The following is a 58,313-nucleotide window of genomic DNA, read 5'->3' on the forward strand; positions in this document are numbered from 1 at the left end:
TCGAGTCAGCCCTTGCGCTTCACAACTGACTTCTTCCACCTGTTTTCCTTGGTATGTCACCACTGCTTTTTCATATTTCCAGGGCACAGCCCTGCTGTCAAGCATTGGCAGTTGGACCACCGGCTTTATGGTCACCCGTTCTCTACATACCCCTTTCAACATGACTGCCGGTGTGGGCAGGATCCCTGGTATTACCAACTTGCTTGGCTCGGGTTTGCTTGCTATGACGGACGGGCTCTTCCCCCATATTACTACCGGCTTGACGCCTTCTCCCTGCGACTGTACATTTGTTCCTCCACTGGCTAAGACTTCTTTTGGGGCAGCTTGGATCATCATCACTGTTTGTGAGGGTTTTCTTAATTCACCTCCCTCACACACCAACTCAATCATGTGAGCTTCGTGGTGCGCTGGCAGCGGATTTTGGTTGATGTTAGGAGCCTCCGGTGTCTGGACCTCGATCTTATTGGTGTCAATAAGATCCTGTATGGCGTGCCTTAACTTCCAACACTTCTCGGTATCGTGCCCAAGCATCCCTGAACAGTATTCACAACTGATTGAACGATCCAAATTCTGAGGCGGGGGATTTGGTTCCCGAGTATGGACGGGACTAACCAAACCCAATTGCCGCAGCTTGTGGAACACAGCGGTGTAGGTTTCTCCCAGTTCGGTGAAGGTTCTTTGCTTCCGCAACCTGTCATTTCTGGCATCTGGATTTCCCCGGAAACCTGCCCCTGAAGGATTTCTATATGCCCTTGGTGGAGGGTAAGTGTTTTGTGGTGGTGCATATATGTTCTGGGGAGCCGGTGCGCGCCATTGCGGGCGAACCGGAGGCTGAGTGTATACCTGGGCTTGGTGTACGGAACAATGTGGTTCTCGAGGTGGATAGAAATTTTGTGGTGGGTTGTATGGATAGTTTGACCTGTGAGGCCTGGGTTGGTTGTAGTGTGGCCTGCCAGCCCTGGACCAACTGCCTGCCTCGATCGTGGCAACCTCTTCTTTCTTTCTTCTCAGCGCACCTCCCGTGCCGCTTTGAATAGCCTGGGTTGTGGCCTTAAGTGCCGAATAGTTTAAGATCTTGTCCGACCTCAAACCTTCTTCTATCATGACCCCTATTTTGACCACCTCGTTGAAAGATTTTCCAACCGTTGTCACCAAGTGACCAAAGTAGGTTGGATCCAATGTCTGCAAAAAGTAGTCTACCATTTCTCCCTCTCTCATGGGAGGATCGACCCTAGCTGCTTGTTCTCTCCAACGGAACCCGAACTCGCGAAAACTTTCCCCGGGTTTCTTCCCAGTCCTCAATAACGTGAGACGGTCAGGGACTATCTCTAGATTGTACTGGAAATGACCTGCAAAAGCCTGTGCCAGATCATCCCACGTGTACCACCTGCTGAAATCCTGCCTGGTATACCATTCCAGCGCAGATCCGCTCAGACTTTGGCCGAAGTAAGCTATCAAAAGCTCATCCTTGCCTCCTGCCCCTCTCATTTTGCTACAGAACCCCCGCAAATGTGCCATGGGATCACCGTGCCCTTCATATAAATCAAACTTGGGCATCTTGAACCCAGCCGGGAGTTGGACATCTGGGAAAGGGCACAGATCTTTGTATGCCACGCTGACTTGATTGCCCAGCCCGTGCAAGTTTCTGAAGGATTGCTCCAGGCTTTTGAACTTTCTTAACACTTCATCCTGTTCAGGGGCCTTAACCGGCTTCTCAACCTCTGCCGGTACTTCCAAATGGGGATTGTAAACCTGTGGTTCCGGTGCGTGGAAGGTAGGCTCAGGGGGATAGTATTGCGTATCGTGAGCCTGAAACAATGGCTCACTGGTCGTTCGCTGCAAAGGGGCTGATGCAGGTCCCACAAAAATGGGAATATTGGATGTTGGGAGAGGTTGGTGGGGTGGTGGAGCTTGGGAATCATGAGGGCTTCTCTCTTGATGATAGAGGGGGTTTGGGCGGCTTGTGGAAGGGCCAGAGTGAGGGTACTCCGGCACGTGTCCCAGTGTCTCAGGGCTCTTTTGCGTTTTGGCCAGGGCTAGCTGCATTGCATGCATCTCCAGTCCCATCCTCTCAATCTTTTCCATTGCCTCTTTTAGCAACTGGCTCATCGGCCTTTCTTCCTCATTACTATTCTCAGAAGTGGTCATGCTTGTTGCTACCGGTCCTTTGGATCTGGTTTGATATGAATGTGCTGCCAGAATTCTTTAACAACTAACTGTCTGGTATCAGACAACAACAAACTTTGTTAGTGTTAGAGCTTAACAGATTTGATCATAACACATAGAGGATGCAATGCACCTAGGCAGTTAACCGTTTCTACATGCTTTGCTTCAAACCACATGCGTCATCCCGGTTTGTTCATTCGTCTCTTTTTTAGAGTATTATGCGAAACCCCGCGTTTTTATTTTATTTACACTTTCTTTTCTTTATTTAAAAAGCGGTCGAATCTTATGGGGATTGCCTACGTATCACGTCCCCGCGTGAATCAGACCAGGCGTAGTTCTGCCCCAAAGTAAAGACACGTAGAAATTCTTCCGGAGTCACTTAATTTCATTATCAAAATTTGCTATTACACATTACTTCAACAAAATAGCAACAGTACAGACTCCAGGGTTTTAAACTTGGTTTGAGGAAAAGAAAACAACATTGGGGAAACAACAAACAAAATAACCAGGACTCGATCAACAACTAATTTTCCAACTTAGGGACCCACGAGGCATCTTTCGGCCCTTTCGCGGCCCTAGGTGTAAGGTCTCTTTGCAAGCCCTTCAACTCGTTCATAATCCGATGGACGCAGCCCATGATGGAAGCAATGAGGTTTTCCCGAGGTGTCTGCTCGCATGCCAAACATTTTAGGTAGATGTAATGCCCGACTTTGTCAATTCTTGCCCGAATGTTGTCTCTTTCTGCGAACAATTGCCTTATCTGTCGGTTCTTCAACATTAGCGTTTGTGCATTGGCGGCGAGCTGATCCTGGAATATATCCATTTGCCTTTCCATCCTTGTCATTGCATTGTAATAGCGTCTCCGGTCGGCCTGGGAATCTTGCGTTTGCTTGAAGATCCGCTCCTGCAAAGCGGAATTTGTTTCCTTTGCTGCTTTGACGCTCAGTTCACAATTCCTCATGACTTGCTGTAGGCGCTTTCTCCGGGCCATTGTACCTTCTGCCCATTTGGCTCTCATCCTTGCTATGCAGGCCTCTGATAGGTCTAATTCCACCTGGCTCTGGATGACCTGATTTCTCAAACTGGCTATCAATCTTTCATCGGAGCAACGCCTCTGTCGGTCGATGTTATTCTTACTGGCTTGGCGAAGCCGGGCCTTCAGGGTTTGGTTTTCTTGGGCTAACTTGTCTTTTTCAGCCTGCTCTTGGGCGACTTGTACGTTGTTTTCGAATACCATCCTTTCCATTTGTCGCTTCAGCTTCCTAATTTCAACCAGGTAACCTTCCTCTTTTGCAAGCCAGTCCCATTGTTCTTGCGATGACTCAACAAAATTTTGGAGGTGAGGCCGTTTGGTTGGCCGTTTTACGATGTTCTTCTTGTTCTGCCAAGTGATATAGGCCGGCGAGACTTCACCCCTAGACAAATCATTTACTCGGGTATTCGCCGTTAAGTACTGGCATTCACTCCATATGCAACGAACTGTCTTTTCAGGAAATTGGCCGTCACTGCTGACCTCGACTGCATAAGTGCTGAGATCTTCGTCCGGGTGTAGTACTTGACATCTTCCCAACTGCCTCATTACCCTGTAAGGGGCATAAGGTTGAATACCCCTGAGTCCCATCAAGAGGAAGTGAGGACCAGTGGCGGGCATGTATATGATTTCTTCCACAGAAAGCCAACCCAAAGTCCAGTTTATTTGGTCTGCGGTGATGATCCGGAGATAGGATATCCATTCTTCAAACCCTCCCGGTGATCGGAAACCTGAAACCCTTAGGCTATAACCCTCGATGCAGCCCACATTTGTAGACATGTAACGCATATACTGAGGGTGGTGACACAAGTGTTCGATCATCCACATCTGTAACAACAAGTTGCACCCTTCGAAAAAGTCTGCTCCAGCCTTACAAGCCGTGAGGGCTCGGTATATTTCTGACATTATCATGGGAGCAAGGATGCTTTTATCGTTGGTAATCAGGATTCTGACGATTCCAGCCACCTTTAGGTCGATATTTCTATCTTTTCGGGGAAACACCACAAGGCCCAAAAATGCCACCATAAAAGCGAACCGCCTATGCTCATTCCATTTTACCAGATTTCCCCTGCTGCAAACACCACTTTCTGGCTCATTGAATCCTCCTATGCTCCCGTACCTCTGGTATATGAATTGTAGGGTAGAAAAACCTTTATCCAGTTCAGCGTATGGGACTCCTTTGCTTATCTTCAACAGATCCATGAATTTGTGTGAATTCACAGCCCTTGGAGCGATCAGGTATTTGTGTCTCAAACCTTCAGTGACGTCCATGTAACCCGCCACTTCCTCTAAGGTTGGGGTGAGTTCAAAATCTGAGAAACGGAACACGTTGTGGGCCGGATCCCAGAATGTCACCAAAGCCTTTATGATGTCGCACCGAGGCCTAACTTTCAACAAATCAACCAAACCCCCCAGATGCAGTTTGACCTTGTCTTGCTCTGGCCTTTCTAAATCCTCCCACCATAATCGCACCTCCAGGGGAATTTTGCTTCTAACTGTCATCGGCAAACTTGGACTCATGCTCATTCTGCATGTTTGTTGGGATGATTAAGCAAAGATCCAGACTCATTAGACTCAAATACACAAATCGACACCCTTTTTTTTTTTAGAAAAACGAAATCTTGGTTGTTTTTGAAAGTACGATGTTACCTCAAAACTCTCGTTATTTGGTTTATATCTGTATTTTGAAAGAACAAGTTGAGCCCGATGGGGGTTGCCTACGTATCCCGCACCATGCGAGAATCAAACTGACGTAGTTCGGGCATAAATCGAATTTTGGGGACACCTTATTTTTCTTAAAAATGAATCAAGGATTCCCCTTTTTTTTCTTTTTCTTTTAAAACAAATTAATAAGACACACATTTTTTCAAAATTCTGGCGGGGCTTTGACCATTTTTATGACTTTTCAAGAATAAATAAGTAACCCCTTAACCGTTATTCCTCTTCCTTTTCCAAACATTCCCGATATTCAGAAACCGGTCAGCATGCAAGCCTTGAAACAAGTAAATGCATAAAGCAAACAGGATGTAGCAGGATGGTCTTTATTCTCAGGTTGCCTGTCCTAGACGGACCCAGCCCCTGTGCTGAGTCCCCTAAGTCAAATGCACATGATGCAAATAAGCGTTCCTACTAGGGATCCGGCATGAAGTTATGTTATGCTAAGCTGTAAAACCTAGGTGCTTGTTCTAGACCTGGCTTACCCGAGCGGACAACTCGAGCCGAGGATGGGAGCTGTGTACCGGTAACCAAAAGGCCATCCGACTTTGCAACTCCTCCGAATCCTCGTTCTATTTTGGCATATGACACTAACAGAAAGAAGCCACGGCCAGCGTGCGCTCCTCAAGAGAGAAGAGAAGGGTTTCGGCACAGTTTATATATACAGTCCAAGTAATATCAAAGCGGTAAAAGCAGCATTTAGCACATTTAGGCTAAAACATATAATAAAACCAAATAATAGATAATAAATAAAGCCAAATAATAACAATTATTCTAAGCTCGAATTCTTAACCCTGAACCAGTGGTTCTGGGTTATAAAGTCCCCAGCAGAGTCGCCAGAGCTGTCACACCTCCTTTTTCCGCGCCCGCGGGGCGCAAGGGGAGTTTTTTCCAATTAAAGGACAATCGAAACGGGATGAGTTTATTTATTTCAGAGTCGCCACTTGGGAGATTTAGGGTGTCCCAAGTCACCAATTTTAATCCCGAATCGAGGAAAATAATGACTCTATATTACAGTCTGCGTACCAGAAATCTGGATAAGGAATTCTGTTAACCCGGGAGAAGGTGTTAGGCATTCCCGAGTTCCGTGGTTCTAGCACGGTCGCTCAACTGTTATATTCGGCTTATTTACCTGATTTTATACGAGTGTGAACCTATGTGCAAAATTTAACTTTTAACCGCTTTTATCATTTACTGTTTTTATCAAGAATTGCAACGTTGTGAAAATGTATCTCGAACCGCGTCACAATCAATGTACCCGTGGTCGTCGACACACTTTGACTCCGTTGAGATTTGGATTTGGGTCACATCAATGTGCACCCGAGTTTAAGGAAATTAAATTATTAAAGGCGCGCCTAAAGCGACTAGCGTATTTATTTTGGGTAGGACCGTGGAATTTTACTAAACGGTCCATCCCGAAGTCTAAACAATTTTTAAAGCAAATATTTACTGAGGGCCCCGCAATTTGTATTTTATTTGGCGAGGCTCATCTCATTCTTATTTTTTTTTTTGAAATGAATTTGCAACGTCATGGACACGCACCTCGAACCACGTCACAATCAATGTACCCGTGATTAGAGACACATTTCGAATCCGTCGAGATTTGGATTTGGGTCACATAAATGTGCACCCAAGTTTAGGAAGGTAAGGTTTATTAAAGCGTGTCCTAAAGAGACTAACGTGTTGTTATTTTAGGAGGGTTGTGAGATTTGCTAAACAACCCGTCCGGGAAACTAAATGCTTCAATGATTTACATTTAACAAGGGCCCCGCATCTGCGTGTTTTGTTTATTTTTCATCGAGGCTCATCTCGTTCTTATTTTAAAAGGATATCCTATAGCAACTACGTTTCTTGTCGTGTTCGCCTCTATCAATTGAAAACGGTAGACAGTCCTAATTAATTACATGATTGCGAGTTTATCTATAACAGAATTCCGAGTGCTTGCGCAAAATCAGAAACGCGGCCACGTACACAGTTAGCCGAGCAATATTAAGGGCCCAAACCCAACCCACGCAGTAGCGGTTGGGCCTGGGCCACTGTTTTTCGATGAGAGCCTGCTTGGCTCGCTCGACTTGGGCTCAACCTTCATGAGGTTGAGATTGTAAGCTCTATGTTTTTTTTTTGTCTTAAAGCATGGTTTACCAGTTATATGAGGCAATTTATCAGAAGGTAAAGAACTTAACTAGTAGTGTACAGTTTTCATGCTTGGCATACATTAAAGAATTATACCACACCATTAAACTAAATCTAAGATACAACCTACTGCATTGGGTATACTTTTATCTACCAGCCTGCATATACAATTGGATGTCAAATTACCCTACATTTACAGTTGCTATGTGTTAAAGCTACCCAGTATCCGAACAAAATACAAGCTATCATACATCCCGGATCATTCAGTGTACAGACTATACATAAAATAAATGATCTCCAACTCTTCTCTTTGTATTCATACTCAACTTCAGATTACATTGACAGTATTAGTTGTGTACCTGGTATAGAGGAACAAAAGAGGAAGGAAAATGTTCAGCTGAGTAGTACACAGCAAGCACAGCAGCAGCAGATAATACAGCACAACACAGCAACAACCAAATAGCCACAAAGATGAAATTCACACGTTGGTCGAGCAACAGACAAATAATCCCAGGAAAACAGAGTAGGAACCAACAGAGACAGCAGAGTATTCAATGTAAACACCCCAGCAATTCCATAACTACAAGTGGCTCAAACAGGCAAACAACAGTAATTGGCCAAGACCAGCTAAACCAACATAAACTCTTATGTAATTTTCAGACAGTGTTTGGTTACAATATTCCAAGACTTTATGTTCTTTTTTTCTCTCAAGACTGAAAAAATGTCCAGCCCCTTTTAAGTTCTCAAATGGCCTATTTATAAGCCAACAATCCAGTGCAGTCAAGCTGCCTGGATCCTGCCAGTTGCAATCTGCCCATACCCCTTAAGCCCATGCTCAGCATGCTTGGTGTCAGCCCTTTTTGTTCCCCACGCCTGGCTTTCTTTAATCAAGAGTTATGGGTTCATTTTAGTATTCATTTTAAATTCCCATGCTCTTATGTCTTGTTCCCCATTGGCATTAATTTAATCCCAAATTAGTACCCTATTTGTCAGCTCACTTAAACTAATTACTTCTGTTCTTTTTAACACCCCAGATTACCCCCGTTAACCTTGATTATTACTGCCCCTGCCTATTGCAGCATTAGGGCATTTTTGCACTGATGAAAGCTCGAACTCAGGACTGCCTAGTCTGAACCTTTTCAGTCAGTTTTATAGTGCAAACAAACCATTTCAAACAATGCTGGGGCATACAGTCAGTGACAAAGACTCAATTAGTCATGAGACCTTATTAGCTCATTTGATTTATTAGTTATAGAAAGCTAATCGACGATATTTATCGAGTCGACTATACTAATTATAACAGATAATAATCAATCGCTCACATAAACAATACGTTTAGGGATCTAAAGGGTATCAGACGATTCTGTGTTCAATAACTGGGAACCTATATAAGTCTATTCATTTGACGACCAATCTAATCGAACAGGTTCATCACAGAGCACATTCAGAATACAAATAGAAGACAAACGACCAAATAAAAGGTCTTTAACAGAGATGAAAGAAATCTGGATAAAAAAAATAACAAAATAACAAACAAACACAAAAAGATATGCTGACAACTTATTTGGAAATAAAACAAAAAGAACGGAAAACTTACCAAACGTTTAAACCAAACAGACCCAAATCAAACTCGACTTCGAACTTTTGAGGCCGAACAAACTTTAATCAGGGTGTTCTCACATGAGAACACCTTGGTTAAGGTCTATTAGACCTCAAACCTATGTCAAAACTGGCCGGGTTCCACAGGTGCATGTGTTTCAAAAGTCTGGATTTCCAGATCTGGATTTTTGGGAGTTGTGGGTAGATTCGGACCAAACCAAGCTTGGTTTGGTCACGAGGAAGGTCAGGGGGGTGTCTGGTATGAAGATGGGGTAACTTGGCATAGGTACGGGTTCGACTCAAATCTTCAAATGAAGATTCGAGACGAACGAAAGTGATTCGAGGCAAATGGATAGTAGATCCATGTTCAGGAGAGTGAGGGGGTCTTAGGGTGTTCAGGGGGTGGTCACCGGCGTTCGTGCCGCCGGCTTTAATGGCGAGGGATACTGGGGCGGCTGCTAGGGTTCGAGGATGAGAAGGGGTTGGGGAAGGAGATGACTGAAGGGTGGGGTTCGGATAGGGGGTGCGGGGTAAAGGGCTGAGCTTATATATGGGGGGGTTGATTGGATCTGAGCCGTTGGATCCTACGATCTCAACGGCTTGGATCTGAGGGTGAGAAACAAGACGGGGTCATTCAGTAGTTAAACGGGGTCGTTTGGTTTAAGTGAGGGGTCGGATCGGATTGGTTATTGGGTCGGGTTTGAACACGGGTTGTTGAAGATGATCCTGAGCCGTTGGATTGGCCTGGACGGACGGCTTAGATCGAACGCCCTATACGGCGTCGTTTTGGGGCGTGCCTTGGCAGGCCTGGTTTTGGACTGGGTCTTGCCTTGGCTTTGGGCCTCATTTCGGGGCCCAATCCGATTTTCTTCTCTTTTGTTTTTTTTTTTTTTTTCTAATTTCATTTTTTCTTTTAAAACAAAAATAAAAATAATAAAACGAAATTAAAACTAAACAACAATGCAACATTTTAACACAATTATCACAAAAAATTATTTAAACAAGTTAACTAAAGCCTAGAAGGAACGATGCACATGTATATATATTTTGAATTTTCTTTTGGAGCGATTGTCCGTGAAGCAAAAATCACGTGCTTACACTTATCGTGCGTCCTTGATTCAGCTTGAAAAAAAAATAACTTTTACAATTCCTTCCACGTATTCGTATACGCGAACTAATGCTCAGTATTAGATGTGCCTTTATGGCTTGTAATTCCCCGATCGAAGGGCGAGACGTGGTCGTTTTGAGTTTGATGTTAGGCCAGTCTGGAGGACTAGAGGCCGGATCTTTGCCAATGGCTTTAGCACCGAGGTGCTTATTGTGTAAGCAAGTATTTTGAACTTATATGTTCGGTATTGCCTCTATTAGTGGGAATCATGGATGGATAGCTACGTGAGGAGTATGATAGTACTGCGATATGTATCTATATGACTTGGAAGTGACGAGGAAGGTCTACTGGATGAGAGATGAACTATTGAGTGTATGATTTCCATTGTGATAGGATGTGTAGTCCCAAGTTATGGGTGCGTGAAGGATCTTTTTATGTCTCCTATTTGAAGTGAAGTAAATTTCATGTTACGGTATGAGTTTAGACTCAGGAAGATTAAGTGATGGTGTAATGTGTATGGCAGTGGAAGGTATACAAAAATATTAACTAAAGGTAAAGCTAGTGGGTAATTGGCTTATGAGGGGAAGCTATTTGTCATACTACTTAGATAAGTCTGGGAGCTGAGATCACTTCTGTAAATGTATTATGACGAAATCGTTAAGTCAAGGAGACCACCTTGAAGGTCTAACACATTAAAGAAAAAATATGTTCTTACTCGGTTGAATAGCCCAATAATGGAGGATTGAAAGGTATTTTCTATGTGTTATGATTCAAATAGGTGCAACACATATCCATGTATCAATTTTGATAGTATAATACATGTAATATTAATATTAATGTAATTGATATACGTTGTGATGCTTTGTCAAGTTGTGGATGTGTTTTTAGGATGGTTTTGGTGATTCTCTGGCAGGTGGATAGGCCCAATTACAAAGGAGACTCTACTGAAATTTTTGAAAAATTTGGGACTTAGTAAAAATTTGGTCCCCTAGAGAGTAGGCTTAACTATTAGGTGAGTGAATGCAAGAAAACGCGGAAGAGTTAAAAAATTTAGATGAATTGTGTTTCCACAAGCTTATGAAGGAGTGAGTTTTAATCTCACTATGGTATTATCTCAGTCTGCCACACAGATGCCTCTGTCTTATTTGATCCGGGATCCACCGATTCTTATGTGTCTTCATATTTTGCCCGTCATTTGAGTATGCCCCGGGAGTCTCTTACTTTACCTGTTCATGTGTCTACCCCGGTGGGCGATACTATTGTTGTGGACCGTGTGTATCGGTCATGTGCTGTGATTATTGGGGGTCTGGAGACCCGAGTTGATATACTGCTGTTGAGCACGGTAGATTTTGATATTATCCTGGGCATGGATTGGTTATCTCCATATCATGTTATTCTAGACTGTCATGCTAAGACAGTTACTTTGGCTATTCCGGGTGTTCCGAGGATCGAGTGGCGTGGCATGACTGATTATGACTCTAGTAGAGTAATTTCTTTCTTGAAAGCCCAGCGTATGGTTGGGGAGGATTATCTATCATATCTGGCTTTTGTGCGGGATGTTGGAGCTGAGACTCCTAGTATTGATTCTGTCCCAGTTGTGAGGGACTTTCCTGATGTATTTCCTGCAGACCTGTCGGGCATGCCGCCGGACAGGGATATTGATTTTGGCATTGACTTAGTGTCGGGCACTCAGCCCATTTCTATTCCGCCATATCGTATGGCACCAGTAGAGCTGAAAGAAGGAACAGCTTCAGGAACTCTTAGATAAGGGGTTCATTCGGCCTAGCGTGTCCCCGTGGGGTGCACCTATTTTATTTGTGAAGAAGAAAGATGGCACAATGAGAATGTGCATTGATTATAGGCAGTTGAATAAGGTAACAGTGAAGAACAAGTATCCTTTGCCTCGCATTGATGGACTTATTTGATCAGCTTCAGGGAGCGAGGGTATTTTCTAAGATTGATCTCCGTTCGGGCTATCACCAGTTGAAAATCAGGGAGTCGGATATTCCCAAGACTGCTTTCAGGACTAGATATGGTCACTATGAATTTTTGGTTATGTCTTTCAGGCTGACCAATGCCCCAGCAGCGTTCATGCATTTGATGAACAGTGTATTTCAGCCTTATCTAGATGCATTTGTTATTGTATTCATTGATGATATCCTGGTGTATTCGCGTAGCCAGGAGGAGCATGCCCAGCATTTGCGTGTAGTGTTGCAGAGATTGAGAGAGAAGAAACTTTATGCAAAATTCTCCAAATGTGAATTTTAGCTAAGTTCTGTGGCATTTTTGGGACACATAGTGTCCAACGAGGGTATACAGGTTGATCCAAGGAAGATAGAAGCAGTGTAGAGTTGGTCTAGACTGTCCTCAGTCACAGAGATTTGGAGTTTCCTTGAGCTAGCAGGCTATTATCGCTGATTTGTTTAGGGCTTTTCTTCTATTGCATCGCCTTTGACCAAGTTGACTCAGAAAGGTGCCCCATTTGTATGGTCCGGCGAGTGTGAGGAGAGATTTCAAAAGCTCAAAGCACTTCTGACCACAACTCCAATGTTGGTGTTACCATCAGCCACAGGTTCATACACGGTATAGTGTGATGCTTCCAGAGTTGGGATTGGTAATTCCTTCCAGAATTCGTTTTCCTTTTGTGACACATTCGAATTAGTATCATATTGGCATATTGGGGCATCATATGCAGCTTTTGATTATATCTGAGGTGGCTTATTGCCTGGGCAGTTCGTAATGGGTGAGACAAGATCATTGAATTCGAGATCAGTGCGATCTGAGTATATAAAGTAAATTAAGGGGCTAAGACTATTGTCTGGTTCAGAATGAGGTGATAGTTTTTGCCAAAAGTATAGACCCAATGAATTATTGATTCGGCAGTGTTATGAATTTATACAGATTTTATCCGTCGTGTCGGTATTGTAAGAATTTGAACAAGACCTATATGTGTCATGCAGAGCATGGGATGTGTAATGGTTTTTCTTCTAGAGGGGATCAATGAAAGTTCTTGACTAATTGAGTACGTAAACATTCCTGGTTTGGAAGGGGAGGTGAAGTCCTCATGTTACCTTAGGATGATATGGTATATGCGATATGTTGTGAAGGATTGAGAATTGCGTGTGTAAGGTCATGGTTCAGTCCTGAATGGAAATTCATAACATTCTTAGGCAGTACAGGCAACTTTGGGTGATTAGAGAAATGAGCTTCAGATGATTAGGGTGAATGATTTTCAGATGATTAAGGAAATTTTACTTCTAATCATAGTGATTTGTAGAGGTTACATGTTTCAGAAAAAGGCCAATATGATTAAGTTGATGGCACTTCAATAGTATTGGGGTAAGGTATGATGATGCGTGTGCTACATGGAGTTGGAGACTGGGAGTTCTTATGTACAGGCTATATTGTGGTTGTGGATCGTGTGCGTCGGTACTATTTAATGGCTATCAAAATTTGGAGGTTCGAGTAGATCTTTACTTGTTGGTATGTTAGATTTTGTATGTGATGTCAGAATTTAGACTGGTTGTCTTAGCGTCAGGCAATTCTGAACTATTGTGCCATGGGCTATGCCGAGAATGCCACGGGTTGAGTGGCGAGGTGAGTTGGATTTTGTTCTATCAGGTATGCGTAGTAGGTGTTATTTGTATCACCGTGGGTGTAATGATTTGCTCTGGCTCCAGCCATAAATTGAGCATGGTTGTCAATTTCAAGCATTGTGACTTGAGGTGTTTCATGTGGAGTAGTATTTGGATAAGATCGCGCGTTGCAGCAAAGATGTGTGGAAACATGACCTTGCTGGTCAAATTGTGTGTCCTATTTCTATGATATGAGACCGGGTCTCAGCCTTGTGTTGTGGCAGTACTAGAGTTTGAGGTACAACTCTCTCAGTTGAGTTATATTCATGATTTGAGTATGTTCGGACCGTTTCTTATGGGTGCGCGTATTATGCAAGTTGTGGCTTAGGCATGTATTGGGGTATTATAACACTAGAGTGGTGTGTTGGATTCGAGGTGATCATTAGGGGCAGTGATGAATATGAACAAAAATCGATTCCGGCTTGTTAGGAAGATAATATCGAGGTTCGGCTCGGAGATCTGTTGCGATATTAGTAAAATAGGAAATGACTTTATAAATGGTTGATCTGAGAAATGGTTACGTTTTATCGCGTGTTTTATTTATAGTTGGCAGTATATGAATGTGTTGGAATAATACTTTAGCTAACAAGAGGTTTCCTATCGGTATTTGGGTATTGTGGGCAACTGCTGTGAATAGAGACTATCGTTCCAAGTGTTGGATTGTGGGTTATTACAGCTGGTTCGTGTTAATTCTGGGTTTGACTTCGGAAAGTACAATGTGGGTCTACGGTTTATGGTCTAAATGGCTATGAAATTTCAGTTTTATTGTATTATCAGACCTACGTGAGATAGGATGACGTGAGTTCATCCCCGGATTTATGCATAGTAAGGTTATTCAACAATTGTTGGGCTTTTGGAACAAGTCTGGGCACGTTCGAGGACGAACGTTTGTTTTAGTTGGGGAGAATGTAACGATCAGAACCGTTGTTTCCTGTATTTTTGTCTCGTATTCCCCGTTAAATGCTTATTCATGTTTCAATATGTGTACTTGGTGAATTTGAGTCAATTCGGATCGAGTTTGGTATGAAATGGGACAATTAGTCTCTTTAAGGAAGAATTAGTTTGGAAAAGTCAACCGGATGTTGACTTGTGAGTTAGAGGGCTCGGAATTGAATTCCGATGATTCGGTTAGTTTCGGGGGATGATTTAAGGCCTAGGAGCGCAATCGGAATTAATTTTGGAGGTCCGGTGAAGAAATTAGCTCATTTTGGCGAAGTTAGTATTTTGGCGATTTCCGGTTGATAGGTGAAATTTTGATCCGACGGTCGGAATGGAATTCCGAGAATTTCTGTAGCTTCGTTATGCCATTTTGGATATGTGTGCAAAATTTCAAGTCATTCGGACATATTTTGGTCGAGTTTTGATCGAAAGCGCGTTTTGGAAGTTTTAAAGGAACTTAGACTTGAATTCGGTGTAATTCGATAATTTTGGTATTAGTCGAGGTGTTTTGATAATTGGAACAAGTTTGAATAATATTATAAGATGTATTGGTATTTTTGGTTGAGGTCCCGAGGACCTCGGGATGATTTCGGATGGCTAACGGGAACTTTTGAAGTTGGAAATTTCATAATAGACGAAAGTTGTAAATGAGTGCGCACAAGGCCTCACTTTGAACAATACTATCTCTCGTTATATAAGGAGTTGTGTGAGATACAACCTATCAAATTAAAGCCCTTTGAGTCTAGTTTCTAACGCAATAAACCGTTCGTTATTTGGAAGTGTATATAGGAAGTTATGACCATTTCACTGGTCAGGTGTCAGATTGCGCGAAGTCACGCATTTCGCGCGTCTGAGGCAGAATGCTCAGCAAAACGCGCGAACAACGCGTGAACTACGCGACTGAAGGTTTTTAAGTACTCTAAAGACCGGAAATGAAAGGAATTGAGTCATTTCTCAAGCTTAGGGCTTCCTCTACACCCCCAATTCGACCAAGGCACCTAATTTCACTCTTAAGGTAAGATTTTTGGAGTATTTTGACTTGATTACTACTCCCAAACACTTATATTAACATGGATTGATCTTAAAAATCCTTAGATTTTCAAGAAATTCCTTCAAGAACTCAAAGAAGGGTTTTGCAAGATTTCTTCCAAAAGGTAAATCCTACACCTTAGACTCACATATATGGATATATTATGGAAATATGAGTATGAGTCAAGTATTACAACTTATTGTATGGTGGTTGGAAGCCATAAATTCCCTATTTAAATACATGAACATGGTAGGGATTTAGAGGTGTTTATTTGATGGAATTTTTGTTTGTTTGGGTGTGAATGGTTGATCACACATGTGATGTTAGGAGTATAAATTGTTAAAGAATAATAGTGTGATGAATTGTTGGTTAATGGTGATAGTTGGAGGAACCAATGCTATAGTTAAGAGGTGTAAATATTTATACCTACAAGATGTTTGATAATATGCCTAAATGGCATAATTTATGGGATCTAGTACTAATATTGGCCATATTGAGTGTTATATTGTAGATTGAAGTTACATAACTGTATGGGATCATTATAGTATCATTAAGGGGCGAATTTCAGATATGTATGGTTAAAACCCCGTCTTTTAGAAATCGAACTTCATCGAGGTTTGTGTGATTTTTGGCAGATTCGTCACACGAGGAGGCCAATTAGAGAGGCAAGGGCATAGCGAGCTAGAGGTGAGTAATAGATGTAAATGTTGTTCTGAGGGTTTGAAACCCCAGACTTTCACATCGTAACGCTATATTGAGGCATGACACGCACTCCATGGCGAGTGCGGGGTCGGATACTACTGGGGATTGTGACTTGGTCCACCCCGTGTGATGTTTATACTATACTGGTGATTGATACACATACTTCATTGATATTACTGGGCTTGATGCCATGTTTGGGGCCTTGTGCCGATTTGTAAAATCCTTCGAGGATTGATATTACTGCTTAGCATGATTTGCATATCATTTAATTTCAGTCCAAGGTTTTAAATGTTGTTTTGCAAACTCAGCCATAATTCTAAGTGTTGAAAACTTAAATGATATTTTTAAATGTATTCCGGGCTGGGAACTTCTGTTTTGTAAATGCCCAAGGGGCTTATTATATTATTTTCTGGACTGATTATAAAGTGACTTGAAACAGTGGTAACAATGACACTGTGTGATATACTTGACACAGTGGTAACAATGACACTGTGTGATATACTTGAAATAGTGGTAACAATGACACTGGATGATATACTTGAACAGTGGTAACAATGGCACTGTATGATATAAATTGGTCAGGTAACAATGGCTGACCGGTCAGGTAACAATGACTGACCAAGATATTGCGCTTGGGCTGTAGGAGCCCCTCCGGAGTCTGTACACACCCCCAGTGAGCGCCGTCGACGATAAATAAATATGGATGGCTCGGGCTGCACGCCGCAGTGGGTACTGGAATGTACCATCATATGCATTGCATTGCATTCATGTATTTGTATTTATACTGTTGTTTAGCTGCTCAGTTCCATATGTTGCTGCATATTTGGATTTTAGCTTACTTTGTGTATTTACTAGGTTTTCTTATCTTCGGACAGTAGTTACTTGTATTACTCACTGGGTCGGAGTACTCACATTACTCCTTGCACCATGTGTGTAGAAACAGGAAGAGCTGAGTTCGCTCATGAGCGCTGATTCTTTCCAGGCCAGGCGGTGACTAGGAGTAACGAGGTAGCTGTTGACGTCCGCAGCCCCGTTTTCTCCCTTATCTTTGTTATTTATGATAATTCCAGACTTTGTAAAATATTAGTAAACTCTGTAGTAACTCATGACTTGTGACACCCCGATTTCGGGCTGAGTTGGGATGGTTTTCCTTGTTCTATCACGTTTATTTCGCATTTAAGATTATATTGCCCATGATTTAGACTTATTCCTTCTAAGTAATTATAAAGAGATGTACTGTTTTGTTGATTGGCTGGCCTTGTCCTCATGAGAGGTGCCATCACGACCGGGTTGGGATTTTGGGTCGTGACACTGAGTTGGAAAATCATCGAATATACTATACACTCATACTGATCAGGAATACAACTCTCAGAACCGTCACCTATTCACAGTTGCTATACGCACACAATATCCCCAACAACCACAATATCGAAATCAAATATGAGCTAAGAAAACTCTACTACCACCTGCCTTTTATTTCTTGCATAAGGCTACCATTCTGCCTTCCGAGGTTAAGCTCTACCTCCATCTGCATTTCCTGCATTGCATAAGGCTACCATTCTGTCTTCCGAGACTAAGCTCTATCTCCATCTGCATTCTCTGCATTGCATAAGGCTACCATTCTGCGTTCTGAGACTAAGCTCTGTCTCCATCTGCACTCCCTACATTGTATAAGGCTACCATTCTGCCTTCCGAGACTAAGCTCTGTCTCCATCTGCATGGCTGAAAGATCGCCACTTCATCTACATCTTGCATCGGCTGAAAGATCGCCACTTCATTTACATCTTGCATGGCTGAAATATCGCCACTTTATTTACATCTTGCATCGGATGAAATATCGCCACTTCATTTACATCTTGCATCTGCTAAAAGACCGCCACCTTCTACATCTCATGGGCTGAAAGATTGTCAATCTATCCAAAGGCATCAGTATTCAGAGGCACCATTTTCATAGCCCGAGAACGTCATGCCATGGCCTGAGGACCCCTTTTATCTTTTGAATATCATTATTCAAAGGCGTCATAGTTCGGAGGCATCATTATCATAGCCCGAGAGCATAATTTCATGTACTGCGAATCCCTTATCATACGCTCCATGGCCCAGGACATCATGGTCTGAGGACATCATCCTAACTGTCCAAAGACAACATTCATGGTCCGACGGGAACTTGCATCACGTTTAAATTTTCGCACAATATACACTTGTATTGCTTATTTGCAGGTAAACCGGCGAGCAATGGCCGTCTCAACAGGAGCAATCCCGCTCCAGTTCCCGCAGCCCTGTTAGAATTTAAACCATCCATCCTAACCCAAATACCGCATTCGTCTTGAAAAATCTCCATCGGCATATTCCGCCGACGGATCCTGAACTACATATGGACTGATTCCTGTAAGACCAGGGATATGTAGGCAACTCAGGAACTAGAGCACGGTCAGCCTCTTCGTTCGGTCAAAATCGACCATCATATCTTTACCCGACAACTCTTTCATCCTTCCCGGAAAAAGAGGGGCAGCTGTTGATACCCAATTTTCCCTGTATATTTTTATATGCAAAATACTTTCAAAAAATAGCATATATATGCATATATAAGTAATTACAAATATTTTTATTATTTTTCCTTAATTTTAAAGGCTTTTAAAATCAATTTTATTACCTTATTTTATCAAGAAAAATCCAATAAGTGTCCAAAATTATTAATTTTTGGTGATTCACTTATTGAATTCTCATATTTATGCTAAACTATAGCTCAGATAATTTTTACATGTTTTTATAAATTTATTTAGTATTTTTAAAGCTCAACTACATGTAATTGCAATATTAGCCTCATTTATGATTTGATTGCATTTATATTTATAAAAATTAAGTCCAGCATTTTTTAATTGATAATTATATGTTATAAATTATTTTAGTACTTTCAATTTATTTCCAAAATTTAATTTGTTATTTTTTATAAAATAAATGGGAAAAATGGCTATTTAAAATCTAGCCAGATTTTATTTCAATTGTAGCCCAAATTCTACCCCAATTAAACCCCACCCCAATTCCTAAAATTAGCCGACCCATAGCCCGTTTGAATGACCCGCCCGACCCCCTTCTTAATCCAGGCCATTGATCGAAATGATCAACGGCCACATTTTAACCTTACCTTTTTTAATTCACCAACACCCCAACCCTATTCTACCTACCAGCCGCCTCTGAACCCTCCACACTCTCGAACCTTCTCAAACCCTAGCCGCCTCATACCACCTCCGCCCTGAAAGCCACCGGAATCTATGGCTTCCAAGGCTATGAGAGTCCTACACCAACCTCCTATGACTCCCACGTGCCTGACCTCTGTCGATTCGAGGTTCCAGGCCATCTCCGGCCTTATGCCAGCGTACCATGGTTGTTCGAGCCTGATTTTGACCTCTTTGACTTAGATCGATGACTCTTTAAAGCCTTTCTCACTACTGGGGTTCCTCTGAAACCCTAACCCTTTGAGGTTTTCTCCGATTCTTTTAGATCTGTTGTGTATCTATGCTTTCCCTAAGTTTCAAACAATTTCTCTGGCTTTTCTTTCAAAATTACTTTCGGAGCCATTTCTTTTGCGATCTAGGGTTTTCTGGAAAAATAATTAAGTGTTTCTCTGACTTTCTTTCTTTTTTCTTTTGTGTGCATCTGCCTCTACTATGTTCTTATATTTTTTCTTCTACCACGTTCTTGTATGCTTCTTCTACTGTGTTCTCTATATCTTGTTCTTGTATGCTTCTTCTACTGTGTTTTCTATATCCTGTTCTTGTATGCATCTCCTACTGTGTTTTCCTATACTATGTTCTCGTACGCATTTTTGTTGTGTTCTGGTACTTTCTTCTACCATGTTCTAATATGTTTCTCCTACTATATTTTTCTACTGTGTTTTTAAGTGTTTTACTATTTTCCTTAACTAAAATATGACCTAACCCAAACTATAGGATAGCTCATAGATTAAGTTGATAAATTAAAACATCAAAAAGATAACCTACAAAAATTATTTTTGTTTTTGTTTTTCAATTGTAGTAACCACAAATAAATTGTCAAGACAAGGGTGTACCATGATGGTGAAGTGCAAAAACTCGCTTGATTCACATTATTTGTTGCTTTAGGTCCAATAAAAGGTACTGTAAAAAAAGTTCTTATCTAACAATTAGAGATGCATAGAACTTGTAATAATTAGAACTCAATGTAGTTCCTCATAAAATAACTCTTTACTATAACATAGATCCCGAGAGCAGTCCAAGATTTATATGTAATTTTTAGCTCCAATAAAGCTAAAATTAATGAAGATCATCCTCTGCTTATGTAAGATGCAACTATATGATACTTTTTAACAAATGTGCCCATTAAATATGCAAATAAATAATATGATCACAAATGTATTTTTTGCTGTTATCCGTAATTAAATATTTATTGAGTAAATATTGAAGATTTGATCAATTCATACTTTGTCCTACTTTTGAGTGAAACATAAAAGTTATAACTAAGAGATTGGTTTGCAGATAAATCTTTGCTCTTCATATACCAATTACTCGTAATTTGCCAGCCCAGACCATATTTATTTCTTCCTTCATTAAGATATTCATATTAATAAGAGTAGTGACATGATACTCAACAAATAATCAAGAAATTCTCACCGGAAAATTCTAATATTCTTACTCTTTAACGCAATAGAATAGTAATATGAACTGGCATAGAACAAAATGCTGCTATAGTAACCATTTAATACCTATTACGGAACCAAAATTATCCTAGTAGCCACCCATTGTTATATAATAACTAGTGAATTTATCGCGCTTCGCGCGATTATAAAAGACATTAGTGAATTTTTTAATAAATAATACATATTTGGCTTAACTCATACGTTAATTTATGACTTTGGTTTAGTTAGAACATATACTTTTGTATAATTTATACCTCTAAAGCATATTAATATTGTCTATGTATGAAATATTTGAAGGACTACTAAAATAAAATAAAAAAACTCAAATTAATACTCTTTAAAATTACAAAAAATTAATCTTAAGACTACTAATGAAACAAATAAATAAAATATTATTAATCGTATATTAGAAGATCGGGTTAATATAACATTCAAACTTTCTGATTAGCAACAAAGAATCATTCGAAAAGACCATAACAAAATTAAAAAATTTGGCATTTGAAGTAAGCAAATAATTATATATATATATACACACACACTTACTGATCATTTATTTTATTTATTTTATAGTCAAACAAAACCATAAATATGAAGGAGTAGCTTTATTATATTACCTAATTCTTGGTAAGAATTTACCCAATACTCGATTTTGCACATGGTGATTTGATTAAAAACTCAAGTTCCTATCGTTTACCTTTTGTTTATAACACTCTTTTCAGTTGGAATATTATTAATTTTTTTTATCGTAGTAATACAAAATATAGCATTGCAGAATGACAAAATATGATCCTCAGCTTTCCTCTGCAAGTGCTAACATCACAAATTATAAGTTGGATCAATTTTAATTTTAAACCTTAATGGTATAGTTTCTAATTGGAAAGTACATCTCTTTCTTCTTCTCCCTTTGTGTCTTCAAAGATGCCTGATGTTTGGTAAACATCTACGAATGGTGTCCTGATCTTGTGATGGAGGTCAAGGGGCAAGTACTTGTTCTTATACACTTCTCTCAGTGTTGTCTTCTGCTTCTGTAAATTAGAGAAAAAAACAGAGTTTTTCAAATACTTACTTATTTGGGTTTTAGAAAAGTCGGACTACTGTTCCCCTGCGTAGATTTCCTAGTAGTATGTTTTACCAGAGGAAACTAAATAAGCAGTTGGAATGTTATTTAATATATTATGCTACCATTTAACTAACATATTATTTTATGATGCACACATTTAATTGAGTAACTGCAACATTAAAGATAATTACACATAAGTTAATTAAGGAATAAAAACCATCAAGTATCACATAACATTAAACAAAATTAGTTAAATATAGACCCCAAATAATTAACAGAATCAAAACTATTGTACTTCGAGTTTGTGAAAATCATAAAAGTAGAAGGATGACAATCATTTGACATATAATCATGAACTTTACTAATTCTTAAAAGATAGCTCTATCAGGTTATAAATAGACTTTAAAAAAGAGAAGGAACCAAAATTAATTTTGTGTAAATCCTATTGTCGACCACAAAAAAATATTTATGACCTTGCAAGCACCAATTACGCTCCTCCATCTCTATTTCCATCTCAAAGGGTAAACACAATTCTCGCTCCTCATTGCGAAGCTTACCTAGTTCTTTTATGTATAAAAGATATATGAGCTTCTATTTTCTTTCCATAAAAGAATAGACTAATGTTGGCTTCTTTCAATACTTAGCAAACTAAATTATGCCAAAATTATCATTGTTGAAAGATTTTGGTATATCAAAAACACAAGTTATAAGAATTTGATATAAACATAACAGGCAGGAAACTAATCGCAAGACAACTAACTATAGCTGATCCTTAAATATCTAGTGATGATTTTTACCTATTCTCAAACTCAACTCCTTTAGCAAAAAGGTTCCCACACAATTGTTGCCAACTTTATTTGTTCCAATATTAGCCTTTAAATATGATCATTGAAAGTGATGAACGCCAAAATGTCAAGTTGAGAAGAATGACAACTATTCTAGATTGGACGGCTATATAGCACAAGGAAAAGAAACTTGACAATGAAAATAAACTCTGGATAAAAAGTATCGATATCTGATTCTCTACTTCTTTTCGGGTGACGCAATTCTGCAAAACTCTGTTTCCCCGAGGTTGAAAACTAATTATGACTTGAATTTCAAGTAAAACTAACAAATGACCTCAAATTCGCAGAATATTCTATAAAAAAATTGATCAACAAACTATGTAAGGAGTAAAATATAACATTCAATCAATCAATGTTCCAGATTGATTATACTCAAGGTTAACAAAATATAGACGATATATGGCAGGTTAATAACGAAAAATGCTCCAAGGATAGCTAAATGGGGACAATGAGAGAATCTGAATAATAAATTATCAGTGATAATGATGATGCTATAACTGAAATTTTCACAAATTCATATGGAAAAAAGAAAACCAGCAAAATTACATCTGAAGCATTAACGTTTTTTATCAATTAAGAATGAAATCTTGATTAGTGAATAACAAAGAAAATTTTAACTATTTCAATACCTGGAACTGTAGAGACTATCTTCAAAGCCTTAGGCTTGTCTCTGACATCTTAGAACTCCAAGTTCAAGATAAATTTCAATTTTCAACTGAACAAAGTGAAAAAGAAAAACCCTCAAAAAATCAAATCTTCACGGAATAGATGGTAAAAGACAGTAGGAACAAATTTATGTAGAAAGAATAGTGGAGATAATGAAAACTAAAAAGTCTAATACCCAAAAAGAATCAAAAGCAACTGTTACAGATTTTGTGAAATATTACTGAAGTCGAATAACAAAAAGATAAGTTCTTTAATATTAAAATTGGGAATTGGGAATACATAATAATAGAGACACCTTCATCTTATAGGTAGAGTGTAAAACATAGAGAAAATAAAACAAAACATGATATGTTCCAAAATTATAAAGAAGAGATTACCTTGAGAATTAAGAGAAATTACTCCTCCATGGTAATTGAGAAAGACGAAGAATATAATACTACTATAAATGAAGAGAAAGCAAGTATGATAATTAAGAGTGAGGGACCGTTACGAAGGAATGTAAGGAGAAACGACTGTTGGGGTTATTTACCTTGTAAATTCCATCGGTTATATCTGCAGGAGTTTTTTTTTTTCATTAAAAAAGGCAAAATTATCTAAGAAAAGAGATAAATAGAAACCCTGGAATTTGAGAGATGCCACGATTTGTATTGCCTGCTTTATATAATTATATAGATATCAGCTTCACATGAAAGCCTACCTCTACGGAGCACACATGAGAACTCGAGATCATTCACCTTCTCTATTTCTCTTTTATCTTTAAGTCTATGGTGAGATTCTTCTTAAATTATGCTTTTGACAACCATATGACCAAGAGGCAAATTCACAATAGCTTCTGATATTGAGAAGATGTTAGCTCAAGCTCCAACTCATCATGAAATTTATTGAATTCAAGAACAACATCTTCAATCTTCCATAACATACGTGTCAATTGATGATCTTAAACCTTTCTTAGACTTTGCCACATACAAATATGAATTTAAGAGTCATCCAAAATAGAGTAAGTTGCCTGCCACGTTAAAGCCTTTTAGGCTTATTCGAAAATTTTAGAAAATTATCAATTACCCGCTTAATTAAGAATTATCTTAATTTAATTAAAATACTATTCACTTTTAATACACTTTTTATAACTTACCATCTTGGTCATGTGGTACCATATAAAATAAATACATACACTATTATTTTATTAAAATATTCATGTAAAAATACATATATTTTCTCAACTTATAATTTCCTAATCTCGTATAAAGAGTACAAATTTTTATACGCTTAATTCTTAAAATGGTAAAAACGACAACTTTCTTTTCATGTGAGAAAATAAATTCTATCTTTACAAAAAAAAATCTCATAACTTTCTCATATTGTGCGTATAATTTAAAACATATTCGAAAGTAGTAATATTAATAACTATATAAAATCATATTTTTTAAACTATTTTTTTTAAAAAAGTATTCCACTTAAAATACCATATCAAATATATATTACGGTAAGGTTGTTAAACTTACGGGATGTAATAGTAGGTTAGTGAATGCATCTGGTAGTTGATTTGTATGACGACCCGGCCAGTCGTCTCATGAGTTACCGCTTCATTTCTCCCATTTTTGCTTCTTATTGCTTTGTCTATCAGTTCTATATGGGATCAGGTTGGTTGGCTCGGGTTCGGAAAGGATTTGGTAAGGTTTGAGATACTTAGTCTCTTTTGAGGAAGCTTAAGTTGGAAAAGTCAACCGGATGTTGACTTATGTGGTGGAGGGCTCGAATGTGAGTTCTGATGGTTCAGATAGTTTCGGGAAGGTGATTTGAGACTTAGGAGCTTGATCGGAATGTGTTTTGGAGGTCCGGAGTAGATTTAGGCTTGAATTGGCGAAATTGGATTTTTGGTGTTTTCCGGTTGATAGGTGAGATTTTGATATAGGGGTTGGAATGGAATTCCGAGAGTTGCAGTAGTTCCGTTGTGTCATTTGGGATATGTGTGCAAAATTTCAGGTCATTCGGACGTGGTTTGGTTGGATTTTTTATCAAAGTGTAATTCGGAAGAATTTGGAATCTTAGGCTTGAATCCGATGAGTTTTGGTTGATTCGATATTGTTTGAGGTGTTTTGAAGATTGCTATAAGTTTGAATAAGGTTTTGGTATATGTTTGTGCTTTTGGTTGAGGTCTCGGGGGCCTCAGAGCGATTTCGGATGGTTGACGGAGAAGTTTGAAATTTTGGTAAAGCTGCAGATTTGCTGCTTCTATTGTTTCCGCACCTGTGGATTGAGGACCGCAGGTGCGATGCTGCATATGCAGAAGATTGGTTGCAGAAGCGGAAAGGGGCTAGGAGAGCAGAAACTGCAAAAGCGTTCAAGGAGCCGCACCTGCGATGGCGCAGGTGCGGATATTGCATCGCAGATGCGGAGTTGGGCAGTTTAAGTAAAAACCGCAGAAACAGTTGGTTGACCGCAAATGCGGTACTGCATAAGCGGGAATTGGGCCGCAGATGCGAAATACCTGGGCCAGAAAGTGTAAATTGTTTCCTTCACAATTTTTGAGCTATTTCACCATTTCTAAGTCGGCTTTGGAGCTTTTTGGACGATTTTGAAGAAAGATTTCAAGGGAACTTCATTGAGGTAAGGATTTTGGACCTAAAACTCGTTTCTATGGTATTATTTCACGGATTAGAGCTATAATTAATGGAATTTAAGGGTTAAGATTGGGGAAACTAGGGCTTGGTATTGGAGACCTAGACTTGAGGATTTGAGGGACCATTTATGATCGGATTTTGGTACTTTTGATATGTACGAACTCGTGGGGAGATGAGAAATCTATTTATGTGAATTTTATCGAATTTCGAGATGTGGGCCCGGGGGTCGGGTTTTGGTAATTTCGGTATCTGTGTTGTAAATTGATTATTTTTGCTTAGGCTTCGTTCCCTTAGCATATTTTGACGCCGTGATTCTGATTTTGGATAGATTCGACGCGAGTGGAGGCCGATTCGAGGGGTAAAGGAGTCGCGGGCTAGAGATTTGGACCGGATTGAGGTGAGTAATGATTGTAAATGATGTTCTGAGGGTATGAAACACCGAATTTCACATTGTTGTACTATATTGAGGTGACACACACGTTAGATGACGAGCGTGGGGCCGTGCACTGTTGGGAATCGTGACTTAGTCCGTCTCGAATGACTATTTTACCGCGTATTTGACTGAAATCTATTTGCTATCTTCTTGTTTTGGGCTGAATGTCATATTTGGGTTCCGTGCCAACTATTTGAACCCTTAGGGGATTTTTATTGATATTTCCTCACTGTTTTGACTTTATACTTGAACTAAGTCATGCTATATTCCACTGTTTTCATAAATCAGCCATGTTTACTCTGTCTAACACTTAAATGATCTTTTAAATGATATTTTGGGCTGAGAACCATGTTTTACTATTGCCCGAATAGCTTGTGAGGATTTTGACTGAGTAAGGCCGAGGGCCTATGTTGTTAGGAAACACTAACTATGATTATGAGGCCGAGGGCCTGAGATGTGTACGCCATGAGGTGGCTTGTTGATATGAGGCCGAGAGACTAGTGATGATGCCAAGAGATGGCTTGATATTGCGTTTGGGCCATAAGGGGCCCCTCCAGGAGTCTGCACACCCCCAGTGAGCGCGGATACCCAATGTGATGTGAGAGATAGCCCGAGGGGCTAGTGTTGTTCTATGATCTCGCCCGTGGGGCGATCTTTTATGTGTTTATCTTTCCTATTTGCCTATCATTTGCTTGCTTAATTGTTAAAAAGGCATTTTTATGAAGTTTAAACTGAATTCAGTAATTTTACATATCTTTACTGCTTCACTACTTTACTGGTTTTTACTACTTCCTTATAGCCGATAATGTGCCTTACATGATTTCATGCTTTCAGTCTTTATTTATGATTATTACTCACTGAGTTGGAGTACGCACTTTACTCCCTGCACCCCGTATGCAGATTCAGGAGTTGTTGATCCTGCCAGCGCTAGTTGAAAGCTCCCGATAGACTTCGGAGTCCACGAGGTAGCTGTTTGGCGTCCACAGACCCGTGTTTCTCCCCCTTTATCTCATTTCTATCTCTTTATCAGTTGTTCTGTAATAGTTTAATAGGCATTTCAGACTTGTAGCGATTGTTAGATGCTCATGACTAGTAACACCCCGGTATCGGGCTGTGTTGGGTTGTATTCCGCAAATTGTTTTGTATTGTCACTGTTTACTTTTGGATTTTTATCATGTTTAAAACTAAATGCTTACCTCTTAATTGCTTAAAAACAAATTGGAAATGTGTCGGGTGGCCTTGTCTTCATGAGAGGCGCCATCACAACCGGGTCCAGGTTTGGGGTCGTGACAAGTTGGTATCAGAGCCTAGGTTACATAGGTCTCACGAGTCATGAGCAGGTTTAGTAGAGTCTGGGGGATCGGTACAGAGACGTCTGTATTTATCCTCGAGAGGCTGCAGAACCTTTAGGAAGCCTTCATATTCTTGAAATTCTTGTCGTGCGAACTTGTTGATCTGAGTACTAAACTTCTGTTATTCTATTCTCTCACAGATGGTGAGGACACGCGCTACCGGTCAGGATGGACGACCACCAGTACCACAAGCTATGGCCACTAGAGGCCGAGGATGCAGTCGTGGTCACGGTAGGGGCAGAGGTGTGGCCCGCACAACAGCTAGGGCAGCACCTGCAGATCCACCAGCCGCCCCAGTTCAGGATCAGGTCCCAATTATGGACGCTCCAACAGCATCAGCTCAGGCACCAGCTGTGCCCATTGTGATTCTGGGTCTTCAGGAGGCCTTGGCTCAGATTCTATCAGTTTGCATTGGCCTAGCTCAGGCGGTTTCAGTCACTGCAGCCGCAGCTACTTCTCAGGCCGGGGGAGGCAATCAGTCTCCTGCCGCTCGCACACCTGAGCAAGTCGTTCAAGGACTTCAGACGTTGGGGGCACATCCAACCCAGTCGGTTACAGCTGCTCAGGACTATGTAGTTCCTGCCATGCCAGAGGACGAGCAGCGTAGGTTGGAAAGGTTTGGTAGACTTCATCCTCCGACTTTCAGTGGTGCAGAGGGCAAGGATACCCAGGGTTTCTTGGATAAGTGTTAGAGGATGCTTCGTACAACGGGTATCCTGGAGACCAGCGGGGTCGCTTTCACTACTTTTCAGTTCTCTGGAGCTGCCTTCACTTGGTAGGAGACTTTTGACAGGCGTAGGCCTGTTGGTGCAGCACCTCTTACCTGGCAGTAGTTCTCCGTTCTCATTCTGGAGAAGTATGTGCTGCAGTCTCGTAGAGAGGAGCTGCATAGGGAGTTTGAGTGGTTGCGTTAGGGAGAGAAGACTGTGACGCAGTATGAGATGAGGTTCTCCGAGTTAGCTCGCCATGCTATTTGGTTGGTTTCGACAGATAGAGAGAGGATTAAGAGGTTTGTTGATGGCCTCACTTATCAGCTTCGTATTCTCATGATCAGGGAGAGGATAAATGGTGCTACCTTCGAGGAGGTTGTGGACATTACCCGTGAGATAGAGTCTGTCCGTCGCTAGGAGTGAGAGGAGAGGGAGGTCAAGAGTCCTCGAGGATCTGGTAGTTATAGTGGTACTCCTTCGAGAGGTCAGTTTCAGTACGGCAGAGGCCATCCATTCAGGCAAGCTCAGCTAGCTCGCCCAGGTTATCATGGGGCGTCATCGAGTCATGGTTTTCACAGTTCTCATCAGGGTCATTCATCACTTAGTGACTTTCTAGCTTAGAGTTCATCCCGTGCTCCATCAGTCCAGGGCTCTTCTATGCCAGGTGCATTTGCTAGTCACTCCGGTGCAAGGGGTTCCCTTCAGTCCCCTTCTCTAGCACCTGGGAGTTGTTATGAGTGTGGTGAGATGGGTCATATGTGGAGGCAGTGCCCTCATTGTCTTGCGAGTTCATCTCAATAGAGGAGTCAACCATCAGCTTTATCGCCAGTTAAACATGGGGTTGTGCACTGTTAAGGATTGTGACTTAGTCCGTCCCGAATGACTATTTTACTACGTATTTGACTGAAATCTATTTGCTATCATCTTATTTTGGGATGAATGCCATATTTGGGCTTCGTGCCATCTATTTGAACCCTTAGGGAATTTTTATTGATATTTCCTCACTGTTTTAACTTTATGAACTCAGTCATGCTATATTCCACTATTTTCATAACTCAGCCATGTTTACTCTGTCTAACACTTAAATGATCTTTTAAATGATATTTTGGGCTGAGAACCATGTTTTACTATTGCTCGAGTGGCTTGTGATGATTTTGACTGAGTAAGGCCGAGGGCCTATGTTGTGAGGAAACACTGACTATGATTATGAGGTCGAGAGCCTGAGATGTGTACGCCATGAGGTGGCTTGTTGATATGAGGCTGAGAGCCTAGTGATGATGCCACGAGATGGCTTGATATTGCGCTTGGGCCGTAAGGGGCCCCTCCAGGAGTCTGTACACCCCCAGTGAGTGCGGGTACCCAGTGTGATGTGAGAGATAGCCCGAGGGGCTAGTGTTGTTCTATGATCTCGTCCTAGGGGCGATCCTTTATGTGTTTATCTTTCCCATTTGCCTGTCATTTGCTTGCTTAATTGTTAAAAAGACATTTTTATGAAGTTTAAACTGAACTCAGTAATTTTACACATCTTTACTGCTTTATTAGCTTTTACTACTTCCTTATAGCCGATAATGTGCATTACGTGATTTCATGCTTTCAGTCTTTATTTATGATTATTACTCATTGAGTTGGAGTACTCACTTTACTCCCTATTACCTCGTATGTAGATTCAAGCATTGTTGATCCTGCCAGTGCGAGTTGAGAGCTTCTGGTAGACTTCAGAGTCCACGAGGTAGCTGTTTGGCGTCCGTAGACCCGTGTTTCTCCCCCTTTATCTCATTTCTATCTCTTTGTCAGTTGTTCTGTAATAGTTTAATAGGCATTTCAGACTTTAAGCATATTGTTAGATGCTCATGACTAGTGACACCCCGGTATCGGGCTGTGTTGGGTTGTATTCCGCAAATTGTTTTGTATTGTCACTGTTTACTTTTGGATTTTTATCATGTTTAAGACTAAATGCTTACCTCCTAATTGTTTAAAAACAAATTGGAAATGTGTCGGCTGGCCTTATCTTCACGAGAGGCACCATCACGACCGGGTCCGGGTAGGGCTGTGCATGGATCGGATCAGATCAGATCGGGTTTAGCACATTTCGGATTGAAATTTCGGATTTCAGATTCCACAAAATGCAATTCGAATCCGATCCGAATTATATCAGATTGGATCGGATTGCATAATTTCGGATCGGTTTGGTGATCGGATTTTTGGATCGGATTCAACAGTTCATAATAGAACTAAATTAACATAAACAACAGTTCAACATAGTTCTAATTCTTGTGAACATCAGTCCTAATCCACATAGTTCTTGTTCATCTCCATAGTTCTAATTCTTGTGAACATAGTTCTCGAACATCAGTCCTAATCCACATACACATAGTTAATAATTCAACAAGAATTGGAAAAGCTGGAACAGTACAACTTGTTCATAGTGTTCCCCTCTATTTGTATATTGAGTTGTTTAGAAGCAGCATTATCTTGATGACCTTTTCATGTAGGACAGGTTTGAAAAGCGACGAGCAGGAGCAGATCGATCAAGAGACAGAGGAAGTGACGACCATTGAGAGTCTGAGTGAGTCGGGCTGTGATAAAAGAATGAGAATGAAATAAGAATTAAGACCTAACCCTAAAAATAAAATTAGTATTTATACTTCCGCTAATAAATTCGGATTTCGGATCGGGTTCAAACTATACAAATCGGAATCCAATCCGAAAATCCGAATAATAAATCAAATCCGAATCCGATCCAAATATCCAAAATTCGAAACTCAAAATCCAAAATTGAGTGGATCGGTTCGGATTTTGGATATCCGATCCAAATGCACAGCCCTAGGTCCAGGTTTGGGGTCGTGACAATTTGCAATATTTTGCAAATAAATTATCTTTTGAACCTCGTGTTCACATTGATTTGTTCGAGGATCTAAATGAGATAGTGATAATGCATTCCAATCTATCTTTTTTTGCAACTGCTTATTTTTTTCCCCTAATATTGGGTATACTGATTCATCAATATGGCAATCAGCAAATCTTATCGTAAATATATCTCCAATCATAGGTTACAAATATTTTATAATAGAAGGAGTTTCATACCCAACATATATCCCCAACCTTCTTTGGGGTCCCATTTTTGTGTGTTGTGGTGGAGCAATTGGAACATATACTTCACATCTAAATATTCTAAGATGGGAAATATTTGGCTCCTGACCAAAAGCCAATTGTATTGGGGAGACTTTATGATAACTTGTGGGTCTGATTCGCACAAGAGCTGTTGCATGCAAAGTACCATGACCTCATGCCGAAATGGAAAATTTTGTTCTCATAAGCATTGGTCTAGCAATTAATTCGAGGTGTTTGATCAATGATTCCAATAGATCATTTTGAGTATGAACATGAGCAACTGGATGCTCAATTTTTATCCAGTTGATATGCAATAATCATTAAAGGCCTGGGACGTAATTTTACCAGCATTATTAAGACAAAGTGTCTTAATTGCATAATCTGGAAATTGTGCTCTTAATCTTATTAATTGAGCTAGTAACCTCGCAAAGGCCAAATTGCGGGTTGATAACAAGGACACACGTGACCATCTTGTAGATGCATCTATCAAAACCATATAATATCTGAATGGTCCACATAGAGGGTGTATGAGCGCATATATATCACCCTGTATACGTTTCAAAAATACAGGAGATTCAACTCCAACTTTAATTACTGATGGTCTAATAATTAATTTGCCTTGAGAACATGCAGCACAAGAGAATTCTTTATTTTGAAGAATCTTCTAGTTCTTTAATGAATGACCATGTGAATTCTCAATTATTTTGCGCATCATATTATAATTGGGATTGCCCAACTGGTTATGCCAAATAATAAAATTATTAGTAAGCTCCTTATTTACTATGGCATGTGACGAAGCCAATGAGTATAAGATTTTGCTATCGTACTCTGTCAAATTCTAGTATAGTTTATGATATCCTCCCATAGAGATTGGAGAATCTAGCTACAAATTTATAATATTCTTACTACTATTTGAGAGAATCAAATTGATGAAGTTTTGTTTGTTGAAAATTTAAATTGCTTAAGTTGAAACAAAATAACTTTCGGAAGATTTATATTTAAAAAGAGTAGGGAATCATTGAATTCACTCGATAACATGATAATAATAAAATCTTAACTTCTACATGTATTCCTCTTAGAAATAACTACTTATTGTTAATACAATAATATTTTGCTCACTAACAAATAATCAATTAATAACACTCTGCGAGGTTATGTAAATCGATTGATATATGACTCATGTCGATTAAACTGAAACAATTTTCTTGCCTAAATTACTTGTTACTAAAAATCAATATCTTGCCAACTACAACTCCTCCGTTGAGAATTAGAATGGAAGTAAGCAAGATTACAGACTTGGAATGATAGCTTAAAAAGAATTACTCTCACTGTATTATTTTACCCAATAGTTATCATATATTAATTTTGCTTCGTAAGAATTATAAAATTGATATACAAGTAACTTTGGAGAATAAATAGATATAAGTGATAATAATTAATTAAAACTAATATTTTATCACAATATATAATATACGTAGAAAGTTTTAGGTCAAGCATGTAGTAAAATTGAGATTAATATTATAACGATATCGAGCTTCATCAATTATCCCAACAAAAATGATTACTCCATTATGGAGTATTTAAATCTCACAAAGAAAGGAATTCTTAAAATACCATCAATACTCTTAGAAAATCCAAAAACTACAAGAGGAAAGTGACATAGATAAAGAAAGAAGTAAAGACCAAAGCTAGAGAAAAAGTTGTTAATTGGCACGTCTAATCTCCTCCTCCTTTCAACACAAATATGACATACTATTTATAGAAATCAAATCTCATAAGGTGCCATGTTGAATCATGCTTCTTTTTTTATTCCTTTATTTGCTTTATCATGATATTTTTATTTTCTGCAAAATACTACTAGAAAATACAGCTAATTGAAATATTATATATATTTTTTATTTAGGATAATTTAATTTTAAGTATATAATATATGAATTTTGTAGTCATCAGCAAATGATTCGACTACACTAATACTAGTATAGTATAATCCGGAGGAAAGTGCAGGAAGCTTTTTAAGCACATACTTCTTTTTCGCTTTTATTGTAGCAATATAAAGGTATTCAACCTTTCCTCATTGGTGGTCTCAATATAATAGCCATTTTGGCAAATATCTTTGAAACTCAACAAGTTTCTTTGAGACCTACTACAATATAATGCATCATTAACAACCAGTATAGTTCTTCCTGGTAGTAATATAATCGCTCTTCCAGAGCCCTCAATTAATTTTGTACTATTAGATATGTTATGATATTGGCTTTTTTCATAATTAAATAAGAGAAATATCTCTTATTTTTTAATATGGTGTGCATAGCACTATCCAGAAGACATATTTCTTCTTTATTATTCATACGGCCAATTGAAAATTGGGAAGTTTTCATATTCTTCATAAAGAAAAAAAAATACATCATAAGTAACATTGAAAAATTTAAGAACAAAAGAAACTATATTTAGGAAAGTAAATACTGACAACATAAAAAAAGTTTTATTTAAAATATGAACTTCAAAAAAAGAAAAATACATTTATTCTTATAATTTTTCCAAATAATAAGTCTTCAGTTATGACGCTCAAAGAATTCTCCAACTTCTAAATGGGTAATATCTGCAAGGCCTTCAAAAATATTATCTTTATATGCAAGATTTGCTTCAACTTTATCATGATTATTCATAGGGCCCTCCTCAACATCATTTTGAAAGGTCAAGTGAGTCTCAACTTTATTTTTTTCCCTTTTATAGATGCTTGATAAAGTTTGACAAAATATTCAGGTGTACGGTAGATTCGTGCCCAATAATTTTTCATACCACATCGGTGGCAAATATTACCTTCACCTTTTGAGGATTATTCTGAGAACCCTTATTGTTCTCTTGTTTATAACGACCACCACCATGGCAATTATTATTTTGCCCCTTGCCACGCCCACGTATATTTTTACGGTCACGATAAGTATTTTATCTTCTTTCAGACTTTGGATCTATCGCTCCCAAATTCGCTTATGAAAATGGAGCTGATCCAGTGGAGCAGGCTTCATGATTTTTCATTAAAATGATATTATGTTGTTCAGCCACCAAAAAGCATGAAATTAACTCAGAATATTTCTTAAAGCCTTTTTCACGGTATTGCTGCTGTAACACCATATTTGAGGCATGAAAAGTGAAAAGAATATTTTCCAAAATGTCCTTATCATTCATAGGTTCCCCACATAATTTTAGTTTGAAAATTGTTCTATATACAACAAAATTATATTCACTTATGATCTTATAATCTTGTAGCCGTAAGTGCATCCATTCACGATGAGCTCTTGGCAATACCGTGGCCTTTAGGTGGTCATATAATTCCTTCAAACTAGTCCATAATTGAAATGGATCTTTCAAGGTTAAATATTCACTTTTTAATCCTTCATCGAGATGATGGTGAAGGAAAATCATGGCTTTCGCCTTATCTTGACTTGATGCTTCATTTTCTTCTTTAATAGTGTCATCAAGACCTTTAGCGTCAAGATGAATTTCAGCATCAAGTACCCAATAGTTATTCCCAGAGATGCCAAGTGCCACAAATTCAAGCTTTGACAAATTCAACATAATGAAAACTATCATAGAAAATAAGTGAATTAGAATAATAATAATTATTATCAATGCATACCACTTATAGTTATAGGCAGTATACTAAATAGTACAATTAAGGAACATGTGTTGGTACTTCATTATGTATCGTAGTAAATTAATGCATAATCTTTAATTATACTATGTATACTAAATGAAATCGTATAACTACTAACCTCAATAAGCTTAATTAATACAACATCATTTATGTCGATTACTTAGTCTACTAAAATATAAAATATTGTAAGGTAAATGTAACAACCTGACCGGTCGTTCTGAGCAATTGCACTTCGCTCGATAGTTTTCGGGCATGAGTATCTCCATATGATGTATTATGACTTATGTGAATTGTCAGTTTTGGTTTTCAGGTTATTCGGAATGATTCTGAGCTAGAAGCTTTTAATTTGAAAGGTTTGACCAAGCATGACTGTCATGACCCCGGTTCGCCCTCCGTGAACCATCGTGACGGTACCTAGTCCTCTATGACTAGGTAATCCTAAATTGCGGAAGATAACCAAAATGCGGAATAAAAACAAATTAAAACAGAATGAAGAGTGGTAAAATAGTGTTTAAAAGTGCCACTCGGCATACACAATATTTAACTCTCAAACCAATACATACTTCCAAGACCCGGAAACCATGAATCACAAGCTAAGGATCACTACACAGTACTCTAACTCCAGAATATCTAACAAGGAAAAGAAATACAGAAGGGAAAATGTTTAAAAGTTTGAATATAAAAGGGACTCCTCGATCTGCGGACACGACAGATATACCTCGAAGTCGTTGGAGCAGTCGCCTTGCCTCAAGGGTGATAGGACTGAGTCGCAGTACCTGGATCTGCACATGAAAAACATGCGCAGAAGAGGCATGAGTACACCACAGCGGTACTTAGTAAGTGTCAAGCCTAACCTTGATCGGGTAGTGACGAGGAAGGTCAGGGCCCTACTGAGATAAAATAAAGAATATAAGACATGATAGTATAAGATAAGTAGTACAGTTGAAAACTAACGATAAGAATTTAATATAGGAAAACAAGGATTCAATAACTGAAATAGAGGCAAAAACAATCACAAGGAAATAATCGGGGATCTCGCAGTATCCCGAGGATCTCTTAGTACTCTCAATAAATTCCAGGGATCGCTTGGTATCCCGAGGATCTCTCGGTATCCTCAATATATGCTAGGGATCTCTTGGTATCCCAAGGATCTCTCGGTATCCTCAATATGTGCTAGGGATCTCTTGGTATCCCAAGGATCTCTTGATATCCTCAATATACATGCTGGGGATCTCTCTATCCCGCACCTCAGTTCAAATCATAAATACGTACAGGGGATCTCTCGGGATGTCGTCCCATAGTCCCAAAGTAAAACACATAGCAGCAACACAAAAATACTCAATTAAGCTCAATTTCGTATCAAGTAAATAGGTAATTCTAATCTATCATGCTTCACATAATTCAATTAAGGCAGTTTAAGCAAATAAAGAGTTAAGTCAATTAGACATGCTTTTTCTAAGCTAACAACAGGTTTAAATTGCAAGTAAAATGAAACAGGAAAAAGGAACACAATTGAAATTACTTAAAGAAAACCGAATTTTCAACAATTAGCTCAAGTACGCACTCGTCACCTCACGTACAAGGCATTTCAAATATCAAATATACCGAGCCCTAAGGGGAAGGTCCCCACACAAGGTTAGATAAGCCATTTACCTCGAACCGACTAAAAATCAACCTGAAACCACACTCTTGCCTGTACTCGACTCTAAATGGCCCAAATCTATTCAATTTAATTGCATAATGTAAATAATGCTTCAAGCAACTAATTCTACAAAGAAATTCTAAGCTAATATGCGAAATTAGGTAAAATGACCAAAATGCCCCTCGGGCCCACATTTTGGAATCGTGTAAAATTTATATTTTCAGAATCCTCATACTCTCACTAGTTCATGCATACTAAAATTATCCAAATCTAAGGTCAAATTTTTTGTCTAAGAACTTTCTTCCAACTTTTCCCCAATTTTCATCTCTAATCCGAAATTAAATGAGGAAACTAACTATAGATTGATGGAATATAACTAGAAAGGGTCAAATAAATGTTACCCAATGACCTCCTCTTCAATTTCCTTTCGCAATCGCCCTCTCCCGAGCTCCAAATCGAATTTCCAACTTTTGAAACTAAACCCTCAAAATTTCATATTTCTGTCCAGCTGTTTCTGCATCTGCGGTACTGGGACCGCTTTTGTGGTCCCGCATTTGTGGAACAATGGTCACATCTGCGACTTTTCACTTAGGGCCCAGATTCCGCATCTGCGACTCCCCATCCGCAGGTGCAGTACCGCTCCTGCGGAAATTCCACCGCTTCTGTGGTTTTTGTTGAACTCTCCAAATTCCGCTTCTATGGTTAATCCGCCGCTTCTGCGGCTCCGCATCTGCGGTCCCACACTCGCAGGTGCAGTTATGACAGCTGAACAGCTGAAGCTGCAACTCCAATTCCAAAAATATTTCCGTCAACCATTCGAAATCATCCCGAGGCCTCCGGGACCTCAACCAAACCTACCAACATATTCCATAACTTCATTCAAACTTGTTCAAACCTTCGTATCACTCAAAACAACATCAAAAAACCTATTTTTCATCGGATTCAAGCCTAAGAATTCCAAAAACTCTAAAAATACGCTTTCGATCAAAAAGTCTATCAAACCTCGCCCGAATGACCTGAAATTTTGTACACACATCACATTCAACAATACGGAGCTACTCCAACTTCCAGAATTCCATACTGACCCTTGAATCAAAATCTCATTATTGAACCGGAAACTTCAAAAATTCAACTTTTTGCATTTTAGGCCTAAATTAGCAACGGGCCTCCAAAACACAATCCGAACACGCCCCTAAGCCTGAAATCACCCAACGGAGCTAACAGAACCATCGGTTTTCCATTCTTTGGCCATTTTCACACTGTTCCGACTACGGTCAAATTTCCAAAACTAAGGGTCTCATTTAGGGACTAAGTGTCCCAAAAGTCTCCAAAAACTTAAAATCGAACATCCCGAAAAATCCAAATAGCATAAATAAATATGGGGAAAGCAGTTAATAGGGGATCAGAGCATTAATTCTTAAGATGACCGGTCGGGTCGTCACATTTACTTTTTAGTATTTGACCTCGGATTAGAATTTTGATGGTTCCATTAGCTTTATTGGGAGATTTCGGACTTAGGAGCGCGTCTGGATTGTGATTTAGAGGTACACAGTAGAATTTGGCTTGAAATAGCGAAAATTAAAATTTTGAAAAGTTTGATCCGGAGTGGACTTTTTGATATTTGTAACGACCCGGCCGGTCGTTTCATGAGTTACCGCTCCATTTCTCCCATTTTTGCTTCTTATTGTCTTGTTCAACTGTAATATGTGATATCAGGTTGGTTGGTTTGGGTTTGGAGAGGTTTTGGAAAGGAATGAGATGCTTAGTCTCTTTTGAGTAAGCTTAGGTTAGAAAAGTCAACTGGATGTTGACTTATGTGAAAAAGGGCTTGGATGTGAATTTTGATGGTTCGGATAGCTTCAGATAGTGATTTGGGACTTAGGAGCGTGATCAGAATGGGTTTTGGAGGTCCGGAGTAGATTTAGGCTTGAATTGGCGAAATTAGAATTTTGGCGTTTTCCTGTTGTTAGGGGAGATTTTGATATAGGGGCCAGAATGGAATTCCGGAAGTTGGAGTAGGTCTGTTGTGTCATTTGTGATGTGTGCAAAATTTCAGGTCATGTGGACGAGGTTTGATAAACTTTTTGATCCAAAGCGGAATTTGGAAGTGTTGGAATTCTTAGGCTTAAATCCGATGTTAATTTGGTGTTTGATGTTGTTTTGATCGTTCTGAAGGTGGGAGCAAGTTTTAATGATGTTATAGGATGTGGTTGGTATGTTTGTATGGGGTCCCAGGGGGCCTCGGGTGAGTTTTGGGTGGTTAAACAGATCAAATCCTTGTTTTGAAAGTTGCAGATTTTCTGATGTTCCTGTTGCAGACTTTTGGCCTTCGCGTTCGCGAGAGGGCTCTCGCGTTCGCGAAGGGATGAGAAGTGAGGTAGTCATTTTGGCCTTTGTGTTTGTGACGTCGGCCCCGCGTTCGCGAATGGTGAGGTTCAGTGTGCAGCGCGAACACTATGAGGCTCCCGCATTCGCGTAGAGTAATTGGAGCAGCTCGAGGTCCTGGTCATTTGTGCTTCGCGTTCTCGCTGGGTGTGTCGCGTTCGCAATGGTCTGAGAAGCTGAAGCTTTGTGTTCGCAATTAGGAGGTCACATTCGCGAAGAAGGGTTAAGTGGTCAACGGATTTTTGTGCTTCGCGAACGCGAGGCTTTGACCGCGTTCGTGATTAAGGAATTTAAATCGCTGGGCAGAATGTTTAAAAGACCATTTTCGTGATTTTTTGCCATAGTTCACCATTTTTGAGTCGGTTTTGGAGCTTCTTGGGGGAGATTGAAGGGGGAATTCAAGAGAACTTCTTTGAGGTAAGATTATTGAACATAAAACTCGGTCCTATGTTGATTCTTACTTGTTTAAACATGAAATTTTTGGGATTTGAAGCCTAAAATTTGGGGAGTTAGGGCTTAAAATAGGAGACTTTGATTTGAGAATTTGAGGGTACATTTTTGGTCGGATTTTGATGTATTTTGTATGTATGAACTCGTGAGAGAGTAATGATTCTAGTTTTATGATTTTTATTGGAATCCAAGACATGGGCCCAAGGGTCGGGTTTGGCAAATTTTTGGACTCTTGATGTAAATTGATTATTTTCACATGGGCTTCATTCCCTTAGCATATTTGATGGTGTAATTCTGATTTTGGATAGATTCGATGCGAGTTGAGGCCGAGTCAAGAGGCAAGGGCGTCGCGAAGTAGTATTTCATCCGGGTTGAGGTAAGTAACCATTGTAAATCTAGAACCGAGGGTATGAAACCCCGGTATTTTGTATTGTTTTGATAAATAAGGTGAAGCACATGCTAGGTGACGAGCGTGTGGGCATGCACCGGTAGGGATTTGTGACTAGGTCCGTCCCGTAGCGGCTATTAAGCCGCGTATTTAATTTGAAACCTTATGATATCCCGTATTTTAGAGATTGATACTATATTTTGGGATGTATGCCATGTTTGGGGCCTTGTGCCGACCTGTTTAGACCCTTAGGGGTATTTTTACTACTTTCCTCACTCTATTTGTTTGAAAGCATATCCTCAGTCCTGTTTTACCTATTTATTGCTTAAATCCAATTTCATCACTCTACTTCTTAATATATGAAAACTGTTTGGGTTGAGTTCCTTGATTTTCACTGATATGCCCGAGTGACCGTAAGGTTAATGACTGAGAGAGGTTGAAGACCTAATAGTGAGGATTATATATACATTATGGATTGGCTTGCACTTCGCAGCGATATTATATATATATATATATATATATATATATATATATATATAATGGATTGAGCTGCACGTCGCAGCGATACTTATATGGATCGGGCTGCATGCCGCAGCGATACATATTGGATCGGGTTGCACGCCGCAGCAATATGACGCTTGGGCTATAGAAGCCCCTCCGAAGTTTGTACACCCCAGTAAGCGTAGTCGACTATAAACTATGGATCGGGCTGCACGCCACAACGATTATCACTATTACTATTATTATTATTATGAGATATCTATTGAGCCGGAGTGCTGAGTGTGAGTACTGATTGACGAGGGATGAGTCACGAGTAACTGAGAGGTTTGCCCGAGAGGATATACTTATGAATGATACCTTGCCCGAGGGGCCCGTTTATGACATTTTGCTGCTTTCACTCTTCTTTTATACCGAGCCTCTGTTGAAAATGTTGAATAAATGATTTCAAAGTATTTTAATTGAACTGATGTTTTATGAGGTAATTGGCTATTGAACTGCTAATTTTGACTTGATATTTCTGTTGAAAACTCTTATATGATCTTTAATTGCTCGTCACTGCTTATTTACATTACTTACTGAGTTGGCGTACTCGTGTTACTCCCTGCACCTTGTGTACAAATCCAGGTGCTCGAGCATCAGAGTGAGAGCTTCCAACACTCTCAGAGCTTTACCGAAGATTCCAAGGTAGCTGCACGGCGTTTGCAGCCCTGCCTTCCTCCTTCATATCTTAGTTTTTTGTATTTCAGACTCATATTATACTATCTAGATAGTGTTTTGGTTGTATTTAGAGGCTCATGACTAGTGATACCGGATTCGGGCTGTGTTAGTGTATTTCATACTATTTTTTGCATATTTCTATTGAATTTTCATTCTACTTATGAAAGCTTTGAGACTTAACTAGTTTTAGAAAAATGATTTTATAAAAGGAATTAGATGTGGTAAGTGTTGGTTTGGCTTGCCTAGTACTGTGATATGTCATCACGACCGGGGTATTTGGGGTTGTGACAAGTTGGTATCAGAGCCTAAGTTACATAGGTCTCGCGAGTCATGAGTCGGTTTAGTAGAGTCTCGCAGTTCGGTGCGGAGGCGTCTGTATTTATCCTCGAGAGGCTGGAGAACCTTTAGGAAAATCTTCACATTCTTGTAATTGCTATCGTGCGATTTGTTGATTCTAGTACTAAACTTCTGTTATTCTATTCTCTCACAAATAGTGAGGACACGTGCTACCGGTCAGGACGGACAACCACCAGTACCACCAGTTGGGGCCACTAGAGGCCGAAGACGCGGTCGAGGCCGTGGTAGGGGCAGGGGTGTAGCCCGCACAGCAGCTAGGGCAGCACCTGCAGATCCACCAGCCGCCCCAGTTCAGGATCAGGTCCTGGTTGTGGACACTCCAGCAGTAGCAGCTCAGGCACCGACTGTGCCTATTATGATTCCAGGCGTTCAGGAGGCCCTAGCTCAGATTCTATCAGTGTGCACTGGCTTGGCTCAGGCGATCTCAGTTACTATGGCCGCAACTACTTCTCAAGCCGGGGGAGGTACTCAAACTCCTGTTGCTCGCACACCTGAGCAGGTTGTGTAGGGACTTCAAACACCGGGGGCACCTCCAGCCCAACCGGTTGTACCAGCTTAGGAGTATGTGGTACCAATTATGCCTGAGCACCGTCGATTGGAGAGGTTTGGTAGACTTCAGCCTCTGACTTTTAGTGGTACAAAGGGCGAGGATGCCCGGGGTTTCTTAGACAAGTGTCAGAGGATTCTTCGTACAGCGGGTATTCTAGAGACAAGTGGTTTAACATTTACTACTTTTTAGTTTTCTAGAGCTGCCTTTACTTGGTGGGAGGCTTATGAGAGGCATAGGCATGTTGATGCAGCGCCCCTTACTTGGCAGCAATTCTCCATTCTCGTTTTGGATAAGTATGCCACAGTCTCATAGGGAGGAGCTGTGCAGGCAGTTCTAGCAGTTGCGTCAGGGTGATATGACTGTGAGGCGGTATGAGATGAGGTTCTCGGAGTTAGCTCTTCATGCTGTTTGTTTTGTTCCTACGGACAGAGAGAGGAATAGGAGGTTCATTGATGGCCTCACATATCAGCTTCAGATTCTCATGACCGGGGAGAGGGTGTTAGGTGCTACTTTTGAGGAGGTTGTGGACATTGCTCGTGAGATTGAGTCAGTTCGTCACCAGGAGCGAGATGAGAGAGAGGCCAAGAGTCCTCAGGGATCTAGTAGTTTTGGTGGTGCTCCTTTGAGAGTCTAGTTTCAGTATGGTAGAGGTCGTCTATTCAGGAATGCTCATTCAGCTCACCCAGTTCATCGTGGGGCATCATCGGGTCATGGTTCTCACAGCTCACATCAGGGCCATTCATCACTCAGTGCCCTACCAGCCCAAAGTTTGTTCCGTGCTCCATCGGTTCAGGGTTCCTCCATGCCAAGTCCTTCTACTAGTCACTCCGGTGCTAGGGGTTCCCTTCAGTCCCCGTTTCCCGCAACAGGGAGTTGTTACGAGTCTGGAGAGTTTAGACATATGAGGAGGCAGTGTTCTCATCTTCTTGAGGGTCCATCTCAGCAGAGGGGTCAGCCCTCGACTTCAGCTCCAGTTACTTCACCACTCGCTCAGGCAGCTAGGGGTGGGGGTCAGTCAGCTAGTGGTCACCCCTAGAGGGGGAGGTCGATCAGGTGGTGGTCAGGCCCGTTTCTATGCACTCTTAGCCAAACCAGATGCTATTGCTTCAGATGTTGTGATTACAGGTATTGTTTCAGTCTGCCATAGAGATGCCTCTATATTATTTGATCCTGGTTCTACTTTTTCATATGTGTCATCATACTTTGCTCATTATTTGGATATGCCCCGTGAGTCTCTTGTTTCATCTATTCATGTGTCTACTCTGGTGGGTGATACTATTATTGTGGACCATGTATACCGATTGTGTGTGGTGACTATTGGGGGTCTGGAGACCTGAGTGGACCTATTGTTGCTTTGCATGGTGGACTTTTATGTGATATTGGGCATGGATTGGTTATCTCTGTATCGTGCTATATTGGACTATCATGCTAATATAGTGACGTTGTCTATGCCTGGTGTGCCACGGATTGAGTGGCGAGGTTCGACTGATTTTGTCCCCAGTAGGGTGATTTTGTTCTTGAGGGCCCAGCGTATGGTTGGGAAAGGTTGTCTTTCATACTTAGCCTTTGTGAGGGATGTCAGTGCAAAGACTCCTAGTATTGATTCTGTTCCAGTTATGAGGGATTTTCCCGATGTGTTTCCTGCAGACCTGTCGGGCATACCACCGGACATGGATATTGATTTTGATATTGATTCGGTGCCGGGCACTCGACCCATTTCTATTCCACCGTAGCGTATGACACCGGCGGAGTTGAAAACATTAAAGGAGCAACTTCAGGAACTCCTTGATAAGGGGTTTATTCGACCTAGTGTGTCGCCTTGGGGTGCACCTGTTCTATTCATGAAGGACGGCACGATAAGGATGTGCATTGATTACAGGTAGTTGAACAAAGTTACAATCAAGAACAAGTATCCTTTGCCTCGTATTGATGATTTTTTTGACCATCTTCAAGGAGCGAGGGTGTTCTCCAAGATTGATCTCCATTCAGGGTATCACCAGTTGAAGATCAGGGACTCGGATGTTCTTAATACATCTTTTAGGACCCGATATAGTCATTATGAGTTCCTTGTGATATCTTTTGGGCTACCCAATGCCCCAGCAGCATTTATGCATTTGATGAACAGCGTGTTTCGGCCTTATCTTGGCTCGTTCGTGATTGTTTTCATTGATGATATTCTAGTGTACTCGCGTAGTTAGGAGGAGCAGGTAGAGCATTTGACAATTGTGTTGCAGAGGTTGAGGGAGTAGAAGCTTTATGCAAAGTTCTCCAAGTATGAGTTTTGGCTCAGTTTAGTGGCTTTCTTGGGGCACGTGGTGTCTAGTGAGGGTATTTAGGTTGATACGAAGAAGATAGAGGCGGGTTCAGAGTTGACCCAGACCGTTCTCAGCCATAGAGATTCGCAGCTTTCTTAGGTTGGCGGGTTATTACCGTCGATTCGTTCAGGGATTTTCATCTATAGCATTACCCTTGACCAAATTGACCTAAAAGGGTGCTACATTCAGGTGGTCGGATGAGTGTAAGGCGAGCTTTCAGAAGCTCAAGACTGCCTTGACCACAACTCCAGTGCTAGTTTTGCCATCAGCTTCAGGTTCAGGTTCATATACAGTGTATTGTGATGCTTCGGGAGTTGGTATTGGGTGTGTGTTGATGCAGGAGGGTAGAGTTATTGCTTATGCTTCCCGTCAGTTGAAGCCTCATGGGAAGAACTACCATGTTCATGATCTAGAGTTGGCTGCCATTGTTCACGCGTTGAAGATTTGGAGGCATTATTAGTATGGTGTGTCTTGTGAGGTGTTTACTGATCATCATAGCCTCCAACACTTGTTCAAGCAGAAGGATCTCAATTTGAGGCAGCGGAGATGGTTGGAGCTGCTAAAGGACTATGATATTACTATTTTGTACCATCCGGGAAAGGCCAATGTAGTGGTCGATGCCTTGAATAGGAAGGCGGTAAGTATGGGGAGTTTGGCATATATTCCTGTTGGGGAGAGACCTCTTGCAATTGATGTTCAAGCCTTGGCCAATCGATTCGTGAAGTTGGATATTTCGAAGCCCAGTCGGGTATTGGCTTGTGTGGTTTCTCTGTCTTCCTTATTTGATAGCATCAGAGAGCGCCAGTATGATGATCCCCATTTACTTGTCCTTAAGGATAGAGTTAAGCAAGACGATGCCAAAGATGTGACCATTGGTGATGATGGGGTGTTAAGGATGCAGGGCTGAATATGTGTGCCCAATGTGGATGGGCTTCGGGAGTTAATTCTAGCGGAGGCCCATAGCTCGCGGTATTCCATTCATCCGGGTGTCGTGAAGATGTATCTGGATCTGAGACAGCATTATTGGTGGAGGAGAATGAAGAAGGACACTGTGGGATATGTAGCTCGGTGTCTCAATTGCCAGCAGGTGAAATATAAGCATTAGAGACCGGGTGGCTTGCTGCAGCAGACGGATATTCCAGAGTAGAAGTGGGAGCAGATAACCATGGACTTTGTAGTTAGGCTCTTACAGACTTTGAAAAAGTTCGATGCTATTTGGGTAATTGTGGATCGACTGACCAAGTCCGCGGACTTCATTCCTATGTGTACTACCTATTCTTCAAAGCGGTTGGCAGAGATCTATATCAGGGAGATTGTTCGCTTGCATGGTGTCCCAGCTTCCATCATCTCAGATAGAGGTACTCAGTTCACTTTGCAGCTTTGGAGAGCCGTGCGGAGAGAGTTGGGCACTCAAGTTGAGTTGAGCACAGCTTTTCATACTCATACGGACGAGCAGTCTGAGCGCACTATTCAGATATTGAAGGACATGTTGCGCACTTGTGTCATTGACTTTGGAGGGTCATGGGATTAGTTTCTACCGCTCGCAGAGTTTGCTTATAACAACAGCTATTAGTCAAGTATTCAGATGGCCTCATATGAGGCTTTATATAGGAGGCAGTGTAGATCTCCGGTCGGATGGTTTGAGCCGGGTGAGCCTAAACTTTTGGGTACAGACTTGGTGCAGGATGCTTTAGACAAGATGAAGGTGATCCAGGAGTGGCTTCGTACAGTGTAGTCGAGACAAAAAAGTTATACAGACAGGAAGGTTCGTGATGTGTCCTACATGGTTGGGGAGAAGGTTCTGTTGAAGGTTTCACCCATGAAGGGTGTTATGAGATTTGGAAAGAAGGGTAAATTGAGTCCTCAGTTCATTGGGCCTTTCGAGGTGCTTCGGAGGATTGGGGAGGTGGCTTATGAGCTTGCTTTGCCACCCAGCTTATCGAGTGTGTATCCGGTATTTCATGTTTCTATGCTTCGAAAGTATATTAGCGATCCGTCTCATGTTTTGGACTTCAACACGGTTCGGTTAGATGATGATTTATCTTATGATGTGGAGCCAGTGGCTATTTTAGAGCATCATGTTTGAAAGTTGAGATCAAAATATATAGCCTTAGTGAAAGTTCAGTGGAGAGGTCGGCCTGTGGAGGAGGTTCCTAGGAGACCGAGCAGGAGATGCGGAGTAGATATCCTCACGTATTTAAGGATTCAGGTATGTTTCTTAACCCATTCGAGGATGAACGTTTGCTTAAGAGGGGGAGGATGTAACGACCCGACCGGTTGTTTCATTAGTTACCGCTCCATTTCTCCCATTTCTGCTTCTTATTGTCTTATTTAGTTGTATTATGTGATATCATGTTGGTTGGTTCGGGTTCGGAGAGGTTTTGAAAAAGAATGAGACACTTAGTCTCTTTTGAGTAAGCTTAGGTTGAAAAAGTCAACCGGATATTGACTTATGTGAAAAAGGGCTCAAATGTAAATTCTGATGGTTTGGATAGCTTCGGGAGGTGATTTGGGACTTAGAAGTGTGATCGGAATAGGTTTTGGAGGTCTGAAGTAGATTTAGGATTGAATTGGCAAAATTAGAATTTTGGCGTATCCGTTTGTTAGGGGAGATTTTGATATAGGGGTCGGAATGGAATTACGGAAGTTGAAATAGGTCCGCTGTGTCATTTTTGACGTGTTTGCAAAATTTCAAGTCATTCGGACGAGGTTTGATAGACTTTTTGATCGAAAGCAGAATTTGGAAGTTTTGGAATTCTTAGTCTTGAATCCGATGTTAATTTGGTGTTTTGATGTTGTTTTGAGTGTTCCGAAGGTGGGAGAAAGTTTGAATGATGTTATGGGATGTGTTGGCATGTTTGGTTGGGGTACCGAGGGCCTCGGGTGAGTTTCGGATGGTTAAACGGATCAAATCCTTGTTTTGAAAGTTGCAGATTTTATGTTGTTCCTGTTGCAGACTTTTGGCCTTCGCGTTCACGAGAGGGCTCTAGCATTCGCGAAGGAATGAGAAGTGAGGCAGTCATTTTGGCCTTTGCATTCGTGATGTCAGCCCTGCGTTCAGGAAGGGTGAGGTTCAGTGTGCAGCGCGAACGCGATGAGGCTCCTCGTTCGCGTAGAGTAATTGAAGCAGCTGGGGGTCCTGGTCATTTGTGCTTCGCGTTTGCGCTGGGCGTGTCGCGTTCACGTTCGCGAAGAAGGGTTAAGTGGTAAACGGATTTTTGTGCTTCCCGAACGCGAGACTTTGACCGTGTTCGTGATTAAAGAATTTAAATCGCTTGGCAGAATGTTTAAAAGACCATTTTCGCGATTTTTGGCCATAGTTCACCATTTTGAGTCGGTTTTGGAGCTTTTTAAGGGAGATTGAAGGGGGAATTCAAGAGATTTTCTTTGAGGTAAGATTATTGAACCTAAAACTCGATCCTATGTTAATTCTTACTTGTTTAAACATGAAATTAGTCGGATTTGAAGCCTAAAATTTGGGGAGTTAGGGCTTGAAATTGGAGACTTTGATTTGAGGATTTGAGGGGTCATTTGTGGTCGGATTTTGATGTATTTGGTATGTATGAACTCGTGAGAGATTAAGGATTCTCGGTTTGTGATTTTTATCAGAATTCGAGATGTGGACCCGGGGGTCGGGTTTGGCAAATTTCGGAATTCTTGATGTAAATTGATTATTTTCGCATGGGCTTCGTTCCCTTAGCATATATTGATGTTGTAATTCTGATTTTGGATAGATTCAACGCGAGTTAAGGCAGATTCGAGAGGCAAGGGCATCGCGGAGTAGTATTTCATCCGGCTTGAGGTAAGTAACCATTGTAAATCTGGAACTAAGGGTATGAAACTGATAACTAGGGATTCTAGTTCATTTTACACTTCTTTTTACTTGAGTTTTGGATTAAAAATGTATACAAATAGTCTCAAAGGCTTACATGTTGTACTTTTTTACAGGGTTTGGTCAAAAAAAGTGACAAGTAGTCAAAACCAACTCAAAAAGGAGTGAAACATGCACAAGTACCAAGAACAAGTCAAGGCACTACTGCAGCATAAAATCTACTGCAGTCGCAACAGACCCACCACGGCTGCAGACCATTTAGTGAGGTCCGCGGTGGATGAGTTCAGAGAGGTGCACTTTTGGAGCTTAAAGTAGTGCAGTCCGCGGAGGATTTCTCGCGGCTGCAGTAGCCTCTTCGCGGCTGCAATCCATTTTATGCGGCGCGGAAAGGGGATTCAGAGAGTTGGGAGTTTGGACGATTGAAGCTAGCGCGGTCCGCAGAGCATTTTGTGCGGACCGCAGTGAAGCCACCACGGCCGCGGAGCATTTTATGCAGTCCACGGTGGCCAGATTCAGAGAGTGAAAAGTCAAGCCAAAAAGCCTCATCGCGGTCGCGGTGCATTTTTCACGGTCCGCAAGACCTCTGTCAAGGGTATTTTTCTCCAAAAAATTCGACCTAGTATAAATACTTTATTTTCACATTTTTAGGGCATTTGTTAGAATCCAGAGCATGCAAACGGAGGTTTTGTTCAATTTTGAGTAATTTGTAGCTAGTTTAACACCGAATCTTCAATTTCTTAGTTTGTAATCAAATTATATGGGTTATTCTTCATCTATTTATCTGTTTTCTTCCATTATTATGAGTAGCTAGACCCATTAGCTAGGGTTGTGGCTTAACCCTAATGTGGGTATTTGATGGGTCTTTTGATTTAAGGCTTAGATGTTTATGGGTAGTTGATATTTGGACTGATTTGTATTTTTCATGTTGAATTAGTGGTTGCAAACACTAATTTGTGCCTACTTGACTTGGGATCTTCTTGAGAAAGAGAGCTTGAGTCTAGGAAAATCAGTCCAACAAGGAATTGGGAGTGTAATCAAGACATTGATAGCCCCAATTAAAGGGTTAAACCTAGAGATAGTAATACCCGACTTGAGCCTATATTGCTTACACAATTTTTGACACCCAATTGGTCTGGAGAAAGTCAATTAGGGCAAAGTCACTCAAGCTACCAAGAGGTATAGAGTGAGTAGTTCTGTGCATTGGCTATATCGCAATCCCCAACGTAACAACGTTTCCTTAGGCCTTAGATCTCGTCAAATATTCACCTATGAGAAAATCACTTCCCTAGTTCCTCTTTAATCATTTAGAAAACCTTACAAGCATTCACTCTTAGTCTAATTTAGCAGCTCATTAGTATAAAATTAGAAGTAACAAACAACAATTATGATTGGAAGAGTAATTAAGAGCACTACGCACTACTAGTTTAGATAGGAATCCAAATCCCAATCAATCTAGCTCCCTGTGGATTCGATCCCGACCATCTCGGGTAAAAGCTACATCCACCGCTCTTGCCACTTTGTAGTGGTGTAGGGTTGGACCCGATCACTTTTTGGTATCGTTATGGGGAGCTAACGGTTATGGCTATCTATCTAAATAGTTTTGTGTATTGTTTTTCTTTCCTTTTGTGTTACTAATTTGTGTGTGTCGCAAACTCAGGTACAAAGTGGCGGCAAACAACGCACCTTTTGGAGACCTTCCACCGGGGGAGGAAGTAGATGACAATATTGATGATGAGGTTCCTATAGTACCTCAAGCTCAAAGGAGAGGCCGCCATGCCAATGACAATGTTTCATACCCTCCCCCACCACCTCTAAGAGTGGCTCTTCGGGTGCTTCCAAACGAAGGATATGCTAGTGCAATTGTCCCACCCCGGATCCGGGTGGGCAATTTCCAAATTACAAATGTGATGCCGACTTTGTTGGAGTAGTGAGGGTATTTCAGGGCGCTTCCCATTAGAATGCAGATAAACATCTCAAGCATTTTGTGGATACGTGTTGGGGAAGCAAGCAAACAAATGTGTCAGAGGATGAGCTTCGGTTGAGATTATTCCCTTTTTCACTTAGAGGGAAGGCATTTGATTGGCTCGAGAAGCTTCCCAACCATTTTATCACTATATGGGATGAATTGGCCGATAAGTTCATAGCCAAGTTTTTCTCACCGAGGCATATGGCAGCTTTGAGGGATGAAATCTTAACTTTCAAATAGGAACCAAATGAGCCCCTTCACGAAATCTGGGATCGATATATAATTATGGTCAAGGAATGCCCCAACAATGATATGACTGAGGTAATGATTCAACAGATATTTTATCGGGGTATAAACACGACCAATCAGTGTGTGGTGAACCAGTTAGCAGGGGGTAATTTCATGAAGCTGCCTTGTGTTAAGGCTTGTGACATTCTTGATGAGATGGCTGACACATCCTCTGCTTGGCAAAGTAGAGCCAATGTGACACAGGGTAACCCTACGGTCATTTACTTGCACAAAGAGCTCCATGATCATAGGCAGACAATAATAGAGCTGACAACAACAATGAACCAACTAGCAAAGACATAGTTACAACAGGTTCAAAATCCACGACAGGTCAATGCTATGGAGGGTGTCAACATGTTAGTGAACAAAAGAAGACAAAGAGGTCAACAAAACCAAGGGAGTTCGGATCAATATGACAATGATAGTGGTGGATTTCAAGATGATGGTTATGATGAGCAGAATGAAGAAGTGCAATATGTGAACAATTATCAAGGCCAAATGGGCAATTCTTCCAACCAACAACAATGGAGACCCCAAGGCAATTGGGGAAATCAACAACAAAGGAATAGTAATTGGGGGAACAACAACCAAAATTCAAATTGGGGCAACCAAAATAATAATCAGAACAATCAGGGTAATTGGAGTGGCAACAACAACAACTGGGGTGGAAGCAACAATCAGGGTAGTTGGAACAATGGCAATCAAGGAAATCAGGAGCAAGGCTTTCAAAGGCTCCCAATGTACCAACAACTGAACAATCCACCGCCATTTCCATACTAAGGTCCTAGTTCTTCCAACAATGAAATGGGGAGAATTAAAATGATGTTTGAACAGATGATGAAAAAGAATGCTGACTCTGATGCCCAGTTGGCATCCCACAATACTTTAATCTGAAACTTGGAGGTTCAATTAGGCCAAATCTCACAATCCTTGAATACTCGCCCTAAGAGGGCTCTACCTAGTGATACAGTAGTCAACCCAAAGGGTGGGAACAATTCCGGACATGTAATGGCGGTAACTACAAGAAGTGGACGAGGCGGTGATGTGAATGCCTCCAAACAAAAAGAAATTTTGGGTGATGAAGTTGAGTTGCAAGAGGGTGAGATCCCTTTGTGGTTGAGGATGTGATTGATGAGAACGTGAATGAGGAAGTGAGGATTGATATTCATGATGCCGAGGTGGAAACTCAGAATGATGTGAACCTGTCTAGGGAATACGTAATAGACATTCCAAAAATGGTTGTGCCTAAAGCCAAGGCTCCTTTACCAAGGCCACCTCCACCTTATCCTCAAAGGCTCGCGAAGCAGAAAAATGAGAACCAGTTTAAGAAGTTTATTGACATGATAAAGAGCTTGTCCATCAATGTGCCTTTGGTGGAGGCTCTAGAGCAAATGCTGGGTTATGCTAAATTCATGAAAGACTTGGTGACAAAGAAAAGATCCATGGATTGTGAGACTATCAAGATGACCCACCAAGTTAGTGCAATAGTACACTCAATGGCTCCGATGCTAGAAGATCCCGGTGCTTTCACCATTCCTTGCACCATTGGGAGTGCAGACTTTGCAAAAGCTTTATATGATTTGGGGGCAATTATCAACTTGATTCCCTACTAAGTTTTCAAGACTTTGGGTATTGGACAACCGAGGCCGACTTCAATGAAATTACAAATGGTGGATAGAACAATGAAAGAACCATTGAGTATAATTGATGATGTTCTTGTCCGAGTGGACAAATTTATCTTACCAGCTGATTTTGTGATCTTGGATTGTGAGGTAGATTATGAAGTTCCAATTATATTGGGAAGACCTTTCCTTGCTACTGGGAAGGCCTTAGTTGATGTGGAAGTAGGGGAACTCACCTTCCGAGTGGGTGATGAGAAAGTGGTCTTTCATGTGTGCAATTCAATAAAGCAGCCCAATAGCTCTGAAGTGTGCTCTTTTGGGGATCTAGTCACGGAAATGATAGTTGATGATACTAGTGCAATGATCAATGTGGAGGACCCTCTTGAGGTGGTATTGTTGAATCTTGATGTAAATGAGGATGAAGGCCGAGTGGAGTGTGTTAATGCTTTACATGGAATGGGCTCTTACTCCTATGAGCCTCGGAAACTCTCTTTGGATCTTGAGAATAGGAAGATTCCACCAAGAAATCCCTCAATCGAGGAACCTCCGATGTTGGAGTTGAAGTCGTTGCCTCCACACCTCAGGTATTAATTCTTAGGCCCTAGTTCAACTTTGCCAGTTATTCTTTCCTCTTGTCTTACTAACATATAGGTAGATGCTACATTGGCGGTGCTCCAAAAGCGGAAGAAGGCAATTGGATGGACCTTAGCTGGTATTCGGGGAATAAGCCCCACCTTTTGTTGCACAAGATTATTCTTGAAGATGATGCAAATCCCTCCTTTGAACATCAAAGGAGTTTGAACGAGGCAATGCAAGAAGTTGTAAAAAAAGAGGTGATCAAGTGATTGGATGCTAGGGTTGTGTACCCCATCTCTGATAGCTCTTGGACTTTGCCGGTGCAAATGTGCCGAAGAAGGGTGGTATGACCATGGTCACCAATGCGCAAAATGAGTTGATTCCTACCAGGACTGTCACTGGGTGGAGGGTGTGCATGGTGTCGCGCCCCCTTTTTTCCCTCCACGGAGAGAGTCTGGGTTTCGACATTCATGTGGCTAATAACTTATTTCTTTTTGGGAATTGGGTATTTGAAGAGTCGCCACCTAACGGGTTATGGTGCGTTAGGGAACCTAGAGTGATTAACTCTTGGATTGATTTGCATTAACAGAGATTAAGGTAAGGGCTCGAAATGAACTTGAGGGGAAGGTGTTAGGCACCCCTCTCGGTCCACAACTGTGGGCCCCAGCCGAACTTATACTTACGAATTAGTCCATTAACAAACAAATAGTTGAATCAAATAGTTTGCAAGTAAAGCACGTTGGACGTTATATAACTTAATTAACAAGGAAAAGATCTTAAACAAGTTGTATACATACAAAACAAAGTTTAAACAAAAGGAATTTTGGAAAGGGGGAGTCCTAGGTTGGTTAGCCTATAGGATCACCCCACACAATATCCGATAAACACTCCTTAATGAAGGGATACACGTGACATTAGCACGTAGTCATCATATCCCATCTACCCTTCCCACCCCCTTAGTGGTTATTAACGTGAGTGTTGGTTAGCGATCTCTACTGCGTGCTGTTACCCGTCCCTTCTTAATGGTCCTGGAGGAAATTTAGGGCCTCTACCTATAGGTAGTTCTAGACATACCCCTAAGGTTTAAAGGAGAAAAGGCTAAGGCGACAGGAAAGAACAATTAGTACCTTAGCACATAAGACAGAAAAGGAGCAATTAGAGGCTCAAGTTCACCTCCTCAAACAACACACATAAGCAGCACGACTAAAACACAAATAAGGGCCTTATTGTTAATCAGTATCCTAAGACATGATGTCTAGGTGAGTATCAGAACATAGTAGATATGCGGATTCATTTTATAACTCAGAAGCAGGGGCCCTAATCAGTTTGCCTACTGATATTAAGTCTGTTAATCATTAATCAGTACACACAAAGGAGCAGTTTCCAGTTTTACAAGAAATTGGATTACCTAAGACTTGCCTAGGCGTAAGATAATGCACAATTGTTATCAAAATTATTAGAACAATGAAGGAGTTATTTTACCTAAAGCATACTGTTCTAAGTGTTATAAAATGCATGGATTATTACCAGTTTATTTTAAACAGGATAACCGAATGTGAAGCTGTTTTTTACATCTTTCATAATCAGTAGTTACACTAGGTATAACTGAGCAAGTACGAATGAGATCCTAAAGCATGGTATCTAAGATGCATATATAAAGTTCATAATAGTTTATATGCAGAATTCCTAAAGCAGGATTTCTAAATGCACAGCAGGTTATAACATGATTTCAAAACGTATAGGTGACAGTTTATCTTTAATGTCGTTTATCCTAGAAACATGATTTCTAAGTGATAATAGAAATGTCAAAATGAAATGTTGAAGGTAGTAGACATGGAACCTAGGAGCATGGTTTCTAAACATGATATGTTTTGCATGTATTGGTCCTAAACATGAGTTCAAATGCAGATACAGGAGGATATAAACCTAAAGCATGTTTTCTACCCATTGATATTGATAACATGTATAGATACCCTCCCATTTTCACTATCCAACCCCCATATTCGTTTACAAATTATTACAGGCCAATATCGAATGAATTACATAAGTAGATAAGAAAAATAAGAAGTTACTTTATAGGGAGCTTACCAATAGGCCCAGATTTCCAAAAGTTCCAATGCCAGATTGCCTCATAGCCTTTCATATAATCCGAGTGTGTTAGAGTTCCCTAAGGACCTCAAGGGATCCCGGGCAGTGCTCACACCCAGATTTTATAGTCATAGTTGAGTAAGTGCAGTGTGGAAGGGCCAGTTCTAATGTATCAGAGTTCAGAGGGATCTCATAGGGATCCCTAAGCAGTCACACATTAGAGGGGCAGAACTTAAAACCTAAGAGTAGGTGTGAGAGTGCTTGAAAAGATTTAAGCAGAGAAATAGTTTGAAAAAGTACTCGTTTGAAATAGTTTTGTAAAAGACAACAGAGACAGTTTTGAAAAGAGAGTGGAGTAGTAAACAATAGTCCAAACACAGCACCCCCCAAAACAGGTTCATACACAGCTAGAGATCATAGAACCAAGGCAGGTTCAACAACCACAAACAGGCGTCAAGGGATTTGGGGACACATAGGTCATGTAGGTAAACACATACTTACAGGAGCATAGCAATCCTTGTGAGGGTTTATGGGATTAGGGAATAGCTAGTGATATAAACACAGTATGGATTTCAGAAACAATCATAGAATCAGATATCTAAAGTGACAGTTCAGTTTACAAAGTAAGTGCATGTCAAAACTGGACAACAAGTAGACAAATATTCAAAGCAGGATAGGGTCATATTGAAACAGACTGCCAGGGGAGTAGAACTAGCGTGCTAGATGAATCCATAATCAAGCATGTCAATTACACATTGAATAACAGAACCATAGATAGAAACAAATCAAAAATATGATAAGCTGAAGTAGTAAATGAAACATATTGGTTTTGGAACTTGAATTGAAATCAGGACATACCAGTAAAGTGATAGCAAACAAAAAGTGAAGAATAGGAGAGCACAATAGTTAGCATTGGCTTGCAGCCGGCTAACTTAGAATAGTAGTAAGTAATCACAAAAGAGGGAAGAGAGCTTTTAGTGTGAGAGAGAGAGTTTTGAACCAAATGTGTTCGTGTGTGTAATGAAAAGAGAAGAGAGTATATATATAATAGTTTGAAAGCTAAGTAAAATAAGGCAAGAATCAATTGTTCAGTAATTATAGAACTATAGAATCAATTAAGAACGAAAATCAGCCAAGTATCTCTTAATTAAGGGAGTAATTTAACAACGGTAGAAAGCAGGTAATGGATAAGGAATGAATTCAAACAACATAGGTATAAAATATGTAAATTAGGAATAGATACATAAGGGTCTAATTAAGGAAATAACAGTAGAAATCAATTAATAATATAGTCAACCACATAGTAAGGTAAAAAATAATTTAAGGGATAGGAAAAATAGGAAAAATATCTGGAAATATGTATAAGAGTATCAACACAGTAAATCAAGGATTCAAGAATCGAAAAATAGTACTAATATTAAGGGAAATAGTATAGACTTCCATGAATAAACCAATAAACGGAGTACAAACAGGAAGAACCAAATCGGAAACCTTAACAAGATACTACTAGGATAAAAACCATAAAAATACTTTAATTAATCGCAACATATTCATGAGAATCAAACATACAGGCAAATCGAATGAACAAATAGTAAAGACGAACTCAGAATCTGAGACTAAAGCCAAAAAATTAGGGGGTTTTAACATGATGAATCAGATAAAAGAAAACTTAAATAAACCGTTTAAACATAGTAAAAATTATAGAATAATATTGAAAACCAGAGGAAAGGTCATTAAAAAAAAAGGGGGTTAAGAAACCCTAGTTTTGGAGACGAAGAAGCGCTTTGAAAAATCGGAGAGTTTATCATGGAAAACAACAGGAATAACTCAAAATATACTCAGATCTATGGTAGATCGGAAGAGTCAAGAGATGAGTTAGGGTTTTAGAGAGAGATAACCAGAGATAGAGATTCTGGATTAGAAGCCATAGATCTAGCCGGAAAATAGAAAGATCTTACTCGGACGGCCCAAAGTGGCATAAGAACAGTGAGCACAGACCATAGGTGTGAGTTGAACAGCCACCGGTCCCTTGAGGACCTTCGAGGTGACAAGAATTCGGCGTGTGGGGGGGAACCATGAAGGCTAGGGGTGGTGATGGAATGCACCATTGATACCAGCGAGCCAACGGTCGGCGAGTAGAAGCTTAGATTTAGCAGAGGGCTTGAGAGAGAATGAGAGGGTAAGACAGTGGAGAGTGATGAGGGAATGAGAGAAATGAGGGTTTGGGGGGTAGTCTTTTAGGTTAATTAAGGAAGGGATTAATCTGGACCGTTGATCAGAAATGATCAACGACAGGATTTGGACGGAATTGGGTCGGGTAGGATTAGGTTTGGGCCATGGTCTTGGGCTGATTTGATTGGGGTTTTGGGCTGGTTTAATTGGGTCAAAATTGAAATAAAATGGGGCTATTTGTTAAATACCCAATTAAATTGAATAAAACAATTTATAAAATAGCTGATAATTGTAAAAAACAAATTTTATGCATAGAAAATAGTTAAAAGTGATTACTTAGTATTTAAAAATACAAATGATTAATTTCAGGTCAAAAAATAGTATGAAATCGTATGATTGGGCTATAATTGCAAAGTTATTGCAATTATAAACAAAAAATGCCAATTTGGCCAATTATGAAATAATTTGATTCAAGTAAGACCATAAATAATAAGTTAAATCAAGAGATGCTTCTGAAATCATTTGTAATGCCATTTTGAAATTATTTATTAGGAATAAAATGCTGGATAAATTAATGAAAATATAGGAAAATTAAGAAAAATACTAATTGTTATTAATGCATGATTTTGAAGGTATATATGCAATTTTACAATATTTTAAGGAAAAATTAGATATCAATGCATGGACTACCGCAAGTTGAATAAAGTGACCTGCAAGGATCACTTTCCATTGCCTTTTCTTGATCAGATGCTAGACAGACTTGCTGGGCGTGCTTTCTACTGTTTCTTGGAGATTGCTCCGGAAGATTAGGAGAAGACCACCTTCATTTGTCCATATGGTACCTTTGCCTTTTCTAGGATGTCGTTTGGGTTGTGTAATGCACCGGCTACATTTCAGCGATGTATGATGGCCATTTTTACCGACATGGTTAAGGACATTTTGGAGGTGTTTATGGACTACTTCAATGTTGTGGGTGACTCGTTTGATAAATGTTTGAAAAATCTTAATAGAGTGTTGGCCCGTTGTGAAGAAACCAACCTTGTGCTTAATTGGGGGAAATGCTACTTTATGGTTGAGGAGGGCATAGTCCTTGGCCATAAAATTTCAAAACATGGTATAGAGGTGGACAAAGCAAAAATTGAAGTGATTTCAAGGCTCCCTCCCCCTACTTCTGTCAAGAGAGTTAGAAGTTTTCTTGGGCATGCGGGGGGGTCTACCGGAGATTTATCAAGGACTTTTCGAAGGTAGTGAATCCTTTGTGCAAGTTATTGGAAAAAG

At 40.3% G+C, this 58,313-nt stretch overlaps 1 protein-coding gene across 1 annotated transcript; it reads right to left on the reverse strand.

Annotated features, from left to right (window-relative positions):
- Positions 1 to 34,519: 34,519 nt before the first annotated feature.
- Positions 34,520 to 35,107, reverse strand: LOC138871041 (uncharacterized). The gene has a single exon (XM_070148892.1). It carries the CDS (start codon positions 35,105 to 35,107, stop codon positions 34,520 to 34,522), a length of 588 nt encoding a protein of 195 aa, XP_070004993.1.
- Between the last annotated feature and the right edge of the window lie 23,206 nt (positions 35,108 to 58,313).

The sequence above is a fragment of the Nicotiana sylvestris genome, chromosome 6 (assembly GCF_000393655.2).
Source record: "Nicotiana sylvestris chromosome 6, ASM39365v2, whole genome shotgun sequence".
NCBI classification, from domain to species: Eukaryota; Viridiplantae; Streptophyta; class Magnoliopsida; order Solanales; family Solanaceae; genus Nicotiana; species Nicotiana sylvestris.

Coding starts and splice junctions, on each gene's coding strand:
- LOC138871041 (XM_070148892.1), bottom strand. CDS start 35,107: ATGTTGAATTTGTCAAAGCTTGAATTTGTGGCACTTGGCATCTCTGGG.